This window comes from Leuresthes tenuis, unplaced genomic scaffold (assembly GCF_036924035.1).
Source record: "Leuresthes tenuis unplaced genomic scaffold, fLeuTen1.0.hap1 SCAF_15, whole genome shotgun sequence".
NCBI lineage: Eukaryota > Metazoa > Chordata > Actinopteri > Atheriniformes > Atherinopsidae > Leuresthes > Leuresthes tenuis.
Window position 1 is genome coordinate 31,817,883 of NW_027325369.1, and position 72,089 is coordinate 31,889,971.

A 72,089-nucleotide genomic window follows, 5' to 3' on the forward strand; every position below is an offset into this window, starting at 1 on the left:
CTGACCTTTGAGCACCAACTTATAATAAAACACAGGAATTCACATCTAATTATACCAAAATATCAAGATATTTTATAGCCAAAGGGTCAAAGGTCGGTTGAGACTGGGGTGGAAACATCGGTGGAAGGATTCACCCGTGAGGCAGATGGATTCTGTGTCTGCAGAGCAGCTGCAGCTGCAGTTTCCCAGCAGTAGGAGCACCGATTACAGCCAGTTCCACACGAAACAGCAAACTGTGGCAGAGATATAAAGCTGCAGACCAACTGTCAGACACTCCTGGGCAGATCTGGTTGCTCAAAGAGGAATCAGAAGCTCCCAGGAAGCATCTGAGATGCATAAAAAGGTGTGAATGCGGCCGTTTCTGAGAGCAGCGTCTGATTTCCAAAGACATCTATCACCGGTTTCCTCTGGCGCCTCAAGTGACGCCACCGTGAAGCGATGCATTAAAACACCGAGTCACGACCCTTCGATCAAACGCCAAGTGCAACGGGTCGAAAAGATGCCAAAACCTCCGTCTCAGTCATAGTTTGTAACGGCGGGTCTCGGATAAAGTCAGCCCGGCTCCATCTGGAGCAGAGGTGGGCCGACGCTTCTGCAGTTTTTCAAAGGAAATTCACTTTTTCTCTTAAAAACGCGGCTCAGTTGAATATACAGTTGTTTAAGTCTTCTAACAGTTTAAAGAGTTCGTGGAAGTGTGTTCGGTTCTGTTCGGTTTCATTCATAAAGCGCCGAATCACAACAGATCTCAGCCCAAGTCTTTGTGAAACAATCGGATCCAATTCAATACGTTCCTAATTAGCCACGAATAAGTAGCCGAGCTGAGGAAACCAGCTGGTTGCACTTCTCTTTGGTCCAGAAACCTCCATCAGAACCAGAACCAGGAAGGGCGGCCATCTGCCTCCACCAGCTGCAGGCTGAGAGGACAGGGCAACGGGTCGAAAAGATGCCAAAACCTCCGTCTCAGTCATAGTTTGTAACGGCGGGTCTCGGATAAAGTCAGCCCGGCTCCATCTGGAGCAGAGGTGGGCCGACGCTTCTGCAGTTTTTCATCCATCATCTGCCGCTTCTCCGGGGGTCGGGTCTTGGGGGCAGCAGCTTTAACAGAGAAACCCAGACCTCCCTGTCCCCGGCCACTTCCTCCAGCTCTTCCAGGGGACCCCGAGGCGTTCCCAGGCCATAGTCTCTCCAACGTGTCCTGGGTCTTCCCCGGGTCTCCTCCCAGTGGGACGGGCCCAGAACACCTTGTTTAAGTCTTCTAACAGTTTAAAGAGTTCGTGGAAGTGTGTTCGGTTCTGTTCGGTTTCATTCATAAAATGCATAAAGTCTTTGTGAAACAATCGGATCCAATTCAATACGTTCCTGATTAGCCAAGAATAAGTAGCCGAGCTGAGGAAACCAGCTGGTTGCACTTCTCTTTGGTCCAGAAACCTCCATCAGAACCAGAACCAGAACCAGGAAGGGCGGCCATCTGCCTCCACCAGCTGCAGGCTGAGAGGACAGGAAGAGTCTGGGCCTACGGCAGCGTAACTATGGGATGTTTCAGGGTCACCTGAGCCCTCTCTAACTAAGGTTTTACAGGATAGAGCTCATCTCCTCCATCGCTCTGGACCTCAGGGCCGAATGCTGCTGCGTTGGAAGGTGAAATTAGCTTCTTTCTTTGGTTTCTTTGGTTGCTAAAGCAGCCAAACATGGAACCAGACCCGGGGGGCGATGTTCTGGTGGAGCCTGGTCACTCAAAAAGAGGATGACCTGTTCAGTTCTGACCTGTTCAGTCCTCCTTCTATCAGATCTGGACCGGTAACGCCCAGCATGGACACCCATCTGCAGAATGGGCTTTAGAGGGAGATGAGTTGTGCTTCACCCCTAAATCTAAACCCATTTCCAGCTCGGTTCCTGATGGGATTTACGAGGCCTGTCGATACCCTGCGTGCTCCGACTCCCACATAAACCATCCATGGCTGTAACCTGCCAAATAAAAACTCCCGTGTGAACTGGGTGACTTATTTCTCAGCACAAAAGGAGGTTAGCATAAATGCTAATGAGTGTTTGATTGCATTTTAGATGCAAAGTAATGTTGCTCAGTCTGATTCAGCATTTGAATTACGTTTTGGTTACGATGGAGCCTCATAAAAACTAACTAACGGTGGAGTTTTGGACCTTTAACTCTGCAGATTCACCGTGTTTAGTTCAGGCTCTGTGCGAAACACGGCTTTTCTTTAATTGAGAAGCGAAAACTTGAACAAGAATGAGAAAAATTATTCTTAGGTTTGTCAGATCAGGACATGATGAGAATCATCTGGTCCTCAAAATTCAGGAAATCCAATCATGAACAACAACACATGATATATAAAAACTAAGTGAACCCCTGATCCAGCAGCTTCAGCAGCAGCTTCAGCAGCAGTGAGTGAGAAACTAAGTGAACCCCTGATCCAGCAGCTTCAGCAGCAGTGAGCTGCAGTGATGGTTTCCTGTGGGACGTTATCAGTCTCTCTCATGGTTCTGGAGGAATCTCGGCCCTCTTCTCTCCAGCGCTGCTTCAGCTCATTGAGGTTTGCAGCTTTGGTTTCTGCACAGCTCTCTTAAGGTCCCACCACAGCATTTCAGTCAGGCTGAGGTCTGGACTCTGACTGGACCATTGCAACACCTTGATTCTTTTCTTTTCCACACATTCTGCTGTAGATCTGCTGCTGTGTTTGGGATCTTTGTCCTGTTGATGAGCCAGTTTCAGCCCAGCTTTAGCTGTGGGACAGATGGCCTCACATCTGACTCTAGAATACTTTGGTATCCAGAGGAGTTCATGGTGGACTCAATGACTGCAAGGTGCCCAGGTCCTGTGGCTGCAGAACCAGCCCAGATCATCAGCCCTCCACCACCGTGCTTGACAGCTGGTATGAGGTGTTTGTGCTGATATGCTGTGTTTGGTTTCCTCCAAACGTGCTGCTGTGCATTAGGACCAAACATCTCCACTTTGCTCTGGTCTGTCCAAAGGACATTGTTCCAGAAGTCTTGAGCTTTGTTCAGATGCAGCTTTGCAAACCTAAGCTGTGCTGCCATGTTCTTTTTAGAGAGAAGAGGCTTTCTCCTGCAGCCCTTCCAAACAAGCCATCCTTGTTCAGTCTTTTTCTAACTGTGCTGTCATGACCTTTAACCTTTACTAGATTATTACTGTTTAATCGTTAAAAACATGAAATGATCATTTATGCCACACGTAAAGTCTGAGTTTTGGCGCCATCTAGTGGCGAAGGAGCGTTCCTACAGTCATTTGACATGTTTTGTGCATATTTGGGGGGGTGTAGAGACTGATTAGCTCTGCATCAGCACACACTGCAGTGTTTTTTGGGCTTTACTGTGAGTAAATCAGACACTGAGCATCCAACACTCCTCACGAACAGTCAGACATTCAGCTCAAGTGATGCTGTGGATGAGGACGTTATCGTGCTCTGTGTGCTCGTTACATCACGGTCTGATAGAAAAAGAGTAGTGTGTGTCCTCCTCACACATCAAAACACACACACGCTGCCAGCCAGCATTACTGTCAGGATCTGAGGCCGCTCCGTCTCGGACGAAAACACGTGAGTGGAAACATACATGTAAACAAAGAGGAAAAGCTGCTGGGAGCGCTGATGCTCATTCACAGGGTCACAAACACGACAAGACAGAGCGCCACGTGCACGCAGCACATTTTACTTTCTGATTAAGGTCAGGAGGTGTTCCCAACCGGAACCAAATCAGCAAAGACGACCAATCACAGTCCAGCCTGAGAGAACCACAGCCCTCCAACAATTCCACACAGAGTTGAGGCTAAATTCGGTATTTTGTGGAAAAGCAGCGCTTTTTATCGCGTTAATTATTTGTTTTTTCAGGCCAAATGTGGTCCATGCTCACAGATTTGATCCGTTTCACACATTTCACACGTTTAAATATGGTGGTGAAGAATGTAACTTAGCTTCAGGGGACTCTTTCCTGTCCTTCAGAGCATTATATCCACTGTTGCTGGTGGTGATGCTCAGACAGAGGACAGCTCAACATGCAGATTAGGAAGGTAAAGATCAAATAAAATGCAGAAAAATCTTGGCCTTTGACAACTTTAGACCCATCAAGAGCAGGAGAAACATGCACTGAACGTGGAATAAGATTAAATAAAAGACCAGACCAGGGTTGGATGATCTGATTTCTCCTCCTGCAGTTTCAAACATTTGCAGATCTGTATGTATAAAAATGTTATACCACATATTATCTTCCTCTTATAGGTCGGGTCTCAGAACCAACAGGTCCAGCAGGGAAACCCAGATATCCCTCTCCAGCTCCTCCTTTGGATCCTGAGGCGTTCCCGGGTCAGATGGGATATATAATCCCTCCAGAGAGTTCTGGTTCTGACCCGGGGCCTCCTCCCAGGAGGCATCCTAACCAGAGGAACCACCTCAGCTGACTCCTTTCTATGTGGAGGAGCAGCGACTCAACTCAGAGCTCCTCCCCCCGGATGGTGGAGCTCCTCCCTCTGGATGGTGGAGCTCCTCCCCCCGGATGATGGAGCTCCTCCCCCTGAATGATGGAGCTCCTCCCCTCCAGATGGTGGAGCTCCTCCCCCTGAATGGTGGAGCTCCTCCCCCTGAATGATGGAACTCCTCCCCCCGGATGGTGGAGCTCCTCCCTCCGGATGGTGGAGCTCCTCTCCCTGAATGATGGAGCTCCTCCCCCCGGATGGTGGAGCTCCTCCCTCTGGATGATGGAGCTCCTCCCCCCGGATGGTGGAGCTCCTCCCTCTGGATGGTGGAGCTCCTCCCCCCGGATGGTGGAGCTCCTCCCCTCGGATGGTGGAGCTCCTCCCCCCGGATGGTGGAGCTCCTCCCCCCGGATGGTGGAGCTCCTCCCTCCGGATGGTGGAGCTCCTCCCCCTATCTCTAAGGCTGAGCCCCGCCCCCCTCTGAAGGAAACTCATTTCAGCCGCTTGTATCCAGGACCTCATTCTTTGGGTCAGAACCCAGATCTGTGAGCTCAGGTGAGGGTTGGAACAAAGATGGAGCAGGAACCTGAAAGCTTCTCCTTCCGGCTCAGCTCCCTCTTCACCAAACGGACCGGAGCAGCGCCCTCATTACTGCTGACGAAGCCCCGATCCGTCTGTCCATCTCTGATCCAACTCACCATCACTGAGAACCAGGTCCAGAGATGCTGAAGCTCCTCCAGCTGAGGCAGAGACTCATCCCGACCCGGAGGTTCAGAACCGGGCCTCAGATCTGGAGGAACTGACTTTCATCCTGGCTGCTTCACACTCAGCTGTGAACTGAAGGTCATGAAGCCAACAGAACCACATCATCTGCATAAAGCAGAGCTGGAACCCTGAGATAAACACAGTCACCTCTCTGGAAACCAGGGAAACCAGGGCGTCCACGTGGAGCCCGACCGGGGCGGGGAGCTTTGGCTCCTGGAGCTCAGCCTGAAGAGGCAACAGGATGCCACTTTAACCTGGTTCACCACTCACAGGGAGGGAATTCAAGGCAGCAGCCTGTTCTTAGGCTGCTGCCTAAGAACAGGCTCCAGACATCAGTCAAAAAAGTCCAAGAGTTTTAAAAAGGGAGCTTTAAACCTGCTGCTCTCTGGAATGACCCGAATCTCAGGGAGCTTTTATCTTTTACGCATTCAGATAAATAATCTTCTGAATCCAAAGAAGGCCGACACGTCTGCCTGCTGTGGGTGAATTAAATCTGCGAAATATTCAGATTTTATCATTGTTTTAGTTTTATCTTCATTAAAGAGAAGTAAATATGTAATAACTGCTAATTAAACTGTGGCCTGTTTTGATGAGGACAGCTGAGATTTCCTCTTTAAATAAAGACATAAACAAGTCAAATAAACAAATAAACAAATAAATAAAAACAAACAAAAATAAATAAACAAGTAAAAATATGAAATATTTCACCTGCTTACTGTTTGTAGCAGTTTTAAAGCAGTTTTTCCTTTTGTAATATTTTAAAAGACAAAAGTAATGTTTGTTAATGGAAACAGTAAAAATTAATTGGCCTTATTTAGACATTTATTACTTCAGTTTGTTTAAATTTGAAGCGGTTTTACAGTAAAGCTGCTTTCATGTCGTGCTTGAATAAGAAAATAACGTTTCTTTTGGGGAACTCCATGAGTTTCTGTTCCCTGCTGAGGAATAAAAACGCGTTCGGGATCGGGTTTGTTGCGGAATATGTTGGATGCAGATTGCATTGATTTTCTGGAGCTCGGCAGCTTTCGCCGGTTGTGTTTTGAGGTTTTTGCTCTCAGAGGAAACAAACTCGAGCAGCAAATGAGCCAAAGTGTCTCCGAGCTTTCTGCAGGTGAGGTAAACACAGTGTTTGACTCCTCATTAAACAGGCTCCGCAACAACATCTGAGTCACCCACAGTCCATCTCACAGCCCACGTGTTGAATGATGAGCATCAGCAGGGAGGTTTCTGGTGAGTTCGCTGCATGTTTTTACTTTTAAACACCACGTTGTGTCATCTGTGCTGTTTAATAAAGACAAAGAGGCGACACCTCTGAAAACCAAACGCATCTTCTGACGGATCTGCCTGTTCTCTTTCTGCAGCCGGCCTCCATGGCAACCGCTCCGCCATGAGGCAAAACAAGAACCACTCCAAAGATGAGTGCGAGTGTGTGTGTCTGAATACAAATATAACGAGAAGCAAAGACTCCGTGTCGGCAGGAAACTCGGGACCTGAAGTGTGTGTTTAACAAGAAACGGGATGCAGCTCCTCAAAACGAACAAGATGTTTGTTGGAGAGAACAAATGTGGAATATAAATGAGTCCTGAACACAGGCCGCTCCGTTTCCTGTGGACTGAAATTGATTTGAAGTGCTCAACATTTCAGAATCTATACAGGCTCGGTGTCTGAAAGACAGCAGCCTCACAGAAAAACCATCTACATGCTAAAATAAGGTGTGAGATGAACACTTTTCCATGTGTTCCCATTCAAAATTACACATGCAATATGTACAAATACCCATATGAGGAAATGTGGAACCAGGAAATGCTTTTCCATGGGAAGACTCGTGAAAAATCCCCTTTTCTCTGCAGATATTTGATTTTTAAAAAGGTTCTATCGTCATGATTGAAGCAGTGAGACGATGTGAATCAAACAAAGTCTGCTTCAGAGAAAGCACAAATGAAAGATGGACAGATAAAGAGTTTGATAAAGATCAAAAAGATGTAAAAAATACATCATAACAGATTTTATCACCTCAGCGCCTGTGTGTCCTTCTCATGTCTGACCACAAGGTGGCAGCCTCGATCCGTCTGTCTTCCTCCGTGACTTCTGAAAGTCCGAGGAACTTTGAAAGCCTGCTGTGACTAAAACATCATCACATGGCAATAAAAATGCATTAAGTATGTGTTGAGCATAACAGAATAAGTAAGATGTGATTTGCTCGAGGCAGGAAATATTCTGGAAAGTGATGAGCTGTAATGAGAAATCAGAGCTCATTACAGCTCATCAGCGTTATGATCATGACTCAGAAGGGAATAAATATCAGATCGCTCTGTTTGTTTGTAATGACACAACTCAATAAAAATACAGTATATGAGCAGCCTGAACCCTCTGAGACGAGCTTTGTGTCATTTCTTTAAGGAGTCTTCAGGAATAGTTCTCCAGGCTTCTTGAAGGACATCCCAAAGCTCTTCTTTGGATGTGGGCTGCCTTTTGTTCCGTTCTCTGTCAGATGATCCCACACTGCTTCAATAATGTTGAGGTCCGGGCTCTGGGGAGGATTCATCCCTCCATAAGACCTGTTGCCACTGATTTTCAGTCCACTTCTTGTGTCATTTGGCACAGCTCAGCCTTTTCTCCCTGTTTCCCTTCCTTAAGAACGGCTTCTTGACAGCCACCCTTCCATGGAGACCATTTCTGATGAGGCTTGGGCCAACAGTAGATGGATCAGCTGAAGGTCCAGATGCATCTCTCAGCATTTTACTCTTTAGCCTCAGTTGTTTTTTGAATATGAACTAAATGAAGCAGAACATAATGTCACTTTATTCCCATTAAATAAATAAATAATCAACATTCACACAAGATCCATATTTAACTCTGCAGTATAAATAAAGAAGAAGAAATTCTTTCACTTCAAAGACTGAGACAGTAAAGGCTCCCCACCACCTTTTTACTCAACTCTCCTTAATTCCTGGATGCTTTCAGATCACGATGGTGTCATTTAACCCCATGAATATTTGATAAGTAAGCCATGAAAACCACATTTTAATGCTTGACATATCCAGACTGCACATTTCAGTCTGTTCCAGGATATTTTTATGAGTTTCAGACTTTGTGAAACGGACAAATTCCCCCAGAACTGATGTATCTGAGCCCTGTGAAGCATCCTGGTCCTGCTTTATTGAGAGATGACACTTTGATCTGCTGACAAAAGTTTCAAATGTGCATCCTTTCATGTTCAGAAACCTCTCAGAACTATTTTTGTGACATAAAATGAAACGATAACTTGTGGTTGAGTCTGAAGAGACTCAACCCCGTTGCTTTGTATGGATTCACCTCGGTCTACGGAGCTGTTATTCAGTCCAGATGTGCAGCCTTTTGTGGCGTTACAGTACCAGCTGAGAGTCGGGTCCGGTTCAAAGGTCCAAGATAAGAGCTGTTTGAGTTCTCTAAATAATAAGGAAAGGAGCCCCGATGCTTCCTTAAAGATCTCTGGGAGCGAACCTCCCTTTTATAAACTCTTTCTTTCCCTTTTCAGTCAAATATTCCAGACTATCTCTAATATGATGTACATTTCCACAAGGCCAAGGAAGACAGTTCAGTAAAAGACAAGAAGCAGTCTTTGTATTTGGACTATTTGACCCCCCATGACAGTTAAAAATCACATTTCAACCTCTGCAGGATCAACAGAAGTGTTTCACTCACCTGATCACGATGAGTGTTGTAACATCTCCAGAGATGCTGCCTCCAGAGGCTCAGAGGGACTGGGAATCAACTCCATCTTTTTTCTTCTCTTCTGGGACTTTTATTCAGCTGTAACACAGGGTCCCATCTGACTGCTTCATGGCTGATTCTGAATGATCTAACCTCCTCTATCTGGACCTTCAGCTGCTCACAGACATTTCACCCAAAATGCCACCTCCTCAAAGGGGAACTCCGGTATTTTTAAACCTTATTTCTGGCATGAAATACGTTCATCTGCTCTGAGAACAGTTTGGTGAAAGTCGGCGTCCTTCGGAAGATATTTAGATAACTGGAGATCCATATAACGGAGAGAACGGGGCTTAGAGGATGCAGCCTCTAAATAAGGCATTATCTGTCTTTATTTCACCAATACTTTAAGAAGAATGAATGAATGAACGTGTACTATAGCTGCTGTTAGCTCATAGCTGCTGTTATGTGGCTACTTGCAGCTATAGGAGAGCTAACGGAGGGATTTCTACACAGGCACTCTACTGGGCCCACTTCATCCACACGCCCCCCTGCAGCACAGCTCATTCACTCCGGTAAGAACGTCCATCTTACTCAAAGTCGTCGTTCACGTTGTCAGAATCTGATAAATATCCTGCCATGTTGCACAAAACTATCAGCAGCAAACTCTGTGTGAAGTTAGCCGACTGTCACAGAGCACGGAGTGAATAAACTGTGCTGCAGGGGGGCGTGTGGATGAAGTGGTCCCAGTAGAGTGCCTGTGTAGAAATCCCTCCGTTAGCTCTCCTATAGCTGCAAGTAGCCACATAACAGCAGCTATGAGCTAACAGAGCTATAGCACACGTTCATTCATCCATTCTTCTTAAAGTATTGGTGAAATAAAGACAGATAATGCCTTATTTAGAGGCTGCATCCTCTAAGCCCCGTTCACTCCGTTATATGGATCTCCAGTTATCTAAATATCTTCTGAAGGACGCCGACTTTCACCAAACTGTTCTCAGTGAGCAGATGAACGTATTTCATGGTTTAAAATACCGGAGTTCCCCTTTAAAGGGGAAGACTTGTCAGGCAGAGTTTGAATATATCATTCATTTGGAACATTTCTTAGCAGATTACTAAATAAAATGAAAGCGATGACAGCCAGCACTCGTCTTTCTCCGCTGTGCTCCCCGACTCGTCCTGCGAGAGCGAAGCTGGAACTGATTTTGTGTCACATCATTCTGTTCGGTCTGGTTCACGGTGACGGAGAGTTCTGGGTCAGGGCCACCTTCGCTCAGGTGAGTAACAGAATTCATTTCAGCATGACGCAGACATGGAGTCAGGACACACAAATGGTTTCAAAAAGCATAAAAGAGTCCTGTTTGCTGCTGTGGTGACACGAATTCCTGCTGAAAATTCCCCTGAAAGAGGCTGCAAAGACGAGCCCCGACCACTCTGGTTTTATTCCAGAAGGTGAGTCACTGCCGGACGCATCGCTCACATTCACGTTTAGTCATTCAACAAAGCAACTTACAAGTGAGCGAGCTTCAGGACAATCAGAGACCCTGGCATGCTAAATAAATGCTGAATCTTTTCAACAGCTCTAATGGGGCCTGAGGGCGGTCTTCAGCTCACATTTTACTGTAAAGCAACTGCTCAGGTAAGGCTAGAAAGCCTTCATGGTCTGAGGTTTATATAACGCCACTGAGAGCTGAGTCTGATCAACAGAAAGTGAAAAGACTTCAGGGTGATTCTGTTTTCATTCTGTGTTAATCACACATAAGTCCATCGCCATTCATCTGAATCGACGGTTCGGAGCGTGACCTTTGATACTGAGAGAGTAATTCAGTGGGGAAATCGGAGAATTTTCCCGTAAATAAGAACATGAGTGACAGCAGATGGGTTTTTCGCTCCTTTGCACTGCGAACAGCGGACGATTTTACTGTTAAAGATTTAAAATAATTCAAGATGAGGAGTTTTTACAGTGTTTTGTCCTTATTTTCTCATAGGAGGGAAATGTTAGAAGAATTAGGGAGTTATACTATGAGAACAGCTGCAAGAATAAAGGTTCATGGGATGGAGGGGGGGGGGGGCTTCCTCCTATCTTTTGGTTCTTATAACGCTCTGCAGCAAACAAAATGGTTTTTGACTGTCTGAACTCGTTTTCCCATGACATTGAATGGCCAGCAGAGGCAGTGTTTCTGAGGCAGACAACTCTGAGCAGCTTCCTGACTCGTCTCTTTCTGGCAAGAAATAAATGTTTTGTGTTCATCGTATCCAGCGACTCTGAGCCTGATTTTGAGAGAATTCTTCTGACACAGTTGGTTTCCGGAGCTCTCTGCTCGTTGCACACAGCGTGGTTCTGTCTAAAATGCTGTAAATATACGTGTTTGGATAAAGTTTTGGTCCATTCAGACTGATAATGAAATATTCTCTCTTCAGGAAGACATTTCTCTTCCTGTTTGCTCCTCAAACTGAAACTGATGAGGTGGATTATTCTGTATCACACAAAAGTTTATGAATACTTTCTGTGTTGTGGCTCATGGGGTAAAGTGAACCGTCTCGTTTACTTTTGGTCTGAAATGACGCCTGCATCACACGGTCTGGTCATCATCATCACTCACTGAAAGCCTGAGTCCAATATCCCAGAGGTCAGGGGTCACACAGCCAATAAAACTATTACTACCAGCACTCAGGGGAACCACTGGTCAGCCGAGCCACGCACTGGAGGCTCGTTCAGGGTCACAAGTTCACATAATGACAGAATAAATGTCTTTTTTTTTAAAAAAACCAGTAACATAAAGGAAAGAAGCTGGTAGCTGAAGAAGCTAAAATCAGGGATGAAGGAACATCACCCTCCTCAGAGGCTTTCTGTGCTTTGGTCATGAAGCTGAATGCTGAACATATCAGTAATTATCTATTCCTTGACCTTTTCTATGACCTTTCATGACCTATTTGACAATCCTTGTTGCTCTGACACAGAGATAGTTTTGCATTTCCAAGATTTGACCTTAATGTCTCAAAAAGAAAATTCCATTTTCTGAAGCCAAACTATGAGGTCTACTTTAAAGATGACATATTATGACCTTTCATGGCCTTTCACAACCTATTTGACAATCTGACATAATTTTCTGAGGTGTTATTGCAAAATAGCTGTTGGTTGAAGCTCAGTGGATTCACAGCTGTCTGTTTTGAAGTGTGGAGACTCCGTCTTTCTGGTGAGGCCGGCAGCTACTCGTCCCAAGCAGCAGATGCTAGCAAACACTGCTTTCTCATCAACAGTAGTGGACCAAGACAACACAGCTGATAATGTAACTAGAAACTAGAAAGCTTCAGCTACCAAAGTAATGTGGGAACAATAATGTTCATCTTTCAGAAAGGAACAGCAGTAACTCCTTAGAAGTTGGTGTACGTCATCTTCATTAGCTAAGCTGTTAGCGTTAGCTGCTGCTAAAGGAAGAAATAAATCAATAAATAAACCATGAGGAGTTATTTCTCAGATGCTTCCATTTCCCTGCTCTGAAGTTCAGGCTCTGAGAGTTGGAACTGATCCTCTTTGTGGCTCAGTTCCTTCAGTCCAGCGTTGAACTGGACCAAGTTGTTAAAACAGTGGGATGAAAAGTGTTTGCTGCACATTCACAGTCTTTAGCTAACTCTGCTGGAACATTAGCCTCAGATATAGTTTATCCACTGGGCTCTTATATCCTCTGAGGCTGCTGCTGGATGGAAGATGCATGCTCCTCAGTGCAGCTGACAGCAGAACATTTCCACCAGAAGCTGGCTTCATCCGTCCAGCAGGGTGGATGTGAGTGGGCGGGGCTTAGCAGAGGAGGCGGAGCCAACTTACGGCGTGACGTACTTTAGAAATAAAAATCAGAACGGCTCGTTAAATGAGGAACTTTCACACAAAGGGAACTAAATAAATACCAGGTTTGTGTTTTTGGGGAGTTTTACACCTGCTGGAGACCTCAGACGGTCTGATATAAGCTCCCAGGAGCAGGAAGAAGGAGTTTTATGGAATACGTCACCTTTAAATCTCCTTTAAATCTGAATGCTAAAGTCAGCACAGTTCCACCTCACAGAAATATGTTAAAGAAGCACAACCTTTGTGTGGATGTGTTACGTAGAGGTGACACACAAAGTAATGCGTTAAAATGACATAACAACAGTATGAGCTAAGTTAGCAAATTTGTCCTGGTGGACATAAAGAGTTTGAGAAGGAGCAGGGGGAGGATTTAAGACTTTTCCTGCAGAGAGTCACGTGTCCTCTCCAGTGGAAACATTGGTAAATGTTTTGTATTCTTCAGTTATTTAAGTTATCATTACTTTTTGCAACACATATTTCTCATTTTGTGCTACTGGACACAAAATAAGTGGATAGAAGAACAGAGTCGAAAGATATTTTGTTGAATCATCACTAAAGGACTGTTATCACATTTGACAGGTAAAATCTCTGTGGCCAACAAGGGGTTGGACTGTTCTTCTCTGTGTACAAAACTAAGACGGGGAGAAAAGCAAAGGCTCATTTCTTCAGCCTGAGCTGTTCCTGATGACTAAAGCCTGGACATTATTACCACAGGGAAAATGTCATGGATCAGCACAAAGGACCTTTTCTGTGGCTGTTTGTTGCTTAAAATACTTATTTTTCCTGCTTTGCTGATGCTGTCTCTCAGTTTCCGGCTCACATTCGTCCAAACTGCCGGCTGTGCTTTTTGTCATGTTCATGCTCAGGTCGCCGTGACCGTGCCTGTGACTAAGTACGTGCACTTGATGCCTCAGTGCGTGCGTGACCCTTCTAAAGAAGCTTTACTCTAACAAAGCCAGGAAATGTGCTGCCCACAGTGCTGACAGTCATCAGCTCTAAGAGGAGACGGCACATCCTGCAACAGGAGGCTTTCATCTTCCTGGAAATCATGCAGAAGGTGGTGAACAGGTTTCCACTTGGCTGTGGAGACCAAGTCGATACGAAGGCAAAAGTGTATCGACAAGACCAAGTCCCTCTGAGGCCAAGAACATGTGAAGACCAACACCATAACTGTGAGATGTTGAATGTGAAAAAACATTAAACTCATCTGAGAAACCCACATTACTGCAAAAAAAGAAAGAGAAATGAGATTCTTCCTCATATACTCAGCACCAGGAATGGATCCACACTGACCTGGGAATCAAACCAGCACTCTACAGTTAAAGCAACACTTTAGAAGTTTGTGAACCTTAAAACTATGAGTTTTGGGACATATCTGAGGCTGAAACTTCCCTAAAGAGATACCACAGTTCACCACTTTGGTTTCCAGCGAATTGTTTGGTTTACGGTCACATGACGTCCTTTTATTCACGTGTATGGCTGTGCATGTGCAGGGCTCACAAGGACATTTGATTTATGTTACATCTCACAACTGTAGAGGGGTAAAAAGATTTAAAAAAAAGATAAAAACACCAAATTCTTTAGTGTTACTTTAAGGTTGCTACGGCAACCAGTCTGTTTGAGAAGATAATTTTCCATCACCTGGTCCTCACATCTTTCCTGTCTATCTATGGTAGAATAAAGGCACAAGTGTCCAAATGACATTTTATTCCTTATTTTATCCTAATTGAATTATTCAGGGGTGTGAACATTTAGTTCTGTAGTGAGTGTCTGACCTGCAGGGGTCAGAGGTCAGAGGCTCTCAGCTTGGAGAAGCAGGAGGGCTAACTGTGACAGAAGAGTGAAATTCCCTTTTTTTTTATGTTATTATCTTAAAGCTTAAAATGTTCCTACACAGCGTGTCACTTTCGTTCAGAATACCTGGAAGAAAAATGTTTTTTATTCTCTTCTACATCGCGGATTGGTTCAGTTCGACTCCCCCTTGTGGCAGAACGTGGTATTACAAAAACAAGCAGGCATGGGGAAAAAAGTATTTTCCAATTTAGGGCAAAATTAATTCATTTTCACCTGCTCACAGTTTAAAAACTCAGGAGAAAATGTACTTTGGGTCAGACTTAGAAAACTTATATTGTTATTGTTTTTCTTTTTTGCCTCTCAGGGCTTCCGTAGTGTTTACTCAGACTGAAAACGCTTCATGTAACGTTCACAGGAGCATTTCTAACTTCTTTTGAGAGCACAAAGATGGTTTTTATCACAGGTGTCTGACATTTCATCCTTTTGTCTGCTAACAAGACGCTAAGCTTTTGATTTTCTGGATTTGCAGGCTTTTGTGTTTCTTTGTAAATGAAGCACAGATTATGACCCTGGATATTTTATTAAATGTCAAAGATACAGAGCTAATTTTTTCCATATGTCAGAGCGCTTGACCTTTTCCAGGTTCATGGTTTTGATCTGATATCAGTGTTTTCTTCTTTCCTGGCAGCTGAATGCTGACATGTGTTAGCATCACATCTGGAGCACAGAATCTACATGGGATGTTTCTACATAATACCAGAAAACTGGGGTTTATTCATCTCTGAAGTACACGGCTACCAAAGGTCATCATAGACACTTTGTTCCAAATCTTAAATACTTTACCAATACTTTACAATGTGCTTTGCATTTCATTTGAATCCCCAGATAGACTGAGGTGTAAAAAGATGTTTAAATACAGAGAACTGAGACCGAAACTGTCCCGACTTGAGGCCAATTAATGGTCCCAGTTTGTCTGTTTTGTTCATCTTTCGGGATATAAAGAATAAAGTTTACATCATGGGAGTCTAAGCAGTGCTGTGGCTGTGGACAAATGTTTACTGTCAGTTCTGAAAAATGCCAAAAACATTGATTAAAAAGCAAGATTCATCAGGAAGAACATCTGTCCTCAGTGACTGATGCAAGCAGGAAGGAGCCAGATGTAAAGGTACCAGCATTAATCTTACTGTGCTGCGCAGGGCCACTCGGAGGCATTTCTCTGGTTCTGACCGAGCCCAACCACCTGAAACAAGCCTTTGAAAACCACAGGATGTGTCACTGAAGCATGACAGAGGCGGCGCTTCATTCTGCTGAAAACACACACCTGAAGCAGCACAGACGAGAACTGAGGCAATATGTGTCTCTGTGTATCCGACAGACGCTTCACGTCATTTTGGGTCACTTTGTGGTCATTTTGGGTCACTTTGTGGTCACTTTGTGGTCATTTTGGGTCACTTTGTGGTCACTTTGTGGTCATTTTGGGTCACTTTGTGGTCATTTTGGGTCACTTTGGGTCACTTTGTGGTCATTTTGGGTCACTTTGTGGTCATTTTGGGTCACTTTGTGGTCACATTGTGGTGATTTTGGGTCACTTTGGGGTCACTTTGGGTCACTTTGTGGTAATTTTGGGTCACTTTGTGGTCATTTTGGGTCACTTTGTGGTCACTTTGTGGTCATTTTGGGTCACTTTGTGGTCATTTTGGGTCACTTTGTGGTCATTTTGGGTCACTTTGTGGTCACTTTGTGGTCATTTTAATTGGCCCACAGTAATAATTGAGGCCCAAAATGATATAATGACTTTGTTTTCCTGATTCTTCTCTCATTCTAATGAAAACTCTGGACAACCAGAACATATATGGAGCCAAATTTAAAAGTTAAGTCACTTTCTGTAAAAATTCAGTTTGTCGAATGACGCTCGTTACTGTTGCTGCTGTGGGGGTCACGGGATCGGGTCATGGGATCGGGTCACGGTATCAGCTCACAGGATCGGGTCATGGGAGGGGCTCATGGGATCGGGTCACGGGATCGGGTCACGGGAGGGGGTCACGGGATCGGGTCACGGGATCAGGTCACGGGATCGGGTCACGGGAGTTTGATCATCCAGTCTTCATGTGTTCTGTGGACTTGGAGAAGGTTTACGGTCGTGTTTCCTGAGGGATTCGGTGGGGGCTGCTGAGCACCAGAGTCCCTTTTGCAGGCTATCCGGTCCCTGAATAAAAAACTAAGAGCTGCGCCTTCGTCTTCTGTCCAAAGCGGAGCTGGTTTACTCCACCAGGGCTGCCCCTCCTCACCGGTCCTGTCTGTGGTTCTCATGGACAGGATCCGGAGGTGTGGTCGGGGGGAGGAGGGCGTCTGGTTTGGGAGCCTCAGGGTTACAGCTCTGCTGTTTGCAGATGATGTGGTTCTGTTGGCTTCTTCATGCCTTCAGCTGCACTACAGCTCCGGTGCATTTTTCAGTGTTTTTGTAACACCAACAATAATTGAACCCTCTTCAGGCCACACAGACATATGGTTACAGTTGGGAAAACGTTGCATTAAAACTGATAAAGCACTGCTTCAACAAATCCATTCCCTGGATAGTCCTGGGAAAAGTGACTTAGCAAGTCATTCTGTTTCCCCAGCGTTTCATGTGTTGTGCAGTCTGGGCCACGCTGTTACTACTCTGATCATCCCGGATGCAGCTGAGGGTGTTCAGTTGGTTGCAGTTTGCAGTTTGTACCGCTAGATGTCGCCACATGCCACACACTGAACCTTTAACTTAACCTTTTGTCAGAAAGCTGCAGGTTCAACTCGTGACTCTTTGTTTCATTGCTCAGTTTCTGGTGGCAAAATGTCTTGAACGTGTTTTGTAAATAAAACATGAAGGAAGCGGGTCCCCAAATCCACTGAGCAACGAAGGGAGCCAGCGGCTTCCGGCTCTTTTTAAGGTGGAATGTGTTCCTGTGTGTTAGGATTTAAAGTTCTGAATCAGTCAAAACACCTTAAATATAAAAATGCCTACTTTGACCATTCAGTTTGGTTGTGCCGAGGCATTTGTGCTTTATAACCATATGAATGTTGTGTTCACACACTTGGCCGCGGAGCGTGCACACCTGTGGTTGGAGTCAGCTGGCGCGCTTTTTTTTTATCACCACAGTCGGAAGAAGCTCATCTCCTCCTCATCATCACACCAAATCAACTGAGCGACATTGATTCCGCTGCAGATTCACGTTATTCCACATGCTTAATGCAACTTGAGCGGCTGAAATTGATCGCGCGCAGTCGTGCGCGCGGATGAGCAGCGCAGCTTCTCAGCAGGAGCCGCACGCGGAGTCCTCTGCCTCCTCAGCGGGGTGCCGCTCTCAGCTTCGGCTTTGTCTTGCTTGGGGAGAGCGTGGCAGCATGGACGGACAGTGAGAGCCTCCATCCCTCTGATTCCGGCCACAGACTCTCTCCTCCGCGGCGGTCAGGCTGCGCTCCGTCTCTCTTGGCAACAGCGGAAACACCTGTCGGGTTTCAGGTAGGCAGCGTCTGTTTGGAGCCAGCACGTGCGAACATAAAGCGGTGTGTCGGGTGGATGTAAGGACTGTGAATGCGCTCTGAAGCTTTACCGTCTTGTTTTCAGGTTTCAACCATGAAGGAACACCGGAGCTCGCGTCCCCTGCCCGTGCTGGTCTGCTTCATCGCGCTGTGGCACACGCGGTGAGTTTGTTTTTACCTCAATGTTTCTGTTAAAAAAAAAAAAAAAAAGATGCATTAAAATATCACCCGAGCGCCCGCACGCGCGCACAGATACCTGCTCGTTGTCTTCCAGTGATGTGATTCACAGATGATTTCCTGACAGCTCAGAGCTGAACACGCACCTTTCAAACCAGTCAGACTGGTTGTTTCCTTCCACATAAGCCAAGGCATTGCGATAAATATCAACTTTGTCTGAAAAATAACAATTGAAAATTTAAAAAAATAACAGAATTGATCAAAATGAAAATATCATCAAGTGTCGAAAGATTTTTAACGCCACAAAAATGCAATTTTATCTGAATAAAAAGCACATTGTCTGATAGAACTGGCGTCAAACACGCTGTTTAAAAGTGTTCAGCTCATATAATGTGTCTCGGTGCTTCACAGTGCCTCGCTGTACATTAACATTCAGATTATCAGCGGGTAAAACAGGCTGTGAATAGTTGCCCTTTCAGCAGGTGAAATGTCAGTGGATGCAGGACGTGTCACATTACATTTTCAGTCACATCGGCAGAGCAAAGAGACAGTCCGCCTCATTCTAACAGTGTAAACTCTTCATTAGACCTTTGACATTTTGGGCATGGCGGCTTCCTCAGTTTCCGAAGCAGTTTACTTGGTTTATCCATGGGTTATTATTTTTCAGCTGGTTTTATTATAGTTTAGTTTAGTCATGTCTGAAAGTCCTGATCCAGCCTTATTTCTTTCTAACGTCTATAAAGTGGTCTTCATCAACAGTTCTCTTTCTGAAGAATTTGTTCCCATTTCTTTAGTTGCATCTATGAAAAACAGCAAAGAAAACACAGTTTGACAGACAGAAAATAGGATTTCTGCAGCAACAAGGTGATTCCCAAAGAGCTATTAGCTGAAAACTTGGCATATCTCAGCATGGTGTGCAGTGTGTCCTTAAAACATTTGAGGAAACTGGACAAGTGGAGGACAAAAGAAGAAGTGTCAGGCCTAAAAAACTATCTCCAGCAGATGAACAGGATCTGAAAGTGATGTCCTTAAGAAAGAGGAAAAAATCCAGCTGTGACCTGACAGGACCTGAGAGATGCATCTGGACCTTCAGCTGATCCATCTACTGTTGGCCCAAGCCTCATCAGAAATGGTCTCCATGGAAGGGTGGCTGTCAAGAAGCCGTTCTTAAGGAAGGGAAACAGGGAGAAAAGGCTGAGCTGTGCCAAATGACACAAGAAGTGGACTGAAAATCAGTGGCAACAGGTCTTATGGAGGGATGAATCCTCCCCAGAGCCCGGACCTCAACATTATTGAAGCAGTGTGGGATCATCTGACAGAGAACGGAACAAAAGGCAGCCCACATCCAAAGAAGAGCTTTGGGATGTCCTTCAAGAAGCCTGGAGAACTATTCCTGAAGACTCCTTAAAGAAATGACAGAAAGCTTGTCTCAGAGGGTTTAGGCTGTGTTGGAGAATAAAGGAGCTCAGACCAGATATTCACTTTAAAGCTGCTGAGAACTGATAAAAAACTCTGTTTCTGCCTCAGATTCTGGGTTTAGATCCATGTTTGATGCTGTTAAAGTGTTTGATTTGTCAGTAAATTATATAATTAAGTACAGTTTCGTTTATCAAGACACGCTTCATACATCCAATACTTAATTTTCTCAGTAAAACTGTTAAATGTTTAAAATATGGGGTGTATTTAGTTTAGTTTGACACCTCAAAGCTCACAAGGTCTCAGTTTGAATATTGACATTTATTAAAAATGAACTTTCACTTGATTTACAACATAAAACTGCTGATAAAAGGAAATAAAGTGTTCTTATTCGTAGTTAAAGCCTGTTTTAGTGGCAGGTTAGAGCCCTCTGTCCTCTTTCTAATCACATGTTTGTCTCTTCTTTAGATCGATGGCAGATTCAAACTCAACGCAGAACTCCAAAGACATCGCGACGTTCACCAAGATCCTCGACAGTCTTCTGGATGGATACGACAACAGACTGAGACCGGGTCTGGGAGGTAAGACGAGGATCTTTCATTCAACCGGGAGGGCATCAAAAAGGGAAATCAAGGCAGCAGAGGCAGAAATATTCTGACGTTTATTCTCCAGAGGAGGAAAGGCAGGTAGAAAATGTTCCACCTGGTACCAGATACCACAGCAGACCTTCAGAGGAGTCCATTCCTTGGTGGATCAGGGCTGTTCTGGCAGAACAACGAGGAAATCAACCATAAGCCTCAAATATTCACTGAATTCTTGGGTAAATAAATATTCATATGGATATATTTGTCATGCTGCCGATTCTGGATGAGAACCCCGTTGTCACATTAATTATGGTTAACAAGGATGGCTCAAAGCGCGCCCAGGGCATGAGTGACTTAAACAGCTGCTCGGGGCCTTTCAGTCACCAGAGGGCCCCACCTGATGCATATTTATAGGTGACATATTTAGCCCTTTTTTTATTCAAGTTGATTCAATTTTCTGAGGTCTTATTGAGATGTTTGAGACAGACTTTGGACAAAATACCTGTTGGTTTAAGAACAGCCCTCTCTGTTAAAGGGGAACTCCGGTATTTTTAAACCTGGACCTTATTTCTGGCATGAAATTTGTTCATCTGCTCACTGAGAACAGTTTGGTGAAAGTCGGCGTCCTTCAGAAGATATTTAGATAACTGGAGATCCATATAACGGAGCTTAGAGGATGCAGCCTCTAAATAAGGCATTATCTGTCTTTATTTCACCAATACTTTAAGAAGAATGAATGAATGAACGTGTGCTATAGCTCTGTTAGCTCATAGCTGCTGTTATGTGGCTACTTGCAGCTATAGGAGAGCTAACGGAGGGATTTCTACACAGGCACTCTACTGGGACCACTTCATCCACACGCCCCCCTGCAGCACAGTTTATTCACTCCGTGCTCTGTGACAGTCGGCTAACTTCACACACAGTTTGCTGCTGATAGTTTTGTGCAACATGGCAGGATATTTATCAGATTTTGACGACGTGAACGATGACTTTGAGTAAGATGGACGTTCTTACCGGAGTGAATGAGCTGTGCTGCAGGGGGGCGTGTGGATGAAGTGGTCCCAGTAGAGTGCCTGTGTAGAAATCCCTCCGTTAGCTCTCTTATAGCTGTAAGTAGCCACATAACAGCAGCTATGAGCTAACAGAGCTATAGCACACGTTCATTCATTCATTCTTCTTAAAGTATTGGTGAAATAAAGACAGATAAAGCCTTATTTAGAGGCTGCATCCTCTAAGCCCCGTTCACTCCGTTATATGGATCTCGAGGAATCTAAATATCTTCAGAAGGATGCCGACTTTCACCAAACTGTTCTCAGTGAGCAGATGAACGTGTTTCATGCCAGAAATAAGCTCAAGGTTTAAAAATACCGGAGTTCCCCTTTAACGGTCTGTTTGTGTAACAAAGTAATGTGGGAACAATAATGTTCATCTTTCAGAAAGGAACAGCAGTAACTCCTTAGAAGTTGGTGTACGCCATCTCCATTAGCTAAGCTGTTAGCGTTAGCTGCTGCTAAAGGAGGAAATAAATCAGTAAATAAACCATGAGGAGTTATTTCTCAGATGCTTCCATTTCCCTGCTCTGAAGTTCAGGCTCTGAGAGTTGGAACTGATCCTCTTTGTGGCTCAGTTCCTTCAGTCCAGCGTTGAACTGGACCAAGTTGTTAAAACAGTGGGATGAAAAGTGGCTGCTGCACATTCACAGTCTTTAGCTAACTCTGCTGGAACATTAGCCTCAGATATAGTTTATCCACTGGGCTCTGATATCCTCTGAGGCTGCTGCTGGATGGAAGATGCATGCTCCTCAGTGCAGCTGACAGCAGAACATTTCCACCAGAAGCTGGCTTCATCCGTCCAGCAGGGTGGATGTGAGTGGGCGGGGCTTAGCACAGGAGGCGGAGCCAACTTAAGGAGCAACGTACTTTAGAAATGAAAATCAGAACGGCTCGTTAAATGAGGAACTTTCACACAAAGGGGAACTAAATAAATACCAGGGTTGAGTTTATGGGGACACCCTGATATCTGCTCCCAGGAACAGGAAGAAGGGATAATTTCTCACCTTTAAACTTTAAATTCATTTACAGACTGTTTGTTGTCCTGCAGTCATACCAACATGCTTCTGTCAGGCATCTCCAGTTATTTAGTGTCAAAAATAAGCTCCAGAAACCAAAAAAGATCTAATATTTGAACACTGACAACAGAAGCAGAACAATGCTGCCAGTGGGTTTCGTTACATTTGGAGGAAAATGTAATTTTTCTGAGGACGGCCTTCCTGTGAGCAGACTTTTGTTCCTGCTTTGCACTTCTGTGAGAGACTGTCAGAAAGATGTCTTTATGCTTCTGTCAGCCTTCATGTGAACAAAGCTCTCTGGAAACTGCATGTTTGGGAAAATTGCGCCTGCGGTTAAACATTTTGTGTCATTTTCAGCTGATGGAAGTTGAAACTCTTTTATGCAGCGAGGACACACATGCACGAGGGATGACGTGCACGTTCACTGCAGCAGGTGGAAAGCCATCAGTGAGATGATTGAGCGGGTTCAGCCTGGATGGTTTCTCTTGGTTGGACCCAACATCAAAGCAGGCAGACAGGAAAACATGGATGGGGGGGAATTGTTGGCTGCACAATAGAGGTCACCAAGAAAATGTGATTTTACGCATGATGCACGGAGGCAGCCTAATCCCCCCCGCTGCTTTATTTTTCAGCACGCTGGCGGGTGATGTTGAAGTAAATGTACCTCTCCGTTAAAGGTTGATAATGATTTTGATGCATTTCAAACACACAGAAGCTACTTTATCATTCATAAATATAAGCAGCCAGATCAGTGCGACCTCCATTTTGATTTAGTGCTCTTTCACATGAAAAGATTAATCTTTTCAGGGTCTCAGTGACTCACCTCAGGACTGAAAATGACAGAAATAAAACTCGAATCCATTTGCACTGCATTTCAAGTGCACTCATCTACAAAAGTGAGGTTTCCCCAGACAACAAGGCTGAAGTCTCCACATCACACGGACTGATGCTCAGCGAGAGTTGCTGATGTTCCCCACCGGCTGGTTTGGAAGGGAAGAAGCCTTTGGGATGAGGTGAAATGTGTCGTGGCCCTTATTCAAGCTCTCAGGTCCCTGCCGAACTAACTGAGCAGCAGAAAACATACAGATTTTAGAGTCATTTTGACTCTAGGTCAACAAAAAAAGAAAATCCACAAACCACGACACACAGGTTCATAACGGGGACGTTTTCAGTCGTTTTGGGCCTTTTTTTACTCTCTGAAGTGACTGTAAAGACTAATCTAACCTAAACGTTGGAGGATAAATAATCCCGTGTGAGCATTTTAAGGTTTTTCTTTAATAAATGACCTACACGCTGCGGCATGATGGGTTGTCTTCACTGTAAAGGAGAGGAGTCGCCTCCAATATTGAGAAAATACCAACCTGTCCCCCCCAATATACAGAAGAAAATATGTAAAATGCATGTTCTCCTTTTATGAACCCTGTCAAGGGCTCGGTCTCTTGCTATGTCTTATTTATTTTCAGTTTATTTCCGTGTGTTACCATGGGAACGTAACGGCTGCGCCGCGGTCGCCGTTGGTGATGCTAACAACCAATGAGAGTGACCCACCGGGCGCGCCGCCGTCTCAGCAGCGGCTCTCCTTATCTTTACGTTGGACTTCTACTTTTGACGGAGCCGCTGCTCAACAGAGCAGATTGTACCAGAACAGGAAGTCCAACACAGAATCAACAAAATAAACTTCCGCCCCCTTTCAAAATAAAAGAAGTTAAAACAAAAATAATAGACTATTGGACTTTTCATTGTTAATGCATATTTTGAGACATTGACACAATAGAAATGAACCTGGACCTAAAAGTCCTCAGCACATTTTTTGTTAAAGGAAAAGTCTGTAATTTGTTACATCATTAGTTGTCCTTATTAAAATATTTCCATAAACATGCTTTGGGTATTTGGTCGTTTTCCATTGGAAGCTGTCCTATTTGCTACAGAACTACTGGAAGAGCATAATTGTAATTGGTAGGTGTGTTTAAGGTCAGTAAACAGTAAGCAACTAACCAAAACAAAGTGGGGGGGCAGTCACTGTCTCGGAGAAATTACACTATTCCTTTAGATGTGAACTTACATGGTCAATGAAGTCCTCTAAACTATGTTCTAAATGTCCAATTCTTCATATATAAATAAAGAATTGTAGATAATGCACTCAACAATTTTGTTTTTCTTGGACCCCCCCAATGTCTAAACCACGGTTACGCCCTTGCCGTGGCTGCTCTTCATTTAGTAGAAAGTCATGTTGAAGTGGACGAATCCCGTTCTTTCTGCGTCTGTTCAAACAACAAAGTGGTAAAACACGAACGGGATGTTTGATTTACCGGCACGGGGGCTGGAGACGCCCGAAACATCACGACTAACACTGAGCACGGGGGCTGGAGACGCCTGAAACATCACGACTAACACTGAGCACGGGGGCTGGAGACGCCCGAAACCGCCACACGAGGTGAAACATCACGACTAACACTGAGCACGGGGGCTGGAGACGCCCGAAACCGCCACACGAGGGGAAACATCACGACCAACACTGAGCACGGGGGCTGGAGACGCCCGAAACATCACGACTAACGCTGAGCACGGGGGCTGGAGACGCCCGAAACCGCCACACAAAGGGAAACATCACGACTAACACTGAGCACGGGGGCTGGAGACGCCCGAAACATCACGACTAACGCTGAGCACGGGGGCTGGAGACGCCCGAAACCGCCACACGAGGTGAAACATCACGACTAACACTGAGCACGGGGGCTGGAGACGCCCGAAACATCACGACTAACGCTGAGCACGGGGGCTGGAGACGCCCGAAACCGCCACACGAGGGGAAACATCACGACTAACGCTGAGCACGGGGGCTGGAGACGCCCGAAACCGCCACACGAGGGGAAACATCACGACTAACGCTGAGCACGGGGGCTGGAGACGCCCGAAACCGCCACACGAGGTGAAACATCTCGACTAACACTGAGGACGGGGGCTGGAGACGCCCGAAACCGCCACACGAGGGGAAACATCACGACCAACACTGAGCACGGGGGCTGGAGACGCCCGAAACATCACGACTAACACTGAGCACGGGGGCTGGAGACGCCCGAAACCGCCACACGAGGCGAAACATCACGACTAACCCTGAGCACGGGGGCTGGAGACGCCCGAAACCGCCACACGCGGGGAAACATCACGACTAACACTGAGGACGGGGGCTGGAGACGCCCGAAACCGCCACACGAGGTGAAACATCACGACTAACACTGAGAAAGTCAAATGGATTGAAAATAAAACCACATTAATGTGTCTGCCTGACTAAAGGGAAGCTTTTTCCCTGCTTTCAGCAGAACTTTAAAATAAATCGCACCTTTCTGACAAGTAAAGATGTATTTTAGCAGAAAAACTCCATCTGGAGCTGTGACACGTCAGATAATTACAGCCCAACTCTGGCAGCAGCCGGACCTGCGATCAATTAAAGGCCCCCTGTGGAGTCTGTGAGCTCCAGAGGGCCCCAGCAGATGTTTTTCTAAAAGTGGGTCCCTGATTGTTTGTTTTCATGCACACGCACGAGCGCACACGTGCACTTCTGTCTTATGAAAGGCACTCAAAGGGGTTTGTTGTTGTATTAAGATGTAAAAAGGAAAAATGTAACTTTGGGAAGTGGGAATATAAAGATTATGTCAAGACATTAAATAAAAAAATCTCAAATCGCGTGGAAAATTTAAGACAATTAAACATTTATTATCTTTGTATTTAAAATTTTTCTTACTGTTTTCCTTCCTCGTTATTTTACAGACACTAATTCTCACTTTAACAAATGCCACGAGCTGCGAGGAGATGGAAGATTCAAAGTCTGAGGATGATTTGTCTAAAATTGCTCCACAGTTTGTAGATAAAGCTCTCCTCAGGTGGCTGAACCTCTTCCCATCTTTGCTCCAGAGGGACTCAGCCTCCTGAGGTGCTCTTTTCATACCTGACCTTGTTTTCCTCACAGACCGAGTCACAGAAGTGAAGACGGACATCTACGTGACGAGCTTTGGGCCGGTGTCGGACACAGACATGGCAAGTCTTCCACCACAGACACACATTTACCGTTATCTTGATCTAATCTAAAGTACCGGAGAGGACGGGCTCTGCAGATTTCACCCATCGACAGATATTAGATCTTTAGAACTAAACTAATTAGAAACTGTTCCAGCCGTTTAGCTGAAGAGACGCTACAAGTCCACCTCGTTTCTGCCGGGCAGATAGCGGTCCATCGCTGTGGTTCCCACGGCGACTGCCGCTCCACGCTGACTTTCCTCTGCCAGAGAAAGCTGTAGTTTGACTCGTTAAACCACCGATTTGCCTCCTGATTTACTACAAATGCTGGAGTTATTCTCTTCTTTCTTCTGCGAAGTCCACAGACGAGTTTTAGGCTCACTGAGGTCACTTTTCATTTAAAGAATAAAGTTTAAATACTTTGAGGGGAAAGTCAAATGTCAAGAAAGAAGGTTTTTTCATCCCCTGCCACAGATAAGCAGATAATCTGGCTGTTTTGGCTGTTTCAGCAGCACGAGTCTGAAAAAAGTTCAATAAACTGTGGTTTAATATTCTTTCAGAGAGCTGATGACAGCTGAAGTAAAACTCACTTTGTGTTCTTATGGGGATGAATCTGGTGACAGCATCGTGTCACAGAGCTGTGAAAAAGAGAGAAATGGCAGCCTAGTCCAAACACTATTGATCGTCTCTGTAAAACGGGGCTTCGTACACTTCGTGAGATGCTTTTTGTCCAGAAATCTGCCGCAGAACCAAGAGGATCCTGCCTTCCTGGGCCAGTTTGAGTGCGGTTACATACATTCAGCTGATAAAATCTCCCAGAAAGAGACAGACCTGCCAGCACTGCTTGTCCTGTTGCCATTGGAAACCCAGCCAGTCCAATCAGCAGAGCGATGACATGGCAAGGGTCAGACAGTGTTATTAAAAATGATATCTGATCATCCGCTTCCATCCAGCTGTGGTTCGAAGCTGGTGATCTATTACATATTAAAATATGGATGATCATTATCATGTATTAGCTATAAAACCCACTGAACCCACAGCACAGATGCAACTAAACAGAGATCCAACTTCAGCTGCTTTTTCACGGAAGGACGACCCAGAGTGTGTCATTCTTCCATTAATTCATTAATTAATGCTTTTTCTCATCCCATAAAGTCAGCTTCCTTCTGCCAACACTTAAAGACGTTCTGACTCTGAGGAAACCAGGTGATGCAGAGTTCCAGCTGTTATTTTGTCCCATTCTTCCTTAAACAGGTCTTAAGGTGTGCAGCAGTGCGGGGGGGTGGTTGTTTCTCTGCTGGGGACAGGTCAGGACTGCAGGCAGCCAGTCCAGCACCCGTACCTCTTCTTCCTCAGCCAGGCCTTTGGAATGTGGCAGAATGTGGTTTTCCATGGTCTGCTTGAACAGTGCTGGGACGTCCCTGGAAAAGATGTGGCCTTGAAGGCAGCATATGTTGCTGTAAAATCTCAGTGAGCTTTTCTGCATTAATGCTGCCGTCACAGAAGTGGAAATGAGCTTTGCCCCCTGATCCAACCCCATACCATCACAGAGCCTGGCTGCAGGGACTGGCTGCTGACAGCAGGCTGGATGCTGCTTTTGCTCTTTGCTCCATTTCTTCCAACAAAGATGTGGAATACTGATGGGTCTGACCACAGCACACGTTTCCACCGTGTGACGGTCCATCCCAGACGCCTCCGAGCCCAGAGAAGTGGACGAGGTTAGCATCAGGCTTCTTTCCTGCACAGTAAAGCTTGTGAATGGAACTCTGTATTGTGGTGCTTGACAAAGGTTTCCACAGTAATCCCTTGTCCAGGTGCTTCTATCAGCTGCTGATGAATGACGGTTCTTGATGCAGCGTCTGAGGGGTCAGAGGTCACGGGGTCCAGCTTAGGCTCGCTCCCTCGTCCTTTCCACTGAAACTCCTCCAGATTCCCTGAATGCTTTAATGATATTCTGCTCTGTAGAGGCAGAAATATGCAGATCCCTTCCAGTCTTTCTCTGAGGAACTTTGTTTTAAACACAAACTGGAGCTCCTCTGAACATCTTTGCCTTCATGGAGGCTGCTTCAGGACCAGATCCTGGTTATTATCACCTGTTGGAAATAACATCATCATCATTGTTATTTTAGATTTAATGTTCCAGCTTTTTTTAGAACGTTTTGCAGACATGAAATGTAAAAATGGATGTAAATCAATGAAGGAAATCTTGCTTGAAATCTTTCTTTCTGCCGTGGTTAAAGTCACGACTCTCTTTCCAGACTGTTACATGCTCACAGTTAAACATCAACATCCAGTTCTGTGACATCACGCACAGAAACACATGCTCCTTGCAGCCTTAAAAGCCTCGTCTCGACCCATTCTCCAGCCCCACCTGGCGCTCCTCAAATATTAAAGTGCCACAACGATGGAAGTGGTTCTGAGCCCCTGAAAAGGAAGGAAGAAGAGAGATGGTCTCATATTTAATACATGCCATGTCTCCATCAAAACTGCAGCAGATAATTGCACTCCACCGTCTATTCTTTCACATTCCTTGTGCACGCCAACACACACCTCCTCCTGATGGATTGGATGCCCCCCCCCGCTGCTCGCTCTGCCTGGCTGTTTGTGGATGTTTCTCTCCGCTCGATTGTTTGTGCAAATTCTGTGAAAGCAGAAGCTCAGAGAGAGGAAATCTGTGCATTCAGGGGAAGGTTTCCTCTGTTTGTGTTGATGACGATGCCAGAAAGACACATTTCGTGGGCAGGGGATGCTGGGTGGGTGTGTTGGGTGGAGGTACGGCGTCCCGTGAGACTCGGGAACGCACCCACCAGAAAGATGAAAAACATTCAGCTTCTGAGGATCCAACAGAAGATTTCTTGTTTGTGTGATCAGAGAAGATGAAAGAACATGTTTTCCCTCGTCAGTGGTGGAGTACCCCGAGATCTCCGCCGTGCATATCAATATTTATAATGACGTGAACGGGGAGTCGAGTGCATGTGAGGCTGCAGCTCAGCGCTTTTCTTCTTTGTGTCTCAAAAAAACAGAAACTTAAAGCAACACCAGAGAATTTTTCAGCCTTAAAACTGAGTTTATCCAGATTATTTTGATGAATATTGAGATTATTCACCGATTCCAGTGGAGAAAAAGAGTTGGTTCTGACCAACAAATGTTACAGTAAGTGGTTCGGTGATTAGTTTCATGAGTTCCCACCAGCAGGCTGTCAGTTCCCAGTGGGAGTCTTAATTTAGTCGTATTTACTTCACACCACGAAGGCCGTTTATCTCAGAAGGTTCGGCCTCCAGAAAGGAGGCCAGTTACAAACATCTGTCCAGTGACCCACATCCCCTGGCCTGTCTTTGGACTGTGCGCCTGCACTGAAGAGTTGTGGCTTTTGCCTCGTATTATTGGAATATTAAATGATCTATTTGTGGTTATTCCCAGAGCCTAAAGATTCACAGCTCCTGGTTCCTCCAGCAACGATGGAGAAACGCTTCCTCTCAGATGGGGGAAAGGGCTGTGATTTTGATGCAAACTGCGGCTGACACTCGCCTCAGGCGGCAGCCGGATCTGAGGCTGACGGACGGGTCTGATCCGGGACAGGTGTCACATTGGGCCAAACCGCAAATAAAAAAGCTCCATCTGAGACCGAGGGCACAACTGGACAGGAAGGACGAGCCCGATGAAGATCAGAGCGTGAAAAGCAAACCGAAACCATTTAAATCATCTCGGATCGTGTTCTTTGGCAGCAGAACCAGGGGCATGTCTGCAAGGTTTTTGATTGGGGGGGAAATGGAAAAAAATGGAATAAATAATCATCTTTCTTTGACCTTTTTGTGCCTTTTTCTTTTCCTTTAATCACCAACTTTGACATTAATACTTTATATTATAACGTATTGTGTGAAAACAACACATATGATCAGATTTCATTGGACCAAAGCTTCTAAAGTCGAATATTTATGTAGTTTCAGTGCTGCAGAACCACATCTGAAGTATTTCCTCCATCATCTTTCCATAATCCCACAAAGTTTCCCAACAATGTCAATGAAAGCATCCGAGGAAAAGACGATACTCGACTGTAATTTGCTTAATTTTGCTCGTCATAAACATGAGAAATTTACAAACTGGTTATTCAATTCAGTTCAAGTTTATTTATACAACATCAATTTACAACAAATGTCATCTCAAGTCTTTTCAAAGATACAAAACAGTCCAATTAATCATAATCCAATCAAATCCAGTTCATTAAATCCCTGAAATATCTGACGGTACGAAACTGAAACATGTTACGACTTTTACTTTGAGGCTTTTCATCGTAAACTCAAAGAAAACAAGTCAACTAAAGCTCGTCTCACATCCCAGCAAAGAGCTGCCTGGTGTAAAAAGCAGAGGAATTAACGCTTTGGTTTAACTGTGACTGTCAAAGATAAAGAAAGCGTGTCATTATTGCTCAGCTTTTCTTTATTATCAGGAAGTTATTCAGCTTTTCATTTGATCTGAGGAGGATATTTTGGGGGGTAAAAAACAAAAAAAAAGAAGCATACTTCAGTATTATGCCTCCACTATAAAATTAACTCCTGCTTTCAGTTGCGTTCAGGTCATTTTCAGACGTTTCTGAGTGTTTTTACCTTTTTCTCATGACAGAAAGGGGCCCCTGGAGAACAGTTTGGGGGCCACAGCTCATATCAGTCAGTGATATCTGCAGAATCTGATGACATGTTGATCTGGAGAAAAGAAACACCTAAAACACAAAGAACAGAAGGGTTCTGAGGATGTAGGAGAACTAACTTTCATTATCTGTCATCCAAAAGGGTGTAAAGATAAGAGTATTTATTCTATAGAGAGAAATGAGCTTAAATTATGATGTAATCTGGGCAGAAACTACTTAAAAAAGGATGGAGTTGATGCTTGTTTCTTAGCGGGTCGAGCATGTTTGGTTGGAAATGATTCCTGACGCCCTGAATGTGAAGATAAAACCTAATCAAACAGATTGATTACACAGCTCCGTGTCCCATCAGGAGTACACCGTGGACGTCTTCTTCCGGCAGAGCTGGAAGGACGAGCGGCTGAAGTTTCACGGACCAATGAACATCCTGCCTCTCAACAACCTGATGGCCAGTAAGATCTGGACCCCCGACACCTTCTTCCACAACGGGAAGAAATCTGTGGCCCACAACATGACGATGCCCAACAAGCTGCTGAGGATCATGGAGGACGGAACGCTGCTCTACACCATGAGGTAGCCTCACACATCACGAGCGTTTCCTTCACCTCAGCGGTGTGCTGCAGGGGTTCTCATCACCATTCATAGCCTTCCTCAGATTACTGTGGCTCTTAGTGTTTGTATGGTTCCTCCCTGGAGTATAAAGCCTGCAGTGTGGAGGATTTAGGGGATCCTCTGGCAGAAATGCAATATAACATTAATCACTGTTTCCATCTGTGTAGAACCCTGTGAAGATAAGGAAGCTACGTGTTTTTGTTACCTCAGAGTGAGGGATTTATCTCTACAGATGAGTTCCTCGAGTCTCTAAACTGATCAATTAACTCATCCGACAGCACAGAACATTTCCATATCTGGCAGATTTTCTTTCTTTTGACAACTAACTGAACAAATTCCCCAGAGGAAAGATCTTTTGTGCCAGATGATTGTTGGTTCGATCCCAGTACTGGACCAGATCTTTACCCTCAGAGTTACTGAGGGATCGTGGGAGTCTACATGTGATCTGTGAGCTGGATGGATGGAAAGTCATTGTTAAATAAACTTTGGGTGAAACCTTGAGCACAAATGGCACCAAATAGTTACCAAAAAAAAAGCTAAATCCCTCCAAATGAGCCCATTTTTTACTTTAGCACAAATTTTCTTTCATCTTTGTTCTGCTATATGAGTGACAGGGTTACTTCGTCTTCATTTGGACTGAATTTGCTCAGACTTGGACCAGTGACGGTGGACGTAAGGTGAGGCGCTACCTTTGCTCGTCTGTGTGGATGAGGAGGCGTTAGCTTGAAAGAAGGCGACCATTTAAGGTCTCATCCGTTTCCTTCGATGCCTTTGGAGGAAAAACTGGAAGCGAAGAGAATCAAAACATATTCAAACAACGAAAAACTTTTTTTAGCGTTAGTTGGTTTCAACAGAAGGACGGGCTAAGCGTCGCCATGGCAACCCACGTGACATCGGCAGAGTCAGAGGGGTGCTTCGGTTTCTCAATACAACTCCGGTTCTAAGAGGGCAAAGTCACTCATTTCTTCATCTCCTCGTAGTAAAAGTCCGACAGCAGTCCAGAAGGTTGTGGAGTATCCCTCCACCTTCCTTCACTGACTCAGGGACAGATTTTACGAGCAGTGAGCTCACAGGAAGCCTTCCCCTTTAAATTCCCATCACGCTCAATGTTCCCCTTCTGGCTTTAGTCCTTCCTCACTCACCCCAACATGCTGGGCCTTCAGAAAGAAGGAAAACCATGACTTCACTGGCTCTTAAATCTCATCTGTGGGTTTTTGTTGGTGTTCATAACGGTGGCGTGAAGCAGTTTGTGTCCATTAAAACAGCATCTGATATCAGAGTTTTCTTTAAGCCCGACATTAAGTTAAAATGTAGAGTAATGACTGTTGAAAGATTTCCAAATGAATTGGATTTGAATGTGTTTCCTCTCAGGTTAACAGTTCAAGCCGAGTGTCCCATGCACCTGGAGGACTTCCCCATGGACTCACATTCATGTCCCCTGAAGTTTGGCAGCTGTAAGAGTCTCACTTTATCTGCCTGTTCACTTTTAAATAAAAACTGGAACACTGTCGATCCGTCTCCAGTCACGTGTAAAACAAAGGTTTTACACATCAGGTCCGAAACAGCTGTTAAAGGGGAACTCCGGTATTTTTAAACCTCATTTCTGGCATGAAATACGTTCATCTACTCACAGAGAACAGTTTGGTGAAATTCGGCGTCCTTCAGAAGATATTTAGATAACTGGAGATCCATATAACGGAGTGAACGGGGCTTAGAGGATGCAGCCTCTAAATAAGGCATTATCTGTCTTTATTTCACCAATACTTTAAGAAGAATGAATGAATGAACGTGTGCTATAGCTCTGTTAGCTCATAGCTGCTGTTATGTGGCTACTTGCAGCTATAGGAGAGCTAACGGAGGGATTTCTACACAGGCACTCTGCTGGGACCACTTCATCCACACGCCCCCCTGCAGCACAGCTCATTCACTCCGTGCTCTGTGACAGTCGGCTAACTTCACACAGAGTTTGCTGCTGATAGTTTTGTGCAACATGGCAGGATATTTATCAGATTTAGACAATGTGAACGATGACTTTGAGTAAGATGGACGTTCTTACCGGAGTGGATGAGCTGTGCTGCAGGGGGGGGGCGTCGATGACGTCATCAAGAGTGTAGAAAGCCCTCTATAAGCCCCCCGATAGCCGCCAATAACAACACTGAATGATTTGTCTAATGTTGCATATCTGGATGTTAAATTTGAACAGACAGAAAGGTCCAGGCTGAGTGAGGACACCAACAAACTACAGCTCAGATTTGTACTGGATGAAGTGGTCCCAGTAGAGTGCCTGTGTAGAAATCCCTCCGTTAGCTCTCCTATAGCTGCAAGTAGCCACATAACAGCAGCTATGAGCTAACAGCAGCTATGAGCTAACAGAGCTATAGCACACGTTCATTCATTCATTCTTCTTAAAGTATTGGTGAAATAAAGACAGATAATGCCTTATTTAGAGGCTGCATCCTCTAAGCCCCGTTCACTCCGTTATATGGATCTCCAGTTATCTAAATATCTTCCGAAGGACGCCGACTTTCACCAAACTGTTCTCGGTGAGTAGATGAACGTATTTCATGCCAGAAATAAGGTCCAGGTTTAAAAATACAGGAGTTCCCCTTTAAAATCAGGTAAATCCAGCCTCACATGAACAACAACAGCTGACATATCACACTGAGTCATTATTTATTGAACAGAAACTGAGATAAAATAGCAGCGTTTGATCATAGTCAGGTTTTAAATCGCGTGTTTGGTTCAGAGTTAATTTGAAGATGAATCCTGATCAAACACATGTCAGCGAGTACAAAGTCTGTTATTAAACAACAGAGTGTGTGCTCAATCTGTGTTTCATTTCTAACTAAACCAGATGCTTATACCAAGACCGAGGTCACTTACATCTGGACGAGAAACGCCTCCCAGTCGGTGGATGTGGCGGCCGACGGATCCAGACTCAACCAGTACGACTTGGTGGGTCAGACTGCAGGGAAGGAGACCATTAAATCCAGTACAGGTGAGCAAAGTCTGGGAGTCTACTGTTAAATCCCAGGGCTGCGTGGCTCATTTATCCCAACCATTAATACCAATAACAATGTTTCTTAAGTGCGAAGGTTTCTCCTCCATTTAAGATGCCATTGGTTGGTGAGACGCCCTCTAGTGGTCAAGTTGGAAACAGCAACACTCTCAAACACTAAAGACAAACCGATCCTCTATCAGCTGGCTAAATTACACCAATTTCAGATAAAACAATCAACTTCACTCTTCATTAACTGTGTCCATTGTTTTGCCTTCACTTATCCCAAATTCTCTACTTTGACTGAATAAGTTCTGTTCTTATAATTAAAGTTCTTATTATCGTGATCGATTTCTCTAAAGTGTTCCCTCAAACTTCTTACAAGCCACTGATTCCTCTCCTTTCTTCTACTCAATCTGTTGTGCAGAAAAATCTGCTTAAATGGTTAATTAATGGGGCAGAAGAAGATGATTCATTCACCAAAGTCACTGAACTATAAAGGAAACATTATTATAAAATAATTTATAACCTGACTTTAAGTCTACTTCAGACTTTGGAAATAAATCACCAGAATTGTTATTTATTCACTTATTTTTCAGGATTTATGTAGAATAAACTGTGTAGCAAATGTATTCACTGGTTGGTTCAGAACATTTTATTATAATTTAGGTTTTTAATCATGTTTTGACTCATTGACTTGCAAAATTAAACATGCACCGATGGACAGCTTCCACTGATGAGTCTCCTCTCGCATTGATTTAAATTAAGATGTTCGCGTTGAATAAAGAATTATCATGTGTTTAGTACAGTGTGAACAAGGCGCTCACACACACTGACGCCTGAAATCTTTTGTAAAACAGCTGGTGGTCCCTCAGGTCACTGCTTAAAGTCATTTGATTCTCATATTTCTGGTCCATCTTCAACAGAATCAGAAGTAAAAGAAAAACCTGATTGTTAAGCTTCTCATTGTGATGATGCAGAACTGTGCAAAAATCTTGATCCAGCCCTCATTTATGAATAAATTTCCAGGAAACATGAAACAGCTGTAAGGATTTCATGTTCAAACATGAATATAAATCCAGAATCTGAGGCAGAAACAGAGTTTTTTCTCAGTTCTCAGCAGCTTTAAAGTGAATATCTGCTCTGAGCTCCTTTATTCTCCAACACAGCCTGAACCCTCTGAGACAAGCTTTCTGTCATTTCTTTAAGGAGTCTTCAGGAATAGTTCTCCAGGCTTCTTGAAGGACATCCCAAAGCTCTTCTTTGGATGTGGGCTGCCTTTTGTTCCGTTCTCTGTCAGATGATCCCACACTGCTTCAATAATGTTGAGGTCCGGGCTCTGGGGAGGATTCATCCCTCCATAAGACCTGTTGCCACTGATTTTCAGTCCACTTCTTGTGTCATTTGGCACAGCTCAGCCTTTTCTCCCTGTTTCCCTTCCTTAAGAACGGCTTCTTGACAGCCACCCTTCCATGGAGACCATTTCTGATGAGGCTTGGGCCAACAGTAGATGGATCAGCTGAAGGTCCAGATGCATCTCTCAGGTCCTGTCAGGTCACAGCTGGATTTTTTCCTCTTTCTTAAGGACATCACTTTCAGATCCTGTTCATCTGCTGGAGATAGTTTTTTAGGCCTGACACTTCTTCTTTTGTCCTCCACTTGTCCAGTTTCCTCAAATGTTTTAAGGACACACTGCACACCATGCTGAGATATGCCAAGTTTTCAGCTAATAGCTCTTTGGGAATCACCTTGTTGCTGCAGAAATCCTATTTTCTGTCTGTCAAACTGTGTTTTCTTTGCTGTTTTTCATAGATGCAGCTAAAGAAATGGGAACAAATGATGTGTCTTTGTGACAAAGTGCCTAAAGATCCAGTTTAAAATGGCTTCTTTGCTAAGTTGTCTGTTCTGTGTCGACACAACACTGGTTCATCCCTTGAGTTAGGAGCCTTTTTTCTGCCTGAATGGGTCAAAGGTCAGAGTTAAGGGGCTGAACAAAGAAAAAACTGGACTGAAAATTAATGAAAAAGCAGAAAATGTCCCAAGAAAAACTCTGAAAGAGCTTCAGAAAGCTGGAGTTTAAAGATTGAGGAACCATTTTTGCATAGTTCTCTAAATGAACATTACTTAAATTAAAATTAAAACATTTAAAAAGGTGAAAATGACTTAAAGTCTATTATTGATTCAATTTAAAAACATTAGTTTTTTAAAAACCTTCAATCTTTTTATTTCTCACAGTTTTGATGTAAAAAGCAGAGATCGTTTATCCTTCATGCTCCGTTTCAGCTGGTGGAGTCTCAGTTTATCATAAAAAGTCTGCATCAGAGCTCTTTATCCTCCAGAGAAGTGTGCTTTCTTTCATCTGTGCTCCATGCCATGAACTCCTTCCTTTTCACGACTCTTTTTATTAAGTATTTATATTCTTTAGCCAGGAGGAAAATTGGGCAGGAAGGTGGGAGCTGAAGCAAATCCCAAAGTTCATCACAGGGCGACACGAGGCCAGAAAAACAGCCTGATGAATGTTCTACGAATCAAAACATCTTCTAAACTCCACCAGGACCGCTGAGAATTAAAGCAAATAACAGGTTGCAGCATAATAAAAGCCTGGTGTTGCCCGGTGAATATTCAGTTATATCAGGAACGGGTCGAGTGGTCAATAAATCATGATTTTCCTCCACAAGCATTTCCTCTTTCATGATGCATTTATAATAGATGAAACGGAGTATTATGCATGCCTGACACACATGTTGCTGGATTCCAGGTGAATACACAGTCATGACAGCTCACTTCCATTTGAAGAGGAAGATCGGATACTTTGTGATCCAGACCTATCTGCCCTGCATCATGACGGTCATCCTCTCGCAGGTCTCCTTCTGGCTCAACCGGGAGTCGGTGCCGGCCAGAACTGTGTTCGGTGAGTTATTTTAACCTTCAGTCACACTTTGCAGGGATGGCAATTCAATTCAATTCAATTCAACTTTATTTATAAAGCGCCAGATTACAACAATCATCATCTCAAGGCACTTAAATAATAAAGTCCAATTCAAGCCAATTGGAATTCAATTCATTGTAATTATAATCCAATTAATTCATATGGAGCCAATTCAAAAATAATATCCGAGCTAAGGAAACCAACAGATTGGACCGAAACTTGTCTTCAGTCCAATCTCCCGTCCTGAGCCTGAGGGACTGTGGAAAGGAACGACTCCCTTTAACAGGAAGAAACCTCTGGCAGAACCAGAACCAGGAAGAAACCTCTGGCAGAACCAGAACCAGGAAGAAACCTCTGGCAGAACCAGAACCAGGAAGAAACCTCTGGCAGAACCAGAACCAGGAAGAAACCTCTGGCAGAACCAGAACCAGGAAGAAACCTCTGCCAGAACCAGACTCAGGAAGAAACCTCTGGCAGAACCAGAACCAGGAAGAAACCTCTGGCAGAACCAGAACCAGGAAGAAACCTCTGGCAGAACCAGACTCAGGAAGAAACCTCTGGCAGAACCAGAACCAGGAAGAAACCTCTGGCAGAACCAGAACCAGGAAGGGTGGCCATCCGCCTGGACCAGCTGGGGTTTGAGAAGACAGAAAAGAGGGAAAAGAGGGGGGAAAAACACCATAACACCATTCAAAGGATACCTGCTGGAACAGGGAAACACAAGTTAATAACCACAATAATGTCACAGGGACAGAAAATCATTTGAGAAATTAAACAGGGGGAAAAAGAGCAAAGTGAGGAAAGGTGGGACAGATGAGGCCCCAGCAGAATCCAACCTCCAGCCAACACTGAAACGCTCAGAACAGGAAGCAGTAGCTGCTTCATTACATCCGGGAACAGAGCTAAACATTTTGGACAGCGAATCAGGGAGTTTTCAATCATTTCTCCATCAGAACCTGTTTGGGTTCATTCAGAGATGACGGCAGGGGGAGCAAAACTCACCAGAGATGTTTGATTCTGTTAAGATCTGGTGACTGTGGAGGTCTGAATCAATGCTTAGCTCCCTGGTAGATGGCGCCGCCACTTGGAAACAGTTACAGTGACAAATTCACTTAGAAGTAGCAGAAGCAGAAGCTTTTACAGGAGCAAGAGAATTATAAATGCAGTCTCCATGTGTCATGGTTGGGTTTAGGAGGTCAGGATCTAACGCACAAATTCATCCTGAACAAAGAAAAAGTGATGATTCATCAGAGGAGATGGCGTTCTTCCACTGGTCTATCGTCCATTTCATGTCGAGTTGTTCCATATAAATGAGGGAAATAAATATTTTTACATCGGTTATGATGCGTCACCGTGGCGATGGGAAAGTTGCTTGCATGTGGAAGTGACCGATTGAGACCAACAAATAGAGATGAGTTGAAGAAAAGGACAACGAGGAGGAAGTTTAAAGCATTTCTTCCCCTGATCATCAGGGGAAATGTGAGATCTCTGGTGGATAAAATGGACGAGCTTGGAGCCCTGATGAGGACACAGCAGGAATATCAGGCAGAGACCTGGCTGCAGGAACAGCTCTAACAGCTCTCTGCTCAGCTTTAAGACTATCCGGGCAGACAGAGACTGCAGACAGAGCGCTAACAGTAAAGGAGGAGGATCACAGAGCTGGTTAACAACAGATGGTGGAATCCTGGACCTGGCTGCAGGAACAACTCTAACAGCTCTCTGCTTAGCTTTAAGACTATCCGGGCAGACAGAGACTGCAGACAGAGCGCTAACAGTAAAGGAGGAGGATCACAGAGCTGGTTAACAACAGATGGTGGAATCCTGGACCTGGCTGCAGGAACAACTCTAACAGCTCTCTGCTCAGCTTTAAGACTATCCGGGCAGACAGAGACTGCAGACAGAGCGCTAACAGTAAAGGAGGAGGATCACAGAGCTGGTTAACAACAGATGGTGGAATCCTGGACCTGGCTGCAGGAACAGCTCTAACAGCTCTTTGCTCAGCTTTAAGACTATCCGGGCAGACAGAGACTGCAGACAGAGCGCTAACAGTAAAGGAGGAGGATCACAGAGCTGGTTAACAACAGATGGTGGAATCCTGGACCTGGCTGCAGGAACAGCTCTAACAGCTCTCTGCTCAGCTTTAAGACTATCCGGGCAGACAGAGACTGCAGACAGAGCGCTAACAGTAAAGGAGGAGGATCACAGAGCTGGTTAACAGCAGATGGTGGAATCCTGGAGCGTCTCTGCAGCCCAGATGTTGAACTGCTGGCTGTGAGTTTCTGTCCATGTTGTCTGCTGAGAGTTCACCTGAGTTACCTGCTGACGCCGTGTGTGACATCATCAGCTGAGTTGTTGCCAAGCAACAGAAACAACACCCTCAAACTGAGGAGATGGGTTTGTCTGAATCTTTGTTGTTCCAATTCAGCCAAAGTTTAAAAACACTTAAACACTTAAATAGACATACATGAACACAAAGTAGAGCTGTTGCATTTTAAATCAGGCAAAAAGTGCATATTCTTAAAATATTCAAAGACTTCTTGATTTACTCTTCTGCTGAACATCTGTTCCATCAGCATGGTGAAACCACCCATGTTTCCTCTCTGTTTTATAGCCTTGAGATCAACATTCATTTGCTGCTGTGGTGGATTAGTGCCAGATAGGGATGGATCTGAGAAAAACAACAGTATGTGTCCATTGGTTCACACATTTTGGTGCATTTTAAACCCAAAATTCAACCCAAGGACAAAAGACCCAAACACAAACCGAGTGGTGTTGTATACGCAGTGCAGTGCAGGTCCAGACTGAGGGGTTCACTTACATCTCAAGGAGAAGGAGACTCTGAGGACAGTAATGTCCACATTACAGATGGTTTGACAGAGGAGTCGAAGAAGCATCTCTGTTAAACTGGGGAAAGAGTTAAGTTGCATGATTTTTAGATGATTTCAAAGTCGTATCTACGAATGCCAAATCTTTGGAAACACCTGGATGACTGAAACGCTGAGAAAAGATGCTCCGTACTTTGAAAATGTTCTGCAGAAGAAGGCTGCTGAAGAGATCTTGGATTAAAAGACGGCTCTTATTCATTAAGGGTTCCTCAGTAGTGCTGGAGGACAGGGAAACACTATTAATTAATTAATTATATGGTTAGAAAATTAATCTCTGAGGTTTTTTGGGCCAAAACCAACTAGCTTAATTTAGCCTTACCGTAATTCATAAATAGACAATTAGAGAAAGGCATGTAGCTTCAGTAACTGATTAAATGAGTCGGGTGTCTTTAAGGAATAGAGCTGAGAATCATCAGTTAACAGAGATAAATGTACGTCTTGCTTCCTAAATATTGTGACCAAGAGAAGCATAATAGGTTGGTCCAAGTCCAGAGCCCTGTGGAACGCCATAATTAACGAGGAGGAAGCGTCATTTACATGCAGAAACTGAAATCTATCAGATAAATATGACTTAAACCAGTTCAAAGGAGCATCCTTGATCCTGATGATGTGGTCAATGTCTTGCCAAAAGCAGCATTAAGGTCTAACAGAACCACAACAGAACCAAGAATATTGTCAATATTGTCACTCTAAATCCGGACTGAATCTCTTTATGTCGACCATTGTTCTGCTAATGGTTAGTTAGTCATTTTAAACAACTTTTTCTCAAGATTTTAGAGATAAAAGAAAGGTTAGATATAGTTCTGCAGTTGGCTAAAACCTCCGGATCAAGAGAGGTCTTCTAAAAAAGTGCTATAATTAAAGCTAACTTCAAGGCCTGTGGTGAGAGAGGCCGATCCGATTAATTACAGAGGTGCTGATGAAGGTTAAAGTTAGGATGAGCGCCAACAGACTTTGTAGCTCTGTGTGTTGCAGCTGACAGGTGAACATTTTATCAGGAGCCTGCAGGTACAGTAGCTCAGCTAATGAAGGAGAGAGTTGGTGCACAGACCCATTTTATTTTCCATTTGTTAGATTCTCAGTGATTCTGTCTCCCAGTCTGTCCTCTGCAGCACCTGTTGGTCCAACCCGGTTACTGTCGACTGCACCAAACAGGCTCTGCCCCAGGTTGTGATGTGACGGCTGCATAAAATGCAGTTTAAATCGCATTAAACGTTAATCAGAACATGTGTTGCAGTCTTTTTAGTCTTAAAATCATTCCTTAAACTGGATGATTTTTCTATTATTGTTAAAACTTTATGTGATGATTATAAAGAACCTTTTTCAACGATACCATTTGTGTCATTATGTTAGTTTATTGGAAGAATTATGTCAATTTGACCAGTTTCAAAGGAAAAAGACACAGACGGCAGCATTAACTAATCATTACACCTTGTTTTATTCCCCTTAATTTCTTTATATATTCACACAAAGTACATTGTGGCACAAGAAGGAAGCTCAGGTATATTTTTCTTGGCTTGCTTTGTACAAAGTGTAAATTTCAGCCTTAAAATGTCACCTGAAACAAAGCCTCCTCTGTCTCTGGGGACCATAAATATCCAAAATTGCACACAACTCAAATTGTCAATACACGTGGCCCAGAGTGTTCTCTGGGGAAATTATGACCTGAAAGAGGTTCAGGGATGAGTCATCCTATAAATAGGCTGCAAACCATCTACAGCAAATGAGCTTCTGTCTCTGTTTAAGTCACAACAATCGGGTTTGTGAACGCTGTGATTTCTGGGTCTGGGTTGATTTTATAATTAAATTGAAACTGGACATGAATTTCAGGGCAGCGTTTTACTGATTCCACTGCAGACGGAAAGTAAATGCATATCTAAATTAGCTTAGAATAATACTTTTTTTTAATTTCCCTGTGATTAGTTTCATGTAATATTGTGTTTTATGAAATAAAACCCAGTTTTCACCCAAAAATAGACATTTCGGTGTTTGATTTACTGCCTGTCGTCTGCCGGACGTTTGTAGAGATCATATTAATGGCACGTCTCATTTGCAAATTTAATGTTACATTTAATTTATCTCCATTTAACTGCCGCGTTTTCACATAAATTAACTGAAAATGTGGACGAGTCCAGCAACAAGCCTTCAGATTAGTCTCGAATAAGAAAAGAAAATGTTGGTAATAATAAAAAGCAACACAATGAGAATAAAAAGCTGCTATAAGCTCAGTTCCAGCTCAGTTTTTAAAGAATAAAGAGGCAACTTGTTCTGATAATGTCCTCCTCTGTTAATTCAGATAAATGGAGAATCTCCTCCTCTTCACATTCATAATGCTGCAATCAGTCTGCATGTTTGAGCTCTGCAAGAAAAACCCCCATAAATCCAAACTTCAGGCCCAAAGACACCTGCATCCAAGCTTTTCTGGGACTGATTTAGCCTCAAATATCAGCTGTAATTATTTAATGCGAACATACAGTTTGAGCCGCCCTCAAACAACAGTAAATCAGTTGTTTTTTTTCTGGCTCACAGGATGAAGAGTCCTATAAAACAAAAGAAAACTAATTGAAAAACATTTTTACTTTGAAGTTAGGTCGAATATTAACATACGCTTCTCTTATCTTATCAAAGTGCCTTTTGGTTGTGTTTCCAGTAATGCTTCTTTTCTCTGGTCTGATTCATGATTCTGATTCCACTTTTCATTGAAACACTTACCTTCTGTACGACTTCACATCTTAATTATAGTGAGATGAAAACCAAAGAGTTTTCAGAGATTTGCATCTGGTGTGAATGAAGGCAAAAAGCACAACTGATGACATATGGCAGTGGATAAGGTGTGTGTGTGTGTGCGTGTGCACGTAGTGGGGAGTTCGACATGAAAGGGAAAGCACATTATCCTTTTACACCGTGTCGACACAGAGGGGGTAGCGTGAGCAGGGGGGGGGGCAGAGGCTTCGTTACTCAGATGCAGGTTTGAGTTTAAGGTTGTGGAAATGCTAACAAGCTCTGCAGCTATGCACAAAGGATCCGGGGAAAATGACTCGAAGCATAAAATGTGCTTCTGGTCATGTTTTTGGTATATTCTGAAGATGGGGTACGACTCGGGGACAATATGTTTTTAAAGAACTCAATGTCGTCTTTTATTCTTTTATTTTTACACTAGATGAAAACAAGTCATTTTTATGAATGTGGCTTTGGTTGTCTGCCTTTAAATAGATGTTTTATTTAAAATATATTATTTCATAGAACAGCTTCTTGATTAACTTCATTCTGTGTTTTAATGTGAAAGTCAGCTGGTATCTTTTACCAAAGCTCTGAGTTCACCCTCAACACACCGTAAGATTTTTATCAATAAATAAGACAACTCTTCAGAATCTGTGTCTCTGTTGTTATGTTAGCTCTGTTAGCATTCAGGTATCAGTGTCTTTGTTGTAATGTTAGCATTCGGGTATCCGTGTCTTTGTTGTAATGTTAGCATTCAGGTATCCGTGTCTTTGTTGTAATGTTAGCATTCAGGTATCCGTGTCTTTGTTGTAATGTTAGCATTCAGGTATCCGTGTCTTTGTTGTAATGTTAGCATTCAGGTATCCGTGTCTTTGTTGTAATGTTAGCATTCAGGTATCCGTGTCTTTGTTGTAATGTTAGCATTCAGGTATCCGTGTCTTTGTTGTAATGTTAGCATTCAGGTATCCGTGTCTTTGTTGTAATGTTAGCATTTAGGTATCAGTGTCTTTGTTGTAATGTTAGCATACAGGTATCCGTGTCTTTGTTGTAATGTTAGCATTCAGGTATCCGTGTCTTTGTTGTAATGTTAGCATACAGGTATCAGTGTCTTTGTTGTAATGTTAGCATTCAGGTATCAGTGTCTTTGTTGTAATGTTAGCATTCAGGTATCAGTGTCTTTGTTGTAATGTTAGCATACAGGTATCAGTGTCTTTGTTGCTATGTTAACATACAGGTATCCGTGTCTTTGTTGTAATGTTAGCATTCAGGTATCCGTGTCTTTGTTGTAATGTTAGCATTCAGGTATCAGTGTCTTTGTTGTAATGTTAACATACAGGTATCCGTGTCTTTGTTGTAATGTTAGCATTCAGGTATCAGTGTCTTTGTTGTAATGTTAGCATTCAGGTATCAGTGTCTTTGTTGTAATGTTAGCATACAGGTATCAGTGTCTTTGTTGCTATGTTAACATACAGGTATCCGTGTCTTTGTTGTAATGTTAGCATTCAGGTATCCGTGTCTTTGTTGTAATGTTAGCATTCAGGTATCCGTGTCTTTGTTGTAATGTTAGCATACAGGTATCAGTGTCTTTGTTGTAATGTTAGCATTCAGGTATCAGTGTCTTTGTTGTAATGTTAGCATTCAGGTATCAGTGTCTTTGTTGTAATGTTAGCATACAGGTATCAGTGTCTTTGTTGCTATGTTAACATACAGGTATCCGTGTCTTTGTTGTGATGTTAGCATTCAGGTATCCGTGTCTTTGTTGTAATGTTAGCATTCAGGTATCAGTGTCTTTGTTGTAATGTTAACATACAGGTATCCGTGTCTTTGTTGTAATGTTAGCATTTAGGTATCAGTGTCTTTGTTGTAATGTTAGCATTCAGGTATCAGTGTCTTTGTTGTAATGTTAGCATACAGGTATCAGTGTCTTTGTTGCTATGTTAACATACAGGTATCCGTGTCTTTGTTGTAATGTTAGCATTCAGGTATCCGTGTCTTTGTTGTAATGTTAGCTCTGTTAGCATTCAGGTATCCGTGTCTTTGTTGTAATGTTAGCATTCAGGTATCTGTGTTGTAATGTTAGCATTCAGGTATCCGTGTCTTTGTTGTAATGTTAGCATTCAGGTATCTGTGTCTGTGTTGTAATGTTAGCTCTGTTAGCATTCAGGGCTGCACCGTGATGTCTCACCAGGTGAGATTTCTCACCAATTTTGTCCAATGTTTCCTCCTTCTTATGAATCCAAATAATTTCCAGACTTTATGTCTGATGGTGCGTTGTAAGGGTTGATGAGTCCCTTTCACCACTAGATGTGAGTGGAGCATCTAGCAGGTGGCTGGTTGATTAGTTTCTTAAATGGTGGGAAGTCTGCTCACTCTGTGCTGGAATAATTATCCTGCTGACCCAGAAAATCTGCAACCAGTTAGTGAACCAACTTTTAACTGTAGAATTAATCCATAGACCATTTTATGGTACATTTCATCGATCCAAGGGTCCATATGTTGAGCTAATGGCATATTAAATGTGATTCCAATTCATACCGCTTGAGCTTGTTTGAGTGTTTAATACTGGGCTACCAGAGCCTCTCTTTATATACCTTTTACTCATTAACGTAGGCCGTCTCATACTCAGTATAATTTTCTTTCCTTCCAGGTGTGACTACAGTTCTCACAATGACCACCCTGAGTATCAGTGCCCGTAATTCACTGCCCAAAGTGGCCTACGCCACCGCTATGGATTGGTTTATCGCCGTCTGCTACGCCTTCGTCTTCTCCGCTCTCATTGAGTTTGCTACTGTCAACTACTTCACCAAGCGAGGCTGGGCCTGGGATGGAAAGAGTATCGTCAATGACAAGGTAAGGCAGTCGCAGATCACTGTTGGGTGCTTATGTCCCAACTGGGTCCCTCCGTTGGTCCCAGGATTGTCGTCTAGCAGCTCCTACACCACGCCTAAGACAATCCAAACTCTGTTCATGTGTCGTCCCACGATGGTGGAATGACCTACCGAGCGCTACCAGAACAGGGGCGTCCCTGTCTATCTTCAAGAAGCTCCTGAAAACCCAGCTCTTCAGAGAGCATCTCCTATCCCAGCACTTACCTTGTACTTCCCTCCCCCTCTATCTCTGACCTTTATCTTTCTGCACTTCCTTCTATGCCTGCACCCTATCTCTACTCTGTCCCCTCTGACAGAGTCGGACTCCTGGGTTCCTTCTATGTAGCTTATTGTTAGCTTTTTATAAAGCTGTTATATCTTCATTTGTAAGTCGCTTTGGATAAAAGCGTCTGATAAATACAGAAACATCCTGTTGAATGGAGGGCACCTGTCCTCATCGGTACCAGGGAAACAACTGAAACCAGAACCTAACCAGACAGTTTAATCAAGCTGATGTTAAACTTTTATACTGTGATATTTAGAAAGAAGCATGATGACAGTTTGCTCAGATGAGTAACACAGACTGCAGCTTTTTATAGCCAGTATGACAGAAAATGCCCTCTCCTCATTAGTCATCCTAGCAGCCCTGAACCCTCTTCCTGAGGACCGAGGCTGACCTGCTTCTTTATTACACATGACAGGCGATGTCTTAAAACTCGCCACAGTCCACGGTCCTGAGGTCAAACTGCTGTGAGCGACTGCACACAAAGATCCACATGAAACGATTTCACACTGAAACTAAACACACAAACGATCAGCTAAAGATAAATGGTAACCTTTCAATTCTAAACTGTTTTTTTCCACTGAAATAAATCATTTTCCGGCGGTTGGAGAAGTGTGAGGTGGAGTTAGTGGATGGTGTTCTGCCTGGTGCCATCAGGTAGTTTTCTGTGTACTAAAGTTGTTTTGCAGACTTAGATTTATATCATTTTGTCTTTCTGCCATTTGCAGACACCGTTTTCCAACATTCAGTTTGCTGTTTTTCTCTATACTTTCAAGGTCTTTGCACATCAAATGCATGTTTTGTATGTTTTTCTTCTTCTTTCTTTGAATCCATCTGTATTTTTTAGCAGCTTTGACTCTTTTTCCACATTGTAAATAACAATTTAACGTGATCTAATCAGTTCTCTGTCTGCAGTCGCATGTAAAATCGTGTATAACCAGCTTCAGATTTGGCAAATGTTGCCGCTCAACATTGACACGAACCCACTCGTCTGTAAATCTATCAGCAGAAAACTGTAGAGCGACGATCAGCTGAGAGGTGGCTGTTAGAGTACAGCCACAGACTGTTCATCCAACTGGAAATGGTTGTAAAACTCTGCTCTGCATGTGTTCATTTCCTGTGTTTATCACCTTAAGCTCTTCAGGCTGCAGTTAAGGTATCTTATCTTATGATGGCTTCAAATACCCCGCATCTCACCCGATGACAGCTGGGATAGGCTACAGAACCCCCCCCCCCAACCCTGAGTTGTATTAATGGAAATGGATGGATGGAATCTATAATCATACTATCAGTAAAATCTGATCTTAACATGCTTTCCCTTTGATCATCAGGACTTTAGAGGTCTAGATTTTGCTTTTCCGATGGCACATTCAGAGTCTGACGCTCGTATCACTCAACAACTACAAGCTCATCTCAGAAACTGACTGACAAGCTGACTTGAAGCCAACTGAGGAGGTTATTAAAAAGATATCAAAGCCTCTGTCCCTGTCAGTTCCCACTCTGTGAAATGTGATTAAGAAGATGTAAGGAGACCCGAGGAAGCTGAGCGAGAGCTGTGTCTGCAGGAGAGTGTGACTGAGAGCACAACTCCATGTGCAGTGTTGCACAAACACGGCTCACGAGGAAGTGTAATCAGACGGAAATCTCAACTGTTACCTTATCAGTGCTGCGGGGAGATTATATCGAGCTCTCTGGGTATGTTTGGAGTGGGAAAAATGAGCAGCGGTTGCTGAAAACAACACCTTGTCAGCTGTTAAGCATTGGTTGTATCACAGCTGAAGACTGGATCCTTCCCATAGCCTTGTTGGTGTGACCAAAACCAGATTTAAAATACATTTTAGTCCAACTGAAACTGTATGAAAATGTTCAAAGTCTGGCTAATTTAATGCAGTTGGGAGTGGAATTAACTAAAAAAAAAAAAATCGGATTTTATCATAAAGGCAGGGCAGGTTTATTTGTGCAGCACATTTTATACACCAAGGCAGCTCAAAGGGCTTGAATAAAGCCATTAAGATGCTTATAAAACACTGTAGGAAAAAGGTTCACACAGGTTCAATAAAGATATATAGATAAGATATCAAATTTAATTCAACAAAGGCACAGGAAAACCGCTGAAGTGGCTATAGTTGGGGGTATAATTATCATCAGCAGGGTGTTTATTCCATCTGTGTGCAGCATAGTCGCTAAATGCATTTCCACACTGTCTGGATCGCAATCAATAGTTATAGTGGACAGTAAATTGATTCCCCTCTTGTGCTTGCATGCTGGAACAAGGACTGTTGTCCAGTTAAATGCTTTGTCAATTTACAACCGTAACTCAACATAACTGAGTATTAACGTGGTCCAAAGAGCCAGAAAATCCCACATAAAGCAGACTAAAGGTTTGTCTTAAACATAGAAAATATTAATTGTTCTGCTAATAACAGTGGCTTAAATGTCCTAATTTAAAATATCATTTTATCATTTGATATCATTATTAAACATTAAACTGAAGGAAACAAAAGGCCTCTAACGCTGTGGCGTTTTCCCTGCAGAAAAAAGAAGCCGCTGTCATGAAGAAAAACAACGCCTACGCCGTGGCCGTGGCTAACTACGCACCCAACATCACGAAAGACTCTACGCTGCCCACCATTTCCAAGTGTGGCCTGAACGAGCCCAACAAAAACACGACAGAAACCAAGCCTGAGCAGAACAAGAAGACCTTCAACAGCGTCAGTAAGATCGACCGCATCTCCCGGATCATGTTCCCGGTGCTTTTCGGGAGTTTTAACCTCGTCTATTGGGCCACTTACCTGAACAGAGAACCAGTCATTAAAGACCTGGATCCCTCCAAATGAGCTGCTGCAAAAACACATTTTAAGCCCTTTTAAGACACGTGTTGTTATTGTTTTCTGTATGTTTACAGCTGTTTTCATGAATGGAGTTTCCTTCTCTTTTATGTTACTGAGCACTTTTGATTGGCTAAAGGTAAACACTAAAACTCTGATCTGTAGTAAAACTTCAACGTGGAAACAAGAAAAGAACATCAAATTATGGTTTCTGGATAAGATCATTAGTAGAATATACTGAAAAAACGAGGAAATGTTGCACTACACTCAGTGGTGAACATATAGGTCACTCTTTCTGCAGTTTCCCTCAGGTCAAAAGATTAGTTTTATCCTTGGATACAAGTCCTCCTGTAGTCCCACTACTTTGCTGTTCATCACCTTAAAAAAGCTCTGATAATAACACCTGCTCAGCACCAAACAGCAGAAAGACGGTTACCTGTTTCAGATATGAAGCACAAAGCGACTAAAGAGCCAGAAATTTTTGTCCCGTGTGTTTGAGACCAAATTAGAACTAAACAGTTATGAAATTTGATATGATTACATTAGTTTTGTGTAAGCTAATGATATTTTTAAAAGACTGAGTGTTACAGAGAAATGATGCTAACAATATTTATCGTGATATAACAAGCTAGCAAGTCTTATCAAGCTTCTGTCCAATGCGTCTTCTTTTTTAAAAACCTCCGATATTCAGAGCAGCTGTAAGTGAAACAGTATGTTGGTGGCATGAAAGTCTTTCATGCATTATTGTTTGCCCAGTATTTCCGATGTAGCATTGCAGTTAAATTTAGCTTATATGCTAACATATCATCTTTAGCGCGTCAGTGAATCAGAGCTAGCTAACATGAGCTACTGAAAAATGCTAGCTAGCTTAATTTTCTTGTTAGTTGGTAACTAACTAGAAAAATACATACACAAAGCTGTTACTTTACACTTTTAAGCACCTTCTGAATTTAACTGGATATTAATCTTCCTGTTTTTAGAAGGGCTTTCATTGTGAAGGAAATGCATGCCTACCACATGCAACAACTGGAGTGAGAAAGGCAGCATGTGCAGCCGATATGAGCCGATAAAGTCCGTATTAGGTTGTACGTTGGGTTTAGTAGAGAAGAGGGAACGAGGAAGGAGTTCATCTCACCGAGAAACTTCCCATGCATGCTTTAGTTTTAAAGCTATGCTTTGTTTTAAACCACATTTTACTTAGATTTTTGCTCACTGTTTGGGTAACTTTGTGAAAACGTCATGGCTTGCCTTAAAACAGACCCCCACCCCCCACAAAACCTTCTAAATTTCTGCCCTCTGAAATAAATTACTCTTGAAAATTGTGTCCGGAATAAGAAAACTAACAAAAAAGAAAGAAAAAAATGGAGAAAATCTGAAATAGTGTTGTATTTATGCTGATTAATGCACAAATTCAACATTTTTTGCCACCACTGAAGCGGACAGAAACAGCCTGTAAAAGGAAACAAACCGAGGCCAACGTGGTTATTTTACATTTCTAGAAACTACGAATATAAACTGTTTCACACGTTAGCATTTAGCATAAAGCCTCTCTGGCAACATGTGCCTTATGAACCAGCAAACAAGCACTATTTAGGTAGCTAGCGAGATAGCAGAGAGGAGACCAATGTTCAGTTCCAGTATGGCCAGTAATAGCAAAATGCACTACATTTGTTACCGGGGGATTCAATGTGGCACACCAGATGATCCAGAAAGGGAAAAACAAATGGTTCTGATCTCTCGGCAGCTAAATTCAGTGGCAAAGACACATCAGGTAGTTTCCGTACAACCACCATTTATACAACTGCTGACCTTATGATGCCAAATCCAATCAAGATTGGCCCCACACTGCCCCTATTGGCCAACTACATATTGCAGCTTGTGAACATGTAGCGTTTATTTCTGAGAACGTGCACAAGTGACACTTCAAACAAAAGCAGGATATGGCAGCTACAATTAACCCTCGGATCCTTAATTAAAAGCGAGTAAATTCTTTATTATACTATTAACTTTCATTCTCGCTCACTCATACATTTACATGACAAGGAAAGTCTAATCAAAGACTTGTAAGCATTGATCCAACTGAAATTATATTAAATCTAATTTCTCAAAGTCAGACTAATGTGCCTGGATTATGCAGCTGAGAGTGAAATTACTCCTGCATTTATGTTAAATCAGACTCAGCCTGACCTTGGTGCTCCAAGCGTCTCATTTGTGAAAATACTAAAGCGTTCAGCACGTTCGAAATGTACAGATAAAGTATAAAGTTGCCTCAGTGACTCCTTGTCCCACGCTGCCTCTGGGGTTTTTAATCTGAACGTGGTGCAGCAGGCCACCATGACAACTCCCTCTTCAGGTGGAAAAACGGGGGGTTTGAAGTTGGAAAATGTCATTTTTCCAGTAGAAATATTAAAAATAATTACATTTAAATGGTGAGGAGAGCTTCACTCTGGCACACCAACATTTATATTAGTAAAATAATATAAAAGTGTCATTTATACAGCGTCAAATCCCAATAAATGTCATCAGAAGTCACTTCAGAGATCCAGTTCAAGCTAATTACAGTCCAAATCCACTGTGATATAATCATAATCCAAATAGAATACACATGAATCCACTTTAAGCAATGCCAGGTCAAAAGATGTTGCCAAACTAATGAAACCAACAAAAACACTGAAACTTTTCTTTGATTCAATCACCCTTCCTGAGTGTGGTCATACGTTGTTTCTAGAGGCGTAAAATGCTACGTTTTCATCTGGTGACGGGGCTAAAGCTAACAGGGCTAATAATGGCAGGCCAGGCATCCGTTTTCATGTCTCCCTGAGAGATTACAGATGTTATAATAATCATGACTTTAGCATGTGAAAAAGACTACTCTCCTACTGTAAATCACTTATGCTGTTTTAATGGTTTTGTCCTTTAAACTTGTGCATAAGAGGCGGTAAAAAGCACCAGATGCATCACAGCTAGCATCTGATTAACGGTGCTCCTCAGTCTCCGCATGCATTAGCTCACCTCCTGGACCCGTTAACGCACAGCTTAGAGTATATCCCCACCACAGTGACGTCCAGGTGCTTTGCGGCTCACTCTGTAGCTTTTGTACAGCTTTGAAACTTTTTTCCACTTTGACTCCCTCACAGTCAGCAGCACACTGTGAAACACGAGTGTTTGTATGAAATATTTACTGTCCGTCTAAATGTGTCGAGGTATATTTGTGTTTAGATATTTTTGTTTATTGAAATGTAGCACGAAAATGGACTTTTACAGTTTTTAGTTTTGTGTGCACCCCCTCAGAAGAGGACACTGTGTCAGTAACACTGCATTCACTGAATTGTGTGTTTCTACGTGAAATTACAATTATTTAAACTTTTTTTTAATGGTTTTCCTGCCAAAAATACTTCTTATATGTATTTCTCATATGTCTATAAATATACATTTCTCTCTCTCTCTATATATATATATAGACATATATATTTATTATATAGATATATATATATATAAGTACACTGTGCTTTGTTTATCTCACTTTTCCACTGAGGTGTGTTGTAGTGAAAAATCTGTATTTTTCTTCCTACGATGGTGCAGTGAAGCTTTCTCAGTTCAGTACAAACTTACTTAATGAAATAAAAATCATTGAAAAACTATTTTAAAATTATATTGAATGTCTTTATCTTGACACAATACCTTCTTATGTTTTTAAGAAGTCGGAACATAAAGAGGAGAGTCTTTCATTTTGGGGAAAATGTGTCGCATGCATTTATCTAAACTTTATCTAACTTCACACAGAGTTTGCTGCTGATAGTTTTGTGCAACATGGCAGGATATTTATCAGATTTTGACAACGTGAACGACGACTTTGAGTAAGATGGACGTTCTTACCGGAGTGAATGAGCTGTGCTGCAGCCATGCTGTGGATGAAGGGGTCCCAGTAGAGTGCCTGTGTAGAAATCCCTCTGTTAGCTCTCCTATAGCTGCAAGTAGCCACATAACAGCAGCTATGAGCTAACAGAGCTATGAGCTAACAGAGCTATGAGCTAACAGAGCTATAGCACACGTTCATTCATTCATTCTTCTTAAAGTATTGGTGAAATAAAGACAGATAATGCCTTATTTAGAGGCTGCATCCTCTAAGCCCCGTTCACTCCGTTATATGGATCTCCAGTTATCTAAATATCTTCAGAAGGACGCCGACTTTCACCAAACTGTGAGTAGATGAACGTATTTCATGCCAGAAATGAGGTTTAAAAATACCGGAGTTCCCCATTTAACTCACGAAATTGCACATCATCATCAGCGCGCCCAGGCTACAGCACAGAAAACAGGACCTCTCAAACCACTTGTAGTGTTTAATGTCTGACCGTTAATCGCAGCTCATCATGCAGAAGCCAACAGACCAATAGAATCATGTCTTTAAACTCTCAGAGATGGAGATGTTTTGCTCTCACACCCATTAAGCTGAAGTTGCAACAATCTGAAGCTGCTGTAGAACACGAGCTGCTCTGTCGGCTGAGCAGCTGAGACGAAAGCAGAAATCAAACCAAAAGATGCCCCAAGAAAGACCTGGAGTGAACATCCATGCTTCAAAAGTAATGCTGCATGTTGTGGGATAAATGCATTCATTGGACCTGAGGAGTCTGTGCATAATGACATTCTTTTATTTCTTTTACCAGTCATGAAAGAGTCTAAATAGCACCAGGAGATCCAAGACATGTTGGTTCGGACTCCTTCTTCCAAAGCTGGCGTTTAGAAAAGCAAGAATAAGGCAGATCAGAGATAAGAACTGAAAGGTTCATCAAGCACAACAAATTTCATCTCAAGGCACTTCAAAGATACAATTACGGTCCAATTCACTGTAAAACAATCATGATCCAATCAAATCTAGCTCAGGAAACCAGCAGACTGCACTGAAACTTCTCTCTGATCCAATCCCCGTCCTGAGCTGCACGAGGCGACTGTGGGGAGAAAAAACTCCCTTTTAACAGGAAGAAACCTCCACCAGAACCAGAACCAGAACCAGAACCAGGAAGGGTCCATCTGCCTCTCATCCTGGACCTTCCTGTCTGAGTTGCTGCTCTAAGTTAGAAGGTCCAGGACATAAAAAACAAACTGATTTTAAACCCAAAGCAACAACAGTTCTGAGTTCTACAGAAACTGCAGTTCTGTGTGAAACTGGACTGTTTTCCACAGTCTTAGTTCCCTTTGGTTTTCTTCCCGTGCACCGAAATGACTAAAAGACATTATTTTCTACTCCGTCCTGCTGACGCTGTGTGTGACATCATCAGCTGAGCTGTTGCTAAGCGACAGAAACAACAAGGTTTCCGCCTCTCCTTCCTCTCTGGCTGCACTTCAACTTTCTACATGTTTGTCAGCTGATTCATATTTTATCTTGTTGTCCATTTTTAATAATAATTAATACTGCAGCATTATCTTTCCCCCCTTTGGGGATGAATAAAGCATGATTGAATTGAACTGAATTTAATTGAAAATCAGAAGATCTGCTCACTGCAGCAGCACGACCTGCAGGTAGAACTAATGAGTCCTGCTTTTGGCCCGTTTAAGTGGGTAAATGTTGGCCGTTTAAGGTTTTATAAAAACACTTTATACATCATTTGGTGCCACATAATTGAGCTGAACTAAACAGAGTATTATCTCTGTTTACAATATGTTGCCACTGGGGGGGAAAAAATGCACAATGTGCATCTTTAAATGCATTTAAAGATAAGAGGCATGACATCCAAATCCTTAAAGGTGGTTGGATCAACTGCAGAGTCCTGCTGAAGAGGCTATAATCCGGCCCAGTGCAGCATCAACAGCACATCAGCACATTTACCCTCACATCTGCACTTTTCCTTCCACCTGCCTTTGATCTGCACGAGCACCACTTTATCTGTTCTGCTGGTTTCAGGGAATCATCCGTCATTCAGACCTAAAGCAGAAAGCAGAAAACAGAAATCACCTGTGCAGCTTGTTGTTTTCCCCGCTGCACAAAACCTTGACCTATAAACATTGCTGCAGCTGTCACTACGACTCAAAACATTCTTCAGGGGGGTCTTAATCTGAGGTGGAGTAGCTTTCTGCAGCCCGAAGCCACAAATGTCCACACTCATCTCTGTGCTCATCACCCTCTGCATGCAGGGCAACTGCTTCGGCCTGCAGCTGACCGCACAAATCAGGCGACTTCAGCTTTAACGCAGATATAATTCAGGGCTTTTACCATTTTCTCTTACCTTGTGGGGTCATTTGCTTCCACTTTTACCAGCAAAGACACCGAATAGTTTCCATCCAGCCTGTAGACATTAAGAAATTAAGTTTGAAAAGATGTGTTTAAGGTAAAACCCACAATGGAAACGAGTTTAATTACATTACTCACAGTTTGTTAACAGCGAACATGAGAGTAATATTAATTATTCCACATTTATTCAGTTTCCATCATCAGCTCTTCGCTATCTGTTAACTGTAAATGGAAAACCCATAATTTCACCGCTTTTTTTGGTGAATTTACTGATAATTCAATTAAAATTTCATTATACATTTTGATAGAGGCCTGGCTAGAGGCAAAAAGCATAAAAAGATGGAGGTGGACGGCAAGAACGAGCATCTGTTAAGATTTATAATGTAGCTGCATGAATAATCGCTGTGGAACATTAACATCTGTGGCAATAAACAGTTTGTGCTGTTCATGTGGGAATAAAAAGGATTCAGTGTCAACAAACTACAGGCTTAAACTCCCTCAGTTTCAGGGTCACACGGAAGAAAAATAATAAGAATATTTTCGACATGCCAGAAATCAAATAAAAAAATAATACATGAGGAGAATAAACTATGAAAAATAAAGCAGAAATAAGAGTAAAGTTGACACAGTCTAAAGGATTAAAGTCAAAATGTCAAGAATCAACTCAACTTTTACGAGATTAAAGTTGGATCCTTGACATTAAACAAAAGATTAGAGGATAAAGATCGAATATATCTACAAACTGTCTTGTATGAATGAACCGCTGACATCTTGTGTGGTCCAGACGGGTCCAGATGGTTCCAGCTACATGAGCTCCTGAGATGGTCCAGACGGGTCCAGACGGGTCCAGCTACATGAGCTGCTGAGATGGTCCAGACGGGTCCAGACGGTTCCAGCTACACGAGCTCCTGAGACGGTTCCAGACGGGTCCAGATGGTTCCAGCTACACGAGCTGCTGAGATGGTCCAGATGGTTCCAGCTACATGAGCTGCTGAGATGGTCCAGATGGTTCCAGCTACATGAGCTGCTGAGCTGGTCCAGACGGGTCCAGATGGTTCCAGCTACACGAGCTCCTGAGATGGTCCAGACGGTTCCAGCTACACGAGCTGCTGAGATGGTCCAGACAGGTCCAGCTACACGAGCTGCTGAGATGGTCCAGACGGGTCCAGACGGGTCCAGCTACATGAGCTCCTGAGATGGTCCAGACGGGTCCAGCTACACGAGCTCCTGAGATGGTCCAGACGGGTCCAGCTACACGAGCTCCTGAGATGGTCCAGACGGGTCCAGACGGTTCCAGCTACACACCACAGAGAAGACATGGATCATCACAAGCTCCTGGCACATGAGCATCAGAAGGGAAGAACTGGGCTGGTCCGATTCATTTTCTTTGACACCAGGATGCATCATGGGAGGTGAAACATACAACCAACCGAAACCAACTCCTCCCAGGCATGGAAACTCCCTCCCTGAAGGCCTCTCTCAGCAGGATGATGCACCCTGCTGTAAATGTGCAGATATCAGTCAGCATCTGTGGATGTTCTGGACAGATAAGTCCCACCTCACAACTAAAACCGAGCAAACAAACACACAGAAAGGTCCATTCCTCCATCATCTTCCACTTATCGCTGAAGTTCTGATTAAAAAGCCAGAAAAGACTCCAGGTAGGAGGGAGCATTTGACCCATAATCACCTGAGAGCCGAGTTCTGTATCCCATCACAATAGTGCCAACTTTGCTGCCCCCGAAGGTGTAATCAGGGGTCACTAACACCGAAATAAGAATCACAAATCAGATACGCGTCGTCACATATCTTAAAGTAGCTCATCTGAATTAAAAATGTCAGATTTAATGAGTTTTTCCAGATCCCATCACTGCCCTACACTCACATCAATTAGCCGGCTGCTGGCTTCGAACGCAGTAAAGTAATTAGTACTGATAGCTTGCTCTTGTCACACAGTTTCTCTGACAGTGAAATGCCAACCTGCAGCCCTCTGATTAGCAGTTTTCCCAGCAGCTCTGCACTCGTCAGATCTGAAATATAATTATAGTTGCAGCATTGGCCCGAGAGATCGACGAGGCTCCTCACAATGCTCTTATTATGAGTGAATAATCTCCCTCCTTCCTCACCTTCAGGCTCAGTGGAAGTGATTTTATCAGGTCTGCACCAACCAACATGTATATTTGCATTTCAGATGGAAACTACAAGTCTGTGATTTTCTAGTTTAAATTTGACATAGAATGAGAATATCGGGAGCTTATTAAATATTGACGGGGTGACAGAGGCTGCACAGCCGGCCGATCCGTCTGGTCTGCAGTGGGGATGAATTTGCTCCCGAATGGAGGAAGATTAAATCATTTTTTAAAGAATGAGCCCCTTAAAAGATGAAGCTGGTGTTCTTTTTTCATGCCACTGGAAACTGGAAACAGTCGTCAGCAAACGCAGCGTTTCCTCCAGGTTGGGAAACATGAAAAATGTCTTTAGGAGCAACCGATGGGATCCTAAACATCTCCAGCTCCTCGTTCAAACCATCTCAGCTTCTCTCATGAACATCTTAAATTCCTACATCCATGACAGGTTGCTTAGAAACAGTTTTCCCCAGAGAAGTTCTTAATTTGGTGAGAAGAGATGACGTATTGGTCTGTTTAACAGCTGTCTCCATGTGCTGATGGCTCTTTCCACATCAGATTCATCCAGCTGTCCACTTTGTGCTTTAAATTTGACGCTTCCAGCCACTAACGGTAAAGTTAACAGATGGTCGGGGCTGAGAAAAAATAAGAAAATCACTCATTTACCCAGAAAATCACTGGATGGAAACAGAAAATGTCTGAAAAGAGCCTCAAAGTATCACAAGAAGTTAGAGTTTTTTAACAAGCTGAAAACTTGCTCCATCAGTAAAAATGAAGCCAAAGTTTAACAATTAAATGACGACGTACTGAAGCCTTAATTTCACAATTTCACACAGGACTGTTAGAGGAACTCAGAGTCCAGAGCTCCCACATTAGTTATTCTACAGTCTTAATCTCGGGCTGCTCCTGGCTGTGTTATAAGGAGCAGAACATGCAGAGATGGCCGTATTTGGGACAAACTTTCTTTGCCATCGAGGATGCTTTTTGTTTTCCGTCTGTTTCATGTTTTGTGAATTTGACAAATTAAACACGTGACCCAATTTTTAGGCCCTTTAAATCTTAGAACAAAGAGTCCGAGCAGGCTTAGTGTTTCATTATAAAAGCATCTTTAAATCTTAAACCAACAGCCTTGGTTCAGAGGTTTATTATCCGTGTTCTTTCTTCTAAATTTAAATCTTCACAATGAATAAATCAGGCCACTTTCAGTCCTTATTACTTAGTTTATGCATCATGCAAACTAACTCTAAAGATGTAAGATGCACAGGACACAACATGAGAAATCTCCAGAAACGCCAACCAGGATTCAGTGTTGACCTCTGGTCCTATTTTCATTCAAAAAATGGAGTTAACGCGTAAAGAAAGCTGAAAGAGAAACAACTCTTCGTGTTAACATGAAGATAACTTGAAGAAATTGATAAATGTGGAACAAAACAGGCTTTGTGACGTTGTAAAGGGGCCAGTGGAATAAAGTGGAATAACCGACTTCTAAGCTCCAGTTTGACTCCTACGCAGGCAGCTTCTATTTATATCATCGATCCAAGTGAGATCTGGGCACCATATTTTCCAAAAAGGCCCAGACGTCTGCTTCGGACTTCGGTCTACGGACCATTTAAGTGTCTTTCAGAGGAACTTTAGACTAGAGAAAAAGCTCATTCATAAAGATGAAGGATTTAAATAATCCCTCCAAGTGCTCACAGGGTCGTCCATCTACACTTTTCTGTTCGTTTCATGTTCTGAGAGCTGGACAAACTGAGCATGTGGACCTCACTTTTAGTGTTAGGGGGGCTCAGAGAGGCTTAAATGAACATAAACACACTGCAAATAAAGCAAATAAACAGATTCAGTTCAACTGGATTCGACTCAGAGAACTGAACCGGACGAAAGCAAAGAGCATAAAGTGAGAATTAAGGATTCATCTTAGCAGACCTGCCACACCATGTGGAGATAAAAAGGAAAAACACCAATGATGGAATTAGGTATTCAAACCTATCACCAAGGGAAAAGACACATTCTCAAACATCTAAAATGTTCCCGGGCCACATGGTTTGCAAAGCATGTTGTTTTCTTAGACATTAAATATGAAATCAGGCACTTTGTCGCGCACACGGAGGCCAATTGTGTCATTTCCTGGAGGCGGATCAAAGGCTGCATGTCAAATGTGACCCAAATCGGATTTATTTGCCCAAATCTGACTCAGATCCAGTTCATTCATGCCAGTGTGAACTTCATAAATCAGACACGGATCGGGTTCACCTCAGTCTGTGGAAGACCAGGGAGGTGCTGGACAGGGAGGATAGTTCCTGTATCTGGTGACATCTTAGTTTTTTTGCTCACGCGGGTCGGTGTCGTGGTGAATCGTTCATATCACAGATATCTGGTATTAAAAAGAGTCCAGAGTCCTGTAGTCAAAGTGTGCGTATAAACGACCCTCCTGACTGCTCAGAGAGGTTAATCCTGATTGGATTTCTTCCCAATTCATCCAAAAAGAATGGGTTCTGATTAGTTCTGAAATGATTATTTTCTCATTTCTAATAGTGTCACTACGCTCCGTCACAGTCTTACTCCTCGTAAAGTGTTTTTTTTGTTGTTTTTTGTCCCGTTTTAGTCATAAAAAGGTCGTTGTTTAAACCCAAGATGCTGCTTTTTTTTTTTTATCAACACCGCTGAGAACAGAGCTGCAGACTTTATCCCAGATAGCAAACCTTTTGGCTCAGTTACATTTGGACCAAACGTCCGTGGCTCTCTGGGAAGAAAAACTAGGTTTAGAGATTTTTTTTAAAGTAACACTAGATAATGAGCTAGTTTTTGTTTTGACTCTTTAGCCCCCCCTACAGCCCATAAAAGCCCTGCACATGTGCAGCTAAACATACGTTTGTTGTCACTTGAAGAGGCCACAAAGACACCATCAAAATACCACAAAAAATGTCAAGAGACCGTAAAGCAAAGCGGTCCAGCCGCTCCAACCCGACAAAACCAAGTGGTTTTATCGCCTAAACCCAACCAGGAAGTCGCAAACTTTTGTTTTAACATGTTTATATACAGTACAAAACTAAGCTAACCAGCAAATTGGTTTACATGAAGTGAACAGTTGCTTTGAAATAGTCCTGAACCAACAGCATAAACAGATGAATGATTGAAAGCAGCATGTATTAAAGATATCTAACACTCCTGATGTCCTTATGAGGATGTTGTGGCTTGTTAAAGGATGTCTGCTCCAATGTAGGGGCGACACTACAGGTCATTATGGGTCGTTTTGAGGGTCATGGACAGATTACCTGTATGGTTTTGACTGGAAGACTTGTTGATGGGAATCTGTGTGATTATTTATTTAACCAGATTTTGGTTCAAGTACGGAGAAAAATATTAATTTTTCCAAAGGAGTAAAGGCTGCTGGAGAAAGTTGGAGAACGGGTCAGAAAATCAGTTTAACTTTTAACAGAAACTGCCTTTTTAAATGTATTTTATCTATTAAAGGTGTAATCTGCATTTATAGGGGTTCCTACGAATTTTAACAACATATTTAACAAAACAGAGTTAAGATCAGTGTCTTTATCAGGGTCTTTTCTTGTATTATTGCTTTAAATTTTTATTAATTTGATCGGATTTTGAATACATTGGATTATAATTGGCTTGAATTGGACTGCACAGTTGTATGCTTCTGCTATATAAATAAAACTGAATTGGATTTAAATTAAGGCAGTTTCAGGACTGGGAATGCGCGTGAAAAATGCCACATACTATAAAAAATGACTGGCAAACGCATCGTTTTAAGGTTCACAAACTTTAGGGTTGCTGTCATTCAGCCTAACAGACTTAAAGTGTTCATTTAGATTTAATCAAAGTGAAGCTCTCCTCCTCCACAACCCTGTCAAGGTGCCCTTGAGCAAGGCTCTGAATCCATGCTCCAGCTGCTCAGACAGCCAGCGGTTGTTCCCTGCAGAAAGCTTCCAGCTGAGTGTTTCTGGGCAGCTTCTTTTAACGCATCCGCTCAGAGAGCTGCTTAACTCGGAGCCGAGCGGTGGAGCACATGCCGACACATCTACCGCCATCAAATCAAGTCAATATAAGGAAAGAAACGGCGATTCTTCAGCATCCGTCACCGCAGCCTGTCAGCGGCACTGCAGATGGACTACAGCAGAGTCGGCTCCCGGCACCGACCTCACTCACTATTTTGCATCCTCCCCCTCCGCACACAGCATGGATCCGTCCCTCACATGTTTCTGTCGCTCCACCTAACAACCACCGGCTGAATTAAGACTCGATCCACCGACAGAAAGCCCTGATTTCTCCGTTTTTGCCGCTGAGGTTTTTCCTCTTCCAGGTGCGGGATGAAGCTGCTGTTTTTCCCGGCGGTGCGGGACAAAGCCATGAATCCCTGGCTGCTCTTCGCGCTGCTCGGTCTCTGGTAAGTGTGGACGGATTTAAAGAAGGGTTGAAGCCTCTGTCGTGATGCGGATGAGAGGGTTTGTCAGTTTAAAATGCTGTAATGTCTTTTTTTATTCCGTTTTCTACCTGCGGTCGCATCACAGCGGCTCTTTGTGTGAGATGTGGCCTTGGAAGAAAGATGCGAGGAGGCCATAAGACTCTGCATCTGCAAATTAACATTAAGCCAGGTGTCTGGGGGGGTTCTCATCTGTAGATTTCTACAGTTGGCTGGTTTCAGAAGACTCAGGACTTTAGTTGGTGGATTATAAGTGAAGATGTTGGACATCTTTTCAAGTTTTGGTAGAGAAAAGCTATTAATCTGCAGGCATTTTCCTTTATACATGGCAAACTCTCAACCTGCATATCTAAGCTTAGTCTTGACACCATTTATTGTCAAACTGAAACCTGGAAAAACGTCTTTAAACGTCAGCCAAACATTCGTCAGCATTACGGTCCATAAATTCCTGCAGATGCAGGTTGGGAGCCTCAGTTTGAGCTCATTACAAACATCTGAGTTTTATCTCAGAGGCTTTGGTTCTGGTTTGAGTTGCTCTGAAACCTCTTATCTCTTGGGACTTCCCAAGAGATAAGTTCAATCAGAACTGAAGGAAGGAACTGAAAACATCCATTGGACCGCAGCTCTTTGGATGGTAACACATGGGAGTTACTAAGACTGGTAGAAGCTGACAATCAGTCCCACAAACCAGTAACTCAGATACACTTTTTTAAACGTTGCCGAGCAGAAAAGCAATTCAGGAAACTAAAGATAAAGACCAGTTCGGGTTCCAGGAACCAAAACCTGATTCACTCAGTTTCTGATAAGGCAACAAAGTCAGGGTCATAATTCTGCTTTTGAATGAGTCCAGGCAGCTGTTTGTGGTTCTGATCCGGGTACAGCGAACAGGATCCTCTGACATTTAGGCCTCATTTCCATATGTTCATGTACTGTAAGACCACATGGATCATCTGCACATGCAGCCGGACGGTTAGATACGACCTACAAATACGTTTAATGTAAAGCTTACCTCTAGTGGTCGTAAGAGAAACTGCATGTTAATTACAAAAAATGTAAAAAGAATGTATTTTTACACAGGCTGTCAATCAATTAAAACATTTAATCACAATTAATCCATAAATTGTCCATAGTTAACTCGTGATTAAACACAAAATATATTTTAATATGTTCTAAATGCACCTTAAATAGATATTTTTTAATACTCTCATCAGCACGGTGGCAGAAAAATATGTATTCTTTATGCAAATGTGTTTTATATTTACATTAACAACCCAAAATTGTCCTAATTGTCCTGATAAATATGTCCAGAACATTTTTCGTCCAACAAACAACAGAAGGGCCGATGTGTCTACCTGCCGGAGGTGGAGTTCTCCAGGTACAGTTACAGTTAGAGTGGGGATCTCTGCATTAGCCGAGTGTTTAGCTAGCAGGTGATATTTAAGACTGAATGCACTCTGGTGTTAACTCTCATTAACGGTAACGGCAGATAACTTTGGTCTGTCCAGAGAACCATTTGGCAGGGTTTTGAAGATGAACTTGCCATTAAAAAGACGTTTTTCTTTATCCAGTTTAGCTAGCCATCCACAAGGTTAGCCTACGGCTAAACTACGGAGCTAACCAACGGTCATATTTATAAAACAAGCAGGAACCAAGTTGTGTTTACATTTAAACAACGTAACCAGCAAAGTGGAATCCACGAAGGTCGTGTTGGAACAGTTGTTATATGTTGGTCTTAAACCAACATCATGAAGGCAAATACGATTGAAAGCACTGAGTGATACGCTATCAAACTGAAAGGGTAATAACTAGGGTTGTCCACATTTCTATTTTCAGAATAAAGGTGAAAAAACTCTATAATGCCTCTGATATAATAATAATAATTATTTATTAAGGGAAAGTAGAGTCACTTTTTCTTGAAAAAAGACATTGAAACGTCAAACATCTGTTCAAATTAAAAAGAATTAACAGTCTGAAAGAGTCAATCTGCTGTGTGGACCCGAAGTAGTTTGTCCTAAGATCCAGCAGGGGGCGCCCTACTGTTGGCTGGGCCTTATGCATCCACTGATAATGCCTAGAAGAAGAAGAAAAAAGCTTTTATGATTGCTGAATTTGAAATAGAAGGAACTAACAGCCAAAGCTGATCTAAGAGGACAAACAAGACCCGAGAATCTAAAAGATTATTTTGGGAGTGCTTGGGGTTTTTATGCTGTGATGCTGCAGGAACGAGCGATATGTGGCAGTTTGATGGCTTTACAGACGGCAGCCATCTTACTCTGTGGGCTCACCAGCAATCTGACTCCCAAGTTAGCAGGAGGCACCACATTTGAACAGGTTGCCACCTGTTGCTAGGTGGGAAGATGTAGTTTTATCGTACCAGAGAAATTATCGTACACACGTCATAACCAAAATAACAAGTCTATTGATGCGCTAAAGTCACTCTGAACAGCGTCTAACAGACTCATCAACACTTCATCAGCAGTTGCGTTCGGCTAAAAGTCCCCGTAAACAACGACGAGTGGAACTAATGAGCCGAATAATGAGGCCTGGAGTCATGGAAACACCTTCAGGGTTCACATAAAAAAATCCGACAGACAGTTGATTACAACTGATTACAACCACACATTCACAGAATGGTCAAATTATTGTATATTTGCCCTTTTTTTGGATTGTTGATCGCACACAGGGCAAAGTTATCGTACAAATACGATAATTATCGTACAAATTAGATTAGATGGAGAGAAAAAACATTGTCAGGGGCTGAAGTTTGCAGGTTTTCTGGTGAGATTCAAGTCTCTAGTCCTGTGAAATCCTCCCAACTCTCCTCCAGCCACTGTATGGTGATTATAAGGCAGTGAAACTTTTACTGAGTCTGCTGTAGGCTTCTGATATCGAAGCTGCCCGTTTATCGTCTAACTACCACCAAGGGAAATCTTGTGTGTGCATCTAAGAGACTCCTGGGAAACATTTGATGTCCGAGGAATGAGATCACGTTGGTCCATCCACAGTTCACCTCCCGTTATCATAATCAACTCAAACTATCTCAAACCTGAATGAACAAACTAAGTTTAGGATGCATTAAGTCAGCCCCATTGATCAGTTTTACGGTGCAGTAAGATGGGAGACGTTATGAGATGTCATCACAGAGTATTATTGGAAATGAATGTTTCAAATACCTGATGAAATCCACCAAAGGGATCAGTGCTGTGAGACAGTCCGCTGGTAGTATGGAGTTTAATGGGTGCATTAAAGTCATTAAAATGTGTGTAACGCTCATCTGCCTCCTGTCCGGCTGTTCTACAGAAGACTAATTGATTTATTTGATTCTTAAACTTGATTCTAATTGATTTTTGCACTTTCACTATTTACCATTTTAACTGAGTGACCTTTCTAATTTAAATATGTCTTATCCATAAAGCCTCTGAGAGCTAAATGTCTGACCCACTGAGCAGCTCATACCTCTGCCACTCAAAGAAAAGGTTGGAAACTGCTCAGGTGACGATATCTTGACCTCCAATAATACAATTTATTATCTGCCTCCTTCAATTCCATCTTCAGTAAATGCCTGTTCTTCTCATACTCCCCCCTAGTACCAGGTTTATATATCAAAATGAAGCCTTAAACTCAAACTCAAAGGCCTCCTTTTTTTTTATTTTCTTTTTTTTTAAAATCGGGTGAGAAGGACTAAACATGATTAATAAGACTGCCCTTTGCAACTTTGTGTGTGACAGATTGTGGTTTAAGATAATGTTGATGCTGAACTTTCACTTATTTAGATTTATTAGATTATTTCCCATCATGCACCAGGTGGAAGCTCTTAACGGCAATAAAGTCGACCAACGAGCAGCAGTGAAAAAGTCAAGTAAAAACGATGCTGCATAACTGTCGCCATGGTTACTCCGAGCGACACAGCTTCCACCGCTTCCTGTTTGGAAGCAACAGCAGCGCACGTGTTGGCTGAAAACGCAGAATGAGTTCACACAATTAGCATGAAACAAGACTGGAGACTTACGATGATATTAAACATGAGAAATACCGCCTTAAAACAGACTGGACTGACTTTGGAGAGACCACGGGACGCACACCTAACCGGGGGCTCACACCAAAAGCATCGTGAGCGGTCCATTCATTTTCAATGTAAGCTGGAATCGAACGGCCGGCGTTGTGAGCTTCAAGAGTTGAGAAAGGCTCAACTTTATGCAAATGAGCAGTGACGCGACGCGACGACAACCAATTAGGGCCGATCTGGATTCCGAAGGCGGAAAAAGGTGGAAAAAAGGCGGAAAAAAGCGGAAAACGGCAGAGCGCAAACACAAAGAAACCCAAAGAAGGCTGCCCAGAGTACGATCCATGGTGAAAGAGGGAACCGATGTATGGATGGATTATTATATATATATATATGCTAGTTGCTATACATATAAGCCCCGCCCCTTTGACCGCTTCCGGCTTCTCTGGCCGCTTCCGGCGGCAGAAGAAGTAGAAGCGGCGGGTTGTAAGCCCCCGGTTAAAGGCAACCACGTTAAGAGCTGTTGTGCTCTTAGATTCAGAGAGATTCTCTTTGTAGTGAGGACGTCTTTCCTTTTAAACTTCTTTAACATTTAGAGGTGAAATATGTATATTTTTTATTTAAAGCTACCTCGGGTCAGTCTCAGTTCGTGTTCCTCTACCTGAATGATGTCCAGCTCGCCGTTATTCTGGTCCTGGAGGTGATTCAGCTTCTCCTCAGTGCGTCTCATCCACCCGAGCTCCACTGTCTTAGACTGTAGCTGCAGATGGTCGTCGGCGTCCAGCTCTGCAGGATATCTACTGCAAGCTGGACGGCTCCTCCAACCACAACCAGCAGCTGGTGAAGAACTGCTTCCTGTCAAAAGACTGAGTGGCATCACAGACCGCCACAGCAGCGACAGCCTGCCAGCAAACCGAGAAACAGCAGAGCTTTAACTAATGGATGAATAACACGAGGCTCATCTACACTTCAGATGTTCTTGTACTGAACTGCAACACTAGAAGAAAAAGACAACGTAAACCTATTGCCATGACGGTCAATATGCACCAATTTATTGTTATTCCTCCAATATTCTGTGGCTATAGACCACATATGGTCCACAGGGAGAACGTTCCTGTGTTGCTGCTAAGTGAATGTGGGCTGAAAAAGAGGAAATTAAGACGTCTATTGTATCTGCTCCTGGTCTAATTTTAAAAGCTGTCCCTGGCATCCAGAATGTCTCCGACACGGTTAACATAAGACTCTGCTGGCTGCACTAAAAGCCTCCCACTGTGGGGAAAGTAAAGCCTGTAAAAGGAACCCCTGCAGAGGACCGACTCTCACACAACCTGCTGCTTTTACACTTTTCCAAACCACTGATTCATCTGTTCACACAAGTGTGAGAGACTCCCAAAGGAGTGACCAAGTCACTTCTGTGCAAACATTATAACGCGAGCCACAGCAGGACGATCTTCTGCAGGATGTGGGTGATTCTAAAAGTTTAAAATGTAAAGAAAAACTTGAATCTGATGGCAGCCTCGTCTCAAACAGCTGGGACAGGCCCATGTTTCCAGTGTGTAGCAACATCTGTAAACACCTGGAACTGAGGAGACCGGCTGCTGGACCTCTGGCAGATGAATGTTGTCCCCTTCCTGTCTGATAGGGGATTCCTGGGTCTTCTTTGCTGCGTTTTAGATGTTTTCGGGTGGCGTAAGGTTCTTCTCTAACCTGCATCTGTGGATGTTACGGTGAGCTGTGTTCCTGGAAGGTCACGGACATCCAGGACTGATGTTCACAGAGATGTCTCCAGGTTCTCTGAATCTTTGGATGATTTTATGCTCTGTAGATGATTTAAAGTTAAATAGTTTTGACACAGTATTTTGAACCTCTGCCTATCTTTTCTGATGAGAGACTCTGCCTCCCTGAGGTGCTCTTTTTATACCCAATAACGCCCCTGATCTGTTGCTAATGAACCTGATTGGTTGCAACATGTTCCTGCAGCCGTTTCTTTTCAGTAACGCCTACTCTTCCAGCCTTTTGTTGCCCCGTCCCAACGTGTTTCTGCCATCATCGTCGTGCTACCGGTTATAATTCAGTAGAAGAAGTAGTCTCAAAAACAGCTACTAAGCTACTCACGTCGTCTTCTTTTGGATTTATAACAACTCGTAACTGAGTGAAACTTGAATGAGAAAGATGCTGATATCAGTGCTTTATCAGATCAACGAGCTTAATCAACACATGTGTTTCACTCAGCCACAGTGGGCCTGTCAAGCTTAACATGTCATGTTGCAGTAAGAAGACTCTGCTCACTTGATTTACCGTCCAATCATGCGTCAAAGCTACACTGTGGCTCTCTGTCACTGCTCAGGGCATATTGGCATGAAACCGTCGGGGAAATTACCATAAAAATGACTTGGACAGATTCATGTCGCATATCTGTGGAGGCAGAGCACGTTCCTGCAGAGTTAAGATGGTGAAAGAGACGCCGCTGGTGCTGAATCAGTGAATCATCACTGAAAGCCTCTCAGGTTCCAGATAAATCTTCACAAACACTCTGAATCAAAGCAAAGAAACTCGTCTTTGACGTTAAACTTCAGCTGAACTCCAGCAGCTGAAAGTGTGTTTATAGCCCGTTACTGTGAGCTTCACCTCCTCTAACGACCCCCCCGTGAAAGAGAAAACGCTCCCACATCTGACGAGTCCTGCTGCAGCGAGCCGAGCTGGATGCTGCCTTCTTTCACCAGCAACCCACCTCATCTGCATCTTTACCCGAATATGGATCAGAAACACAGACTCAACGCAGAGCCATGTGGTTCCACTGAGTTTGGAGGGCGTTAAAATGGATTAACAGCGGCTGTTAGCTGCACTGCAGTCATTCAGCTCTGCTTCTCGCTGTATTTTTGTCCTTGATTCACAACCAGGAGACATAAAGAGCATTGAGCAGATGATTATTTATGGGTGTAATTCCAGTTTTCAGGTGATGACAGGGAGTAGCAGGGATCAGTTCTACTGCAGTAGGTTATTGTGTCACGGCTGAGCTCACAGCCTGGGCTGAATGCCAAGTCCTTTACAGGCTCATGTCCACGTTTATTAATGTTGTGCTCGGCCATGTGTAGCATCCTATAATAGACACAGCAAAGCATCAGAGAACAGACTCAAAACATGCTGCCATTTGCACCAAATATATTCTGAAGGTAGAGGTTTCACTCATATGCGGTGCAACATAACCTCAACAATACTTCACAATGTGCAATCATCAGAATAAAAGCTGCTTTCATTCATCTTATGCTTGAAAATACCTTTAACTGAAAGAAAAAAGCTGATTTTATTATTTCCCAATACCTGCTTTATTAGCAAAAACTTCCTTTTGTCCTTGAAGAGTTCCAGTGTTGTTGTGGGAAAAGGTAAAGTGCAGCATCCATACACAGCATGTTCTCTGATATAATTAAACTGCCAGAAGTCATGGCTCAGCAGATGTTCAAAAGTCCTGATCCAGCTCTCATTTCTTCCTGTTTCCTTCGGAGCAGCCAGACTTTCCTATAATCTCTAAAGTGTTCAACAGTTCTGCAGCTTTCTGAAGCTCTTTTAGAGTTTTTCTTTGGACATTTTCTGCTTTTTCACTCATCTTCAGTCCTTGTTCCTGAGCATTTTCAGAGGAATGTGTTTTTTCTTTGTTCAGCCACTTAACTCTGAGCTATGAAGCATTCAGGCAGAAAAAAGGCTCCTAACTCAAGGGATGAACCAGTGTTGTGTCGACACAGAACAGACAACTTAGCAAAGAAGCCGTTTTAAACTGGATCTTTAGGCACTTTGTCACAAAGACACATCATTTGTTCCCATTTCTTTAGCTGCATCTATGAAAAACAGCAAAGAAAACACAGTTTGACAGACAGAAAATAGGATTTCTGCAGCAACAAGGTGATTCCCAAAGAGCTATTAGCTGAAAACTTGGCATATCTCAGCATGGTGTGCAGTGAGTCCTTAAAACATTTGAGGAAACTGGACAAGTGGAGGACAAAAGAAGAAGTGTCAGGCCTAAAAAACTATCTACAGCAGATGAACAGGATCTGAAAGTGATGTCCTTAAGAAAGAGGAAAAAATCCAGCTGTGACCTGACAGGACCTGAGAGATGCATCTGGACCTTCAGCTGATCCATCTACTGTTGGCCCAAGCCTCATCAGAAATGGGCTCCATGGAAGGGTGGCTGTCAAGAAGCCGTTCTTAAGGAAGGGAAACAGGGAGAAAAGGCTGAGCTGTGCCAAATGACACAAGAAGTGGACTGAAAATCAGTGGCAACAGGTCTTATGGAGGGATGAATCCTCCCCAGAGCCCGGACCTCAACATTATTGAAGCAGTGTGGGATCATCTGACAGAGAACGGAACAAAAGGCAGCCCACATCCAAAGAAGAGCTTTGGGATGTCCTTCAAGAAGCCTGGAGAACTATTCCTGAAGACTCCTTAAAGAAATGACAGAAAGCTTTTCATTACATTGTGATCCAGCAGAGTATTTATCAGCAGTGGAGCATTTAAACCATCAGTATTGTTCTGTATTACTACATGCCTGCTGGGCAGCCACTTACCCTAAAGCTGCAGCTGTGTTTATTTAAATCCACCACAGTTTTTTAGACTCTCCACTTCCTGCTGCTTGATGTTTCCATAAAGGAAGTGAAGCAATGAGAGGATGCATACTAAGACCAAATAACTGCTAATACATGCATATGTTCAGTGTTAAGGTACTTCCTACAAATAAAGTTAGTTAAAAACTGGATTAATGATTAAAGCCACCCGGCAGCTCGTATCAGCAGCTGTATTTTTTATTAGTAAACTGTATTTGATCAGTTAGATGAAGGTGAGACAGATTCCTGATGCAGAAACTCCAGCAGGGTCAGTATGTACACCTCTGACAAATAATTTGGTATATTCAGAAGCAGCTGAAGTTAAAAGCCTCCAGGAAGACCTCATGTCGAGATATTCCAGGCGTGAGTAATTGGGGGAACTGGCCAGGAGATCACACTCACCATCTGGACCGCCAACACCTCTGGGTCCTCTGGAGGTTGTTGTTTAGGAGATGGAGCTGCCTTGTTTGGCTTATTTAAGCAACTGCAGTCAGCTTCATTTTTCTCGCTAATTAAGGATCCATATCTCACCTTCCTTTTGGAAAAAGTTGCCCTAAAACAACTTACTCTCCATTTATTAAATAGTAGTTTGTATGAAGAGTTTCGGTGTGGATTTAGAGTGAAACTGCACTGAGGATGGTCTTCTTCTCTCTGTCCTCGTCAGATTTCAGCGCCACATTCGACACTATTGACCAAAAGATCTCGTTACAAAGACTTGAGCATTTCATCGGGATCAAGGTTTGGACCTGTTTGGGTCATATTTATCCAATATATTCTGGTTTCTTGTGGTTCTGTTCTCTCTTTTCATGCCTCCTCTGGGTAAGATTATCAGAAAACACGACACACATTTCCACTTTTATGCCTCCCAGCTCCGTTTAGCTGTAAAACCTGAGGAAACCGATCAGTTACAGAAGCTACAAGCCGCATAAAAGCTTGGCTGAGCTGTAATTTCCTTTCTTTTTGAATCCAGGTGAAGTCGAGGTCGTTGTTTTGGGCCATAAAAACCTCCAACAGCCATTATCCAAACATTTAGTTACTCTGGATGGAATTCCCGTGGCTCCCAGTTCCACTGTGAGTCGTCTTTTTTTGCACATATTAAGCGTTTTTCCTCCTCCGTAACGTCTCGATCTCCATGAAACTCCCTGAAAATCCTCCACCTGATCCAGAATCCATCAGAAGGGATCACACGGCTCCAGTTTTAGCCTCCCTGCACTGGCTCCCTGTCAAATCTAGAGTCTAAAATCCTTCTCATGGCATACGAAACAGAAAAATGCTGAGTTTTCTTTTTCTCTCGTCCACAGTTCAGCCATCGGACCGAGTAAACAGGATGATGAAGACTACGAGGACGTGCCCATAAATAAAACCTGGGTCTTATCTCCCAAGGTATATGAGAGCGATGTGACTTTGATCCTAAATAAGCTGCTGCAGGGTTACGACAACAAACTGCGGCCTGACATCGGAGGTAAGTCATCCTCTCTGAAAGAGCTTTCTCTGCACGGCTCGTCGGCTTTTGTCAGTAAATGTCAGTCGCTGCTCCTGCTGCTGTCTTCAGGTGCTTTTTTACCTGCAGAATCAGCTTTGATTTGAAGACTTTCATAGACTGTGATGCGTTGACATT

General features: G+C 43.2%; 2 protein-coding genes across 2 annotated transcripts in view; both read left to right on the forward strand.

Moving 5' to 3' along the window:
• The first annotated feature begins 17,632 nt into the window (after nucleotides 1–17,632).
• Nucleotides 17,633–52,476, forward strand: gabra2a (gamma-aminobutyric acid type A receptor subunit alpha2a). The gene is made up of 10 exons (XM_072365524.1): nucleotides 17,633–18,033; nucleotides 18,139–18,215; nucleotides 20,115–20,227; nucleotides 26,266–26,333; nucleotides 31,307–31,527; nucleotides 32,938–33,020; nucleotides 34,421–34,564; nucleotides 37,323–37,475; nucleotides 45,747–45,949; nucleotides 48,784–52,476. Exons 2-10 carry the CDS (start codon nucleotides 18,148–18,150, stop codon nucleotides 49,084–49,086), a joined length of 1,356 nt encoding a protein of 451 aa, XP_072221625.1. The 5' UTR covers nucleotides 17,633–18,033; nucleotides 18,139–18,147; the 3' UTR covers nucleotides 49,087–52,476.
• An 8,967-nt stretch (nucleotides 52,477–61,443) lies between these two features.
• The window catches only part of gabrg1 (gamma-aminobutyric acid type A receptor subunit gamma1), a 21,845-nt gene continuing 11,199 nt past the window's right edge, over nucleotides 61,444–72,089 (forward strand). The window contains exons 1-2 of the mRNA XM_072365522.1: nucleotides 61,444–61,837; nucleotides 71,773–71,933. Coding sequence (XP_072221623.1) covers nucleotides 61,761–61,837; nucleotides 71,773–71,933 — 238 coding nt within the window. The 5' untranslated portion in view covers nucleotides 61,444–61,760. The remainder of the gene's footprint in view (nucleotides 61,838–71,772; nucleotides 71,934–72,089) is intronic.

Coding starts and splice junctions, on each gene's coding strand:
- gabra2a (XM_072365524.1), top strand. CDS start 18,148: ATGAAGGAACACCGGAGCTCGCGTCCCCTGCCCGTGCTGGTCTGCTTC. Junction 26,334..31,306: donor CGGTGTCGGACACAGACATG/GCAAGTCTTCCA, acceptor GTGTCCCATCAG/GAGTACACCGTGGACGTCTT. Junction 34,565..37,322: donor GACCATTAAATCCAGTACAG/GTGAGCAAAGTC, acceptor GCTGGATTCCAG/GTGAATACACAGTCATGACA.